Here is a 72,089-nt window from a genome sequence, read left to right on the forward strand (position 1 = left end):
CATCAGTGTTATCAGTGTTGTTCCCAGGCTGAAAGTCAAAACCACAGCACTGCACCGGCTACTAAGAAGGAGAAAAATGACTGCTACTGCTGAACCAAGGACATCCACCCATCCAACTATATTGATCTTTTTCTACTTTAGATAGACTAGCTCCTAGCCAGCCCATGGGGTTAGTCCTGAAATCTGTCCATTCAGCTCTTGCATCAAACAGCTGTCACCTGTAGTGCTAGAAACTCCTGGAGTCCTTGCACCTTATTATGTTGCTCTCCAAACAGATGTTGGGATGGTTGAGGTCCTCTATAAGAACCAGTGGGACTTCTGTGAAATTATTTAAATTAAGAAAAATAACAATAATAAACTCCAATAGGAATATGAGACCAAATGATCTATATATAACCATTCTGGCTATATCTACCGTGGCTCTTTTTCATTAACATTTCCCTAGTAAGGGTTACCAAATCATTCTCAGCACACCACCACCAGTTTAACAGGTACAGTAAAATAATTATAACATACCACACTAAGAGAACAAGATGAAGGAAAGCATCTTTGTATTCCCAGGTCTCTGCAGTAGCGGAAATACTGTTAGGTGTCTATAAGGATACTTTTGCCTTGGAAAGGGAAAATGACAGCCAAAATTCTTTTTTATTACAGTTTAAGTTGTAGAATTCCTGGTAAGAACTGTTTCAAACTGCATTTCACAACAGCATTTTTACCTGCTTGCTGAATATTTTGTTGTGGATTTCTTTTTATTTTTTTCTTATTAAGAAGCAAACAAAAAGGATCAAGAAAATTCTCACACAAATGTGCACACCTGTCAGAATCCTACAAACTGGTAGTCAATGAGGAGGAGAAACCTAGAAAGCTAAAATTCTTCTGTATGATACATTTACCCTGTTAATCAGGTCTAATCCATTATATCAACATTACTAGCAGTTTGCAAAGGTCTATTTCATCACCAGGGTATGAAGTGGGCCTCCAGAGAGGTCTGCTACATCATCTATTTGGTGCATTTTGGTTGGCTCCACAATGATGTGCATTATGAAGTTCTTTTGCTGGGTGGGGAGAAAAAAAAAAGCAAACAAGAAACATCAGCAAATCTCTATGTAATATTGTGAGAGACCTACATGACATACATTTGCTAAAGGCTTTATGTTTCTTTTAAGTCACAAGAGGGCAAAGGTAGATCTAAGGAAGTTATACGCCAAGGAGAGAACAAGATAAAGTGTTTCCTTGAGTCATACCTTCCACTTTCATTTCTTTTAAAGCCTCTCATGCACTCATGGGCTAGTTTATGTTGGGAAAAAAACATCATAAACAAGAAATGAGCAGTTACATTACTTTCACCTGGTTTGACAACAGTCTCATACAAAAAGTTGTTCAAAGAGACTTACAAAACCAGAACAGACCAACTCAGGTGAACATAGCATTTTTATTTTATTTTGTTATTCACCAAGAAAATATGAACAGAGCTGCAAAAAAATCACTGCAGTCCAGGGAGCTGGGCAGTGGACTGAATATTTCAGTTTCCAGTTCAAGAGCTGACCATTTACATGAATCAGTTGGCTTCCCTCGCTCTTCATTTCATGTCTCTTTCTCTGCATTTCCTGAAATCTATAATTGCAAAACAGCTGTATCCACAAAGAGCTAACTTAGAAGCCTTTAGCTGTTAGTAGAATATTATAAAGTAATAATAATCATTCAGGAACTATTGTCAAAGGAAAATATTTATTAGATTAAGAAAACAAAAGGAACAAAACACAAAGGTACATGAACATAAGAAGATAAAGCAGAATCCTTATACTCCTATCAGGCTAGGGAAAGCTTTGGGGGTGATTCATCAGTGGGTTAGAGTCCTCAGTTACATGAAGCAGACGTATTAGCAGGATTTCCTTGCTGTGTAAGGACTACCATGTCTAAATTGGTCCCATAAGGGAGATTGTTGCCTTTTGTAGTCCTGGAGAGTGAATGTCCAGCCTGCTCTGATCTTCTGGGTTGTCCAATGGAGTAGCAACACACGAAGAGAAGGAAGTTGAATAATTTACACCAATCTTTAGGTGGTTAAAGTTGAGTAAGATGAACTGCAAATGCTTTTAGAAGCTAACTATGATGTTTTCATAGTCAGTATTGGCAAAAGCAGGGTAAGATTTTTTTGAGAATAAGATGCTTTGACAGCAAGAACCTGGATACAGTATGACTAAAATCACTGCCATATTTAAGAATTGTCGTAAAATATTTGAAAAGTTATTGTAATGATATTATTGAATTTATAAGTGATATAATTAAATTGGCATTTAAAACAATGAAATGAGGTTCACTGAATATATAATAAGGTGTGTTCATATTGAATATAGACTGGTTAAGGATAACATCTTTTATCATTTTTTTTACATCTGTTGGACATCTTGTCTGGTCTTGCTAAAATGTTTGTATATATGGAATAAATAATAATTTAGTAACAAAATTTTGTCCTATGAAAATAATTTAATAATAATTAATATTGGAACTGCCTTTGGATTACTGTATGTTATTGGGTTAAAACTTAAACAGGAGAGGTTTAGATTGGATATAATGAAGTTCTTTACTGTAAGAGTGGTGAAGCGCTGGAATGGGTTGCCCAGGGAGGTTGTGAATGCTCCATCCTTGATGGTGTTCAAGGTCAGGTTGGACAAAGCCTTGGGTGTCATGGTTTAGTGTGGGGTATCCCTGCCCATGGCAAGGGGCTAGAACTAAATGATCTTAAGGTCTTTTCTAACCCTAACTATTCTATGATTTTATCCTTCCATGCACTATAGCTAAATTTTACTGTTCCTTGGACAGTATGAGACATAAGGCCAATATAGACCCATACATGCAGACTTTTTTCTGAATAAATATGACAGCATCCAAATTGCTATTATAAATTGAACCACCTTTTATATAAACATTAATCCATTCTATTTTTCTTTGTTTAAAACACAGGTTTAAAGATTTTCTGGTAGAGAAATCTTAAAAACTTTAGTAATAGTTACTGATTTTTTTCAGGTAACATTTATTCTATTTTTTTTCATATTCTGGATCAAGGGTAAAATGTATTCTTTGCCAAAATGTAAAATCACATAATCTCCTTCAACTCTGCTCCTCAGAGAGCATATACTAGATCTGACTTTGAAGCATAAAATGCACACTGTTTTTAAAAAATATTTTACTCTCATCTGACAGGGTTACCACATTCAGTTAAGAGTGAGTGTTAAAACAACCACATTTCCAATGCAAATTTTCAAATCAAAGCTAGGAGTGTAATGACAGTATCTTTGAGACAATGGGATAGAAATACTATGCGAATTAAAGACTATCCTTAGTGGCAAGCAGGATTGCTTTTCAGTGGTATAATAATAAAAAGTCTACACCGTGATGTATAAAATAGAAATTACATGAAAACATTTTACTTTGGGTGGACCGATAAACAAAATGCCCTTTTCCAGTCACAGTAATGAGTCAGACACTGCAATGCGCTATCAACTGATTTTGTTCCTTTGTTTTTTAACTTAAAATATCTTCATTTTAAGCATTTATTAATATATTCATAGTCTTTATTTCCATGACTTTTAAATACTAAAACCAGTAACACAATGATCCCTATGAGCAGGACTGAAAAAAGAAGCCAATCTTTTGTCAGGTTTTTAACCACTTCTAATCCTGTCTCATCACCATGTTACAGAAAATACATACAGGAACATCTCTTCAAAGCATTCTTATATAAAAGCAGCGTGTGTGATCACATTTCCTTTGACCAGTCAATAAGTATTCCTTATATTCCCTCAGTCAGGTCATGACCATCTGAATACATATTTACCATCTGGTACCATAGCTGCACTCTACACTTCAGCCAATAGCTTAGCTAATTCTAAGTACTAAGGAATTTTAAAAGATAAAGGTAGTGGAGGATTCTCTTGGGATAAGCATTCCACAGTTTAATAGATCTCATAATCAGGAACTCTGACTTATATCTTATCCTTTATAAATTTAATTGAATCATAGAATCATAGAATAGTTAGGGCTGGAAAGGAGCTTAAGGTCATCTAGCTCCAACCCCCCTGCCATGAGCAGGGGCACCTCACACTAAACCATGTCTACAAAAGCTTTGTCCAACCTGGCCTTGAACACCAGCAGGGGTTTTATACTCTGTTGTGATATCTTTTCTGTGTTTTATTTTGGCTCCTTCAGAATGTTTACTTTCTTCAAATAAGCAGACACTTCTACAAAACCTTTTTGCAGACATCATTCAGCTAAATGAAATACAGTAGATTAAAAGAAATGTGAAGTTACTAGGTCAGTTCAGTGATTCTTTTCTTACATGTGGAAATAAACTGACATATCTAATTTAGATTGAATATGAGGAACCTAATAAGATGTGTCCCAGTAGCAGCTAGGAATAGCTTTTTACTTCAAAGCAAAACACTCCCTTCCTCTGCTGTGCAAATATGGTTTTATGCTTTTTCAGCTAGAAAAATCATTTAAGACCCAATGTAGGCCATCATCCTTTTTTATATAAAAGTTACAGACAGTGGCATACAGAGTTTACAAAAACTACATGACAGTGGTATGCACTAATTACAAAATTTATTTATTGTTAAAGTTCCTTATAATAAAAAGATTAAATTATAATGTAAGTGCAAATATGGTTGAGTGTTCAAGGCTATTTTCCTGCATAAACGAATAAAACCTCTAGATTGAGAAAGGATCAGACTGTTATACTTTTTGTATTAAATACCACGTGAAAACACAAGGTATTCTATTAACGCTACTGAGACTACCTGTGGAATAAGGATTTATTCAGAGTATAACCCACATAAATCTATAGATCTAATTCTAAAACACATTTTTCACCATCTTCAACAGCATGCACAGCTGTTTTCTCTCTATTCCTGTCCATGGAATTAATTACTAATATGTACAATATTATGTCAAATGAAAGTTATTTTGTCACATCTGCTTGACAGCTGTTCAACACAAATGTTAAAGTCATACAGTGCATCTGTATTACCTGTGCATATTTTAAAGCTATTTTGTAGCTGCTCATTCATATTGCCATCCTAGCTTGAGACTAGCGAGAACCAGTATTCCTTATGACCAGATGCTGCTTCATCTGCATCTGCTCAGATCACACTTCCTCCCCACCCATGTATTTTTCCACCTATAAATGTCATGAGTAATGTTTCTGCCCTTAGCAGACCTCCTATTGGAAATAGTTCAAGATTTTAAAACTCTTAAAAGTTTTATTTTTAGCTGACAGCAATTTAAACTCTGCACTGACACATTTCCACTAAGCCCACATGCCCTGGTTTTCTCCAGTGACCAGCAGTTGTAACAAACATTAAGGGAAGGGGGAAGAGAAACATATCACATCATTTTCTTTAACTTGATGATGAGCAGCTTTTACCTGTGGAAAAGTATCAGTTGATTACATATTGAAATTTCTTTAAAATAAGTACCTGATGGAAGAGAGGTAAATAAAAACTAGGGAGGTTGCTTTTTCCAGGTGAACAATTTTGAACATATTTTATGACCTTGTATCTAAAATTGCTGCTGGGTTGTAATATAATTAAGGGTAAAGAAATATTCTGAGACAACTTTATATTCATTATGTAATGGTTGGAAAAATACAATGGGAAATTAATTTTAAAGTCAGATTTAAGTCCCGCAGAATGATCATTTTCAAAAGTGGATTAACATTAAGGCATTTTATTATCTTATTATCTAAAGTTATACATAAAGTTTTATAACTATCAGCTTAACATTTTAAAGATTCCTAATATTGTTATAATAAAACTGGCTACTGCAGATAATTTTATATTCCATAATAAAAAAATAAATCTGTGCTGGTAAATCTGACATCCTTTAAACTCTTAGTAAAAGGAAAAAAAGCCTGTATTCGGATAGCATTTTGTACTAAGTACAGTAATATATAATGTGCTGATTGTAGTATTTAGATTGAGTATTGATTCTAACTTGAACTGGTTTTGTTTTTTTCTATCTTATTTTCTAAATTAAGTATTGGTTTATGCATTTTGCAATAATTCAATTAAAAACTAAAATGGCAGCAAACACTTGCTGATGTTGCAAAAGGTCTTTATTTTTACACTTATAGGAAAACACATTTGTTTTAGTTTTATCATCTGAAGAACAATAAATAGACGATTTTGTGAGCAATTCTGATAATGGTGTTAAAATATCTAGGGTCTATTTTTTCACAGAGTTATATTTATATAATGAAGCATTATACAAATACACATGTTTAACTGTAGTTAATGAATATATTCAACTGCAACAGCGAAAATCTGCCTTAGCTTTGGAAACAGTTTAAAGCTTGTGCATGACAGAATATTTACAATATCTATATATGGCTTCTATTCCTCATTTTGTACTTCCAGGGCCCATTATTTTTCAGTATCCAGAATAGAGTATAAATATCCAAAGTAGCACAGTTTACATTCAGTCACCTAAATAGCCATGAGATTTTCTAATGTCGCTTTCCATACCTTCACCTAAAGAGATGTCTGGTGTGATTTCCAAAAAGATCTCTACATCTAAGACTTTCCAGGAAAAACACTTGGGCATTTATTTTTCATGCTTAAATGTGGGATGATCTCCTTTTAAAAAATCCACTATTTTTTTTGGTTGCTGAGATTTAGGGAAACAAAGCAACAAATGAAAGAGTAACTAATCTCCCACACTTCTATGGGAAGCATACATGCCTGCAAGATTTTTAAAGTGAGGTCCCCAGTCTCTAAGGTAGTCATAACTCTGATCAGCATCTGACATGTTTGAACCTAAAGAGCTGAGGGATCCTGCCAAAGAGCCAGTCCCCTCAAATGCATAGGTCTGAAGTGAGTCATATGGAGGAACAGTAAGATCTGTATTAGCTTCTTCAAGCTTCTCTGAAATGAATTGCCTGAAGATAGCACTGTCAGGGCCAACCTGCAAAGACTGTCTGTAGAGGCTGTGGACTTCTGTGGTAACCTTCTTCCGAGGTTTATGCGTTCTAATGACAGTGCGGGTCCTCAGTGCTGAAATATCAAAGGCTTCTGTGTCCTCCTCACCACCTCCTTCATCGTCATACCTGACAATGTTCTCTCTGAATTCTTCCATTTTCTCTGAAAAGGGAGACTTCTTCCTCTGCTGCCTTATGGCTAGAATGGCCAAAAAGAACACTGACAAAAAAAAAAAAAAGTAAAACCAAAAAGCACAAGGGAAAAAATAAGGAGAAAATAGGCCCAGAAATTTTGAATGTGCTTAGAAGAATTAAAAACTGTAATGTTTCTTAATATCAGTGCTATCCAATATGAAGCTACATATTAACCTATTATGCATATTATATATTATAAATATTAACAAATTTATAGAGCTGTAATTTTTATGAATTTTATGGTTTCAAGATGAGCATAATATGTGCTAGAAAAGTAGCTAAAAAGGGACTTATAAAATAAGTGAATGAAATTGAGCAGTTCTTTAGCTAGAGAGGAGTTTGAAACTGATGGAAATACAGGTCATATTTTTTGAAACTCTTTTGGTTTATCACAAAATATGTCAACTTAATATTCAAAATTTAAGTTTTTAATCTCTCACTCTGTCTCAGATCAAAGCCTAGGAAGATCAAATGAAAACTGAGGCAAACGAGCAAGTTGGTTGATTCATTTCATTCTGTAGACTATGCAGGATGTGGTTCAATCATTTTTTATATGCTGGTTAGGATATTTGAAGACTATATGTTACATAACATTGTAACAGTACTTTCTACCAAAGCCTATGAATCAGACCACCTTGTTTCTCTCTTATATGATTTCTTTTTTCAATCTCATCTTAATGCATTATTTTCTAATCTTATCTCATTCCATTTTTAGCTGAATGATCCTTGGAAATAGTCTGCAACTTCCATAGAGATTAATTATTTTAGTTCTTAACTAAATCTTAGTGCAGACCTATTTAATAAGTAGTTTATGGGCAATATTTTTTTACTCAGGACATAACATGATACAATTACCAGCAATGACAGGACTTTACCTTGCACAGGGCTATGTGGCACCTGAAGTAGGACTTTATTTCTGCATACTTTCTGTATACTATTTCATTTGATTGCGATATACTAACACAAAACTTGAAAGCATTTGAAGCAAAAAATTTGCAGTTTTATTTTATATTTACAAGACCCAGATAGTTTCAACTGTCCATCAGCTTTGCATGATGAACTCCTCTAATGGTGAGCATGATGATACAAGAAAACAGAAAAAAATGAAACCTTAGGTTCTAGATAAAAGCGGTAAATGTTATAAAACCACTATCTATAGAAACTCCTATTATCTAATTTTAAATAATTACAAAAATACAGTTGAAGATTTAATGCATTTAAAATATTTGTGCCTGTAAAGAGTATGGTAGGTTAGTTTTTTTTTCTTTCTGATTAATATGTTTATCTATATGCTTGCTTTGACTTTTGTGATATCCGTAGGACCAGTGGACACCAAGGGTTTATTCCAGCTGGAGAAAGGACCTCTCTGCAAGCAACCTAGAAGCCCTTGATGAATAATTCCTCTGATGGTCTAGATAATACAGTGATATAGTCTGCCTGATCTTCAGTCTCTTAAGTGCATAACACAAAGTGACTAGGTTCAGATATCCTGCAACAATCAAAGAAAACCTGAAATCCACACTGGCCTACCTGTAAGCTCACACTGACTACAAGGTTTAAGGCAGGATTTCAGTCAGGGGAACTGTTTTCCAGTGCCACTTCTGAAGATTGCCTGGGACCGAGAAAGCTCAAATTTAAATAAGGTAACTCTGTCAGTACAGGCAAGTCTAGAAGCTAGAAATTCGCTTGTATGTTCCTGTTTTCTCTGTTCAAAACCAGGAGATGGAAGTAGGAGAACAGAGTATTTCTGGACTTTGCTACGCAGTCAAAAAATGGCTAGGGTCTTGCCAAGGGTATTCCCATCTAGACAGAATAAATATGAGTTGCTCTTCCATTGTTTTCATCCTTGCAGTATCTATTCAATGTGCTCATAGGGATAAACAAAAACATATATATTTTTTTATGTAAGCCATGCTGTTTCTGCAGTTTCCTGCCTGTCACCTTGTCCTGAGAGTTCAAAGCTGTATGAAGATGCTGACTCATAATTAACAGGTAAACATGCTGCTTCTGGGTAACTTATTTAACTATGGGACTAAATTATGGACTTTCATTTTAGGAAAAAGTTCAGAGAGTTATCAACAAGAGATTCAGTAGAGAGGTCAAAGGTACAAACAGGAAATAATTAGAGCCAGTTTCTATCCTTATGCTAAGGAAAATAAGCTGTAACACTCTGGACAGAATGCAGAATATTGGTGATTTTAAAAACATTAATTTCTTTTTTCACTAGTGTAAGCTCAAAATAATTCCATTACCTTTATTGAAATCATCTTTCTTATCTTCTGTTGTTACTATGACAGATCAAAATACAGCATCAGAATAGAGCTGCAAGCCTCCAGTTTCAACCCTCATCTTTTTCTTGTAGTTAATTACGATATGCTTAGTGTTGTACACCGTTATTTATAGGCTAGTAGAGGTCATATTATATAATGTATAACTACATAATCTTGCAGTCGTTTTGAGGAATTTTTGGATATGGCATTTTATGAAGCATACACCTACATATATAGGTCTGTCATATTAAACAGACAACAGGGATTTCAAAGTCTTTTTCTGTATCTTTATTGGCATCAATTTGAATTTGGTCTTGAGGCCCATGATCACTATCAGTTACCAAGCTCTAAGGTCAGTCATTTTGCCTTGAAAAAAAACAACCTACCCATCTTTGTCCCTTCTCTTTCTTTCCTGGCTACCATACCTTAGCCTCCCTAACTCAGACACATACAGAGTTTCAGGATGGATATTTAACCTTTAGGGAATGACTTAGTGCAGTGTGTCCACTGTTATAATGTGCCAGTCACTGAATGCTGCAGGTATATCCTTTTGCTGAAGAAAAGGCACATGCATTTTACATTGTAACAATGATAGCAGAATCTTCTCCAGGTGAAGAAGCAGTTTCTGGAGTGCTGTCAGTTCAGTATGCCTTGCAACAGACATAGTCCCATGCAGTGCAGCAACAGCCAGCCTTAGGGGCCTGCTCTGGTTTTAAGCATCATTTGTCAGATATGCATAACCCTTTGCAAAGGCACAACTCCCGTGAATTTAAATTGCTCTCAAACCCACTTTACACATCCACAAGGTCCCATATGTAATGGAGGCTAATATGGTGTCTCCTAAGAAGAAAAAAATGTCCAACATTTGGAGAAAAGGTTATGTGGACATGCAACTGTATTAATTGACATAGAAACTCCCTGCTTGCTTATGGATTTGCTTTCTGAGAGTATCATATCCTATTTTTGCTTTATTACTTTTTATTGATCTTAGCTTTATATTCGGCATATCTAAGGCAGAATGAGTAGGGTGCTGCTTCTTTATAATATATTCTTATACTAGCGAATTTTCTTATTTAGTGCTGTCTTCAGCTTTACTTGGACACAGCATGGATTTTGGAGTCTCAAATCTTTATTATTATCAATGCTGGAGGAGTAGGTAGGACCATGACTCAATTAGAAGCAACTTGAAGGACATTGTGTTAGAATTCTAATGTAGGGGGGAGAGGGGAAGGGAGATGGAAGAGAGAGAATTGTAGTTAAGAAAACAGAAAACAAATTAAACATTTGCCTTACTGCATTTTTTTTCTAATTTTTTTTTCTAAGTAGCACAGTACTTCCTGCCTTCCAGTCAAAGGAAAGGGAACATCTTTGTCACTTGACCAAGCCCACTGTAGAAGGAAATAAATTAATTAGTCTTAATCATACATACCTAGGAGTATCAACATGCAAGCCAAAACAGCAACTAAAGCTTCAGTGCTGAGACCCACAGAGTACATGAAAGCTCCATATCGACAGTAGAAGGTATTAACTTTGGTGTCACAGTCACAGACAGTGACAGTGAGAGTATTTGTGCTCGTCAGTGGTGGAGTTCCATTATCCAGAATTAAGATGGGCAAGTAGAAAAAAAATTGTTCTTGCCTCCTGAAGCCACTTTTTGCTGTGAAAATTCCAGCTGTGTTATCTAGAAGATAAATGATTATGCATTATACGCATTTATCACTTTCTAACAACTGTAAAACTCCAGTGGAATCTGACTTATTTAAAAACAATGGTGCTGTTCAAAGCTACATACTCATAAAACTAAAAAAGTAAACCAGACACTGACCCGTAGTGGGTTTTCTGTGTGAATAAATTTCATTTACTTTTGACACATGTATTCCAGGGGCAATAAAAAAATAATCTAGGAGCTGCTTTTAATGTTCAGAGCTAAAAAACATCCTACTGTGTTCAGTACGTGACACCTGCTCAGACTAATTAATTGGTTCTTAAAATGGTTCCGTATAACCAGCTGCTACCAATCCAGCAGTTCACAGACGAAATATAGACGGTTTACCAATCAAAAGGCTTCAAAAATGTGTCTGGAAGCACACAGAGCAAGCAGGTGGAAAGGGAAAGAGGACAAAGCAAGAAAAAATTCCACTAAGAGAGTATTTTATTTCCTTCCCTGACTCAAGAACTGGAGCTAGCTGAGCTCCTACCATCTAATTTAGTGAAAAGTTAGCAGAGGCTCTTATCTTGCTTTATATCTATTAGTGTTTAGATATCAGTTCTACACAAGAAACGGTAAGTTCAGTTCCTCTTGCGTATCAACTAACTCAGATCTGAAACTTAGATACAGATGTGGCTAATTTGTTTTAAACAAGCTATGTGTAATAGAAAGAAGAAAAATCTGTAAATATTTACATGTCAGAATTGTTTTATCATAGAATGGTGAATTACTGCATATGTGCAGACACATACATAGGAAAATAAAAAAGTATTTCTACCATTATATACATAAAATACATTTATACAAAAAGTCTACTAAAGTTGACTCCCTCACATTTAAATTCTTCTAGGTTTCTGTCATAGCTCAGAAAGTAACTGTAAGATAAAATGCTCCAGATCTGTAGAGTCAGTTTTGCTTTTGCCTAAGACTATCCCAATTCATGCTGTCATTTGTAAGAAACGAAGTGGAATGAGGGAGATTGAAAGCTCTTGATACTATATTTTAAAAGATATTTTCCCCCCATCAATAGCCACCAAAAGGAATTGGGTATATGGCCTTATGTGCGGCTCTACTCAGGATTTGTGCAGAATGAGCAAAGATAGAAAAGGCTTGTGGCTTGTACACAATTTGACCTTAATATAATCTTTTCTTGGCACTAAGAGGTTAGTGAAGCTAGGAATTGAAATACATATTAATACATTTACTAACTTTGATCATATTGAGAGTGGTTTGCCATTTAATATAATTTGAATTTCCAAAACTTATTTCCATTGATTTATTCACCTAACTAGAACATTCAAATACTTAATGAAGTCAATAAGAACAATGTGTACTTTAGCTGAGCCTGAAAAATCTCTTCTTTCTTTCTAGTCTCAGTAGACTGACTTTAAGTGTTCATCTTCCCTGAAATTTCATCAGATATAACACTCATGTTTTCACTGCAGACTGGTTTTGCTTGATATGTCTCTATACCACTCTTTTAAGAACAGTCTCAATCACTATTGGTTCTGAATAATATTAAAATATATACAGAATATATTCATATGATGTCATCAGTAATCAGCATATAAAGTTTAAAATGTATGAGGAAATAATATTTGTGTTTAGAATTTTAGTCTTGATGAAGTGGTGAATTAACAGACATACTAACAGCAATCTTCTCTTTCTGTCAACACTGTTTCTTAGACAAATAGATAATTTATCTAGAAAGCTGGTATTTCCCACCATATCCAACATTAAGAAAATTAATTTTAAGGAATGTCAATGTATTTTTCATCTCGACATATTTTTCTTTCTTGAAATAAAACTGGCTTTTTCTCTTTGTGTTACTCATCTGAAAAAAAGGAAACTAAACTGTTTGGTATTATTGATTTATTGCTTTGTAATGTTTATCATTTATGATGACAATTTCTATTAAGTAGAGATTATAAAACTAGTGATGTGAGGACCACTAAAAGCGTGGTGTTCTTTAGGAAGGTCTTAAAGAGCTGCATGAATGACACTACCTTGATTATCTTTGACAGTAAAAAGTGAGTTGTTTTTGACCTCCTGAGCCAATGAGAAGTTAAAATGGTGACCTTCTGCTGAGTCATCTTGATCCACTGCGCTGATGCTTTGAATTAGCTGGAAACAGATAAACAGATTTGTTTAAGAATACAAGTATTTACTTGTGCTTCAAAACAATAAAACAACATGACAGGTATGTTAAACTGTTAATGCTAGAGATGTGATCTGTGCATATGCATTGAGTGCATGTATGCACTCACAAATATATGCCTTCTACATCCAAACATGCTATTGAGACTCGTATTCTGCAAATACCCTTCTTTGAGTTTTCATCTATTTGAGAGAGGCAAGCATTAAAATCTCGAGGAAATGTAAAAAGATTTTCTAGATAAAAAGACCAGGAGTAGAGGAAATTTCCGTTAATGAAAAAAATAATTGTATAGTCAGTGTTTTGTCCTTTATTTTCCAAGGTGAAAAGTATATCATTCTACATTTGAACAAATCCCTCTATACAAAATGTATTTCCTTCTAGCCCACAAATATATTGGCATCATTCAACTGATGCATTGTAGCTCCAGTAAGTGAAATAGGGTGATAAGTTCATCTGCTGAATTGTTGATTCTGAATATTATAACAGATTGATTATGGAACTTCTTGACTCTTTTTTTTTCAAGACAGCAAAATAACCTTCATTTACAAATATGTCAACTCATTTAGTCACTGCAAGATAAAAAACCCCAACAGTTATGATTCAAAATAATATCTTTCATGTCCATAAACAACCACACTACAGTTAACAAAAATATTTCTGCTTAAAAAGAGCTTATATTTGTTATTTTGATCAATAAATATTTAATGAACTAACCATCAACATAGATTAGTAAGTCAGTATCCTTGCTGATCAGAAAGAAAGCAAATGAGACAAGACCACTAACTTTCAAAAAAGCTAGTACTCAATTTGAACTTGACTCTATTTTACCAATTATCTGTCTTGTAGATATTTATAACCAAGAGACTTGAAGCCGAACTTTCCCCGAACCAGAAAGCATGTGAATGCTAGAAGCAGTGCTTTAAAAGCAAACCAGTAAGTCAATGGAAGTGGCTATAGTTTTCTATCTGTGTCTTTGAAAACTCTTTCCTGATTAAACCATTTTTCAGAGATCTAAGACTTCAGCACATATTCTTTTTCTTTTCAAGCAAGCTAAGTCTGATGAAATCATCACTGCAGAGTGTAAAATGTGTCTTGCATCTCAGAAGTTTTGTATTCTTAGTGCTGTTCCCTTTTTATATGAAATTTATTTCAAATCCCTGTTTTTACTCTGTGCAAAAGTGAGTACACTTGAGATTTTTTTTATTGCCACTAATCAGAGGAGAGATCAGGGGTGTACCTAGTGCCAATGTAAAAATGACGAAGCTTCTTGAGGAAGTTTTTTTCCCTTTCCTCAGAGCAAAAAAAAGAAATAAAATAGCTAAGGTAGTACAAATACAGGTATAGGCATGCAGATCAAGAAATCAGAGAAAAGCCATAACTGAACACTAAAATTACCTTGATAGTAAACTACGGGCTTCATTTTTTCTAAGGGGTTATAGCTCCCAGAATATGTTCAACATGATCAGCAGAAGAGAACTACATACCCAGTCTAAAACCTGAACAATGGCACATTTTCATTATAATATTCTGCCATATACCTCACAAATTAAAAAAAAAAAAACAAAAACAAAAACAAAAAAAAGCCCCAAAAAAACAAGCCAAACCTACAAAAAACCAAAACCCTAACTAAACTGCATTGACTTTTGTTAATAATTTCCTGGTAACATCTCCAAGGCTGTAGCTGAGAAAAGACTTTGTATGTCTGTCCATACAATTCAGTGTGTCAGGCTAGACTGAAGATGAAGAGTGTCATGGTTTGAGTATGTTTTGAGGGTGTTTTTGTTCAAGGTTTTTTTCCAGCCAGGTGGAGGAGGGGAGTCCGGGAGGAAGGAGAGACAGGGCACCTGACCCAGGCTAGTCAATGAGGTGTTCCATACCATAGCACGTGATGCCCAGGATGCATACTGGGAAAGAGAGAGCTGGAGGGATGGAGCTCTGGAGAAAAATGGAGGAGGGAACACATGGTGCTCGGCCAAGCAGGGTGGAGTGAGTTATGGGTCGGTGGCTGGTGGGGTGTTGTATTCTTTTCACTTGCTGTTTGCTGTATCATTATTATTTGTAGTAGTGAATGGCAGTAGGGGTTTTGTGTTATGCCTTAGCAATTAAACCGTTCTTATCTCAATCCGTGGGGGCTACATTCTTTGTATTCTCCTTCCGAACTCTCCAGGAGTTAGGGGACTTGGTTTAAACCACGACAAAGAGTAACACAGCAATCTACACAGACATCTTAGCCACATTTAATTTTATTTGTTTTGTTCTGTTTCTAGTTGAGTTACTTGGCAGAAAAGAATTACCTACTCACTCACCAATGGAACAAATCAAAACAAACCAAACCAGAAGCATTAATTATACTTCTAGTTTTCATTTACATTAACAGTTATTCAATCAGATAGTTGCAATGTCTTTGAAAAGTATATTTTTAGGAGCTTCTCATGTTTGAATATCATAAAATTATTGCAGTTGTGACTTAGTTACTGTTTTGCTATTTCATTAGTAACTTTCACTAAGTTACATACAGAAGGTATTTGCCTCCATGAATTCTATCTATATCTAATCCAATCCCTAAAATTCTGAGGAGTATCTGGCTAGCTGAAAAAATCAGCCACCTTCCTTTTTTTTGATCTGTACTATGTTGTTATTCAACACAAACCTAAAACTCTTGAGATTATTCTAGACATACTCACATGCCTTTAAGGATTCACCTTACAAGCAGGGGAACATCTGGAACATAAGAAGAGGGCAAACCCTTATTGTTTATTTTTTCACTATAACACTTCCACTAAGATGCAGCAAAACCCAGATGAGTCTATGAAATATTCAGAGAGCAATAGGCAGCTCTGATTTTGCTGAGTAAAGAAAAAGTCACCCAGAGAGAAGGGAAACTTTTTTTCTTTTTCTGCTTTCCTAGGCTTTTTTACATCTAAACTATGAGGCTTTGGCCTTTCACTAGGGAAGCAGGAATCACAGACTAAAGAACTGCATTTACTGTTTGTGAGTTAAGGTTTAAAAATACCTTACATTTAATGCGCAAAGTAAATAGAGTGAATGATGTGTTGTTTTTGCAAGGTTTTATCAGTGGTTGTATTGACTATACTGAAATATAATTACTGTATAATCTCTTATTTCAAATATCATTAACCTAGAAGCCTTAATAATCCAGCAGTCCATTTGAAAATATAAATCTTTTTTAAATTCAGATTCATTAACTTGATTTTTCTTGAAAAACTGATTTAAGTTCATAGGTGTGGGTCTCATTTACTATTTCTTTCTAAACACACTGAGATCACTTGTGGGAACATCAAGGGTTACTTTGATCAAAGATCACAAAGAGATGTGGCCTGTTATACTCAACTTCTTCATCCACCTGATTAGTAGTTGCTTTCAGATAATAAATATCATTAGTTAAGGAGCCTAAGATATCAGTTACAACTCTCATATCTCATGGATATTTTGTAAATACTTCTGGACTGAATGTATAGCTGCAGGTTGTCTTAGAAATAACAAGGTATGGAGTAGATGTCAGCTTGGTAGTCTTGATGAAAATATATTGAAAATTAATTTCCTCAGTTACAAGTGGTCTCGCTGACTTTCAATTATGGAGATGTTCATCTGCACAGCCATCAGTAGAGTTAATTTTAGTGGCAGAGTGTATAATTTGGAGTCTTTTGTGCATGCTTCCATATCCAAATATAGTCTTAGCATTCCCATTAAACAGATGAAGTAAGTAGGAAAAGATTTGATACCTCTCTACTTTAGTTTCTTTTGTTTTGTTTTCCCCTGTGTCCTTGAATAGCAGCTCTGTTGTATTTTATAGGATGTAAGAGATCTGATTATCCACCTGTTTGGGAACTGAAGAACTGGTTTTCTTCAAACTTAAAGATGCCTTTTAAGTAGTAGTTTTTTTTTTTTTTTTCTCATTGCTTAATAATGTTTAATGAACATCAGAGTTTAGTGTAGGTGAAAGACTACAGTCCACTATAGTCACCACCTGCATTTTCGAGGTAGACCTTCTACCTCAAGACCAAGGTTGTCTTTTTGATTGTTGCCTATTATTCTTTACTTAAAGCAAGTTGGCACAATATTGATCTGATTTCTCTGGGTCTACTATGAAGAGTTTCTTCTCAACTGCAAATAAAATTATGTGCATCTCAGCAAAGGAATAGTAATTACAAACCTTATGCCATGCATTCTGATTTAAACCACAGCATCATGACACTGAGGTGCCTTTTTATGTGTGGATATGCTGATAAACTCTTCCCACCTGTTCCATTCTACTATGAGATAATGTTGTTGAATCATGGTCCATATAAAACAGAAAATTGAATTTTCCATATTCCACTGTTCCCACTGTTCCAGAATGTCAGAGGTTACACTCACTGCATCTACAGGTGTAGTTTACAGTATGGGCTTGCTGGAATATATGGTATTTTCAGAGCTTGGCTAGGGTTTTATACTCTAAGGTGTGCCCTCATTGTTGGTTTTATTTTTTTTTTTTAACTTTGTATTTTCTTATCACTGCTACTAAGATCAGGTTTTTAAAGGATGAAAAAAAGGATAATAAACCTTGGTTTACTAACCTATCCCTTTCTCTTTTCTGCTACCAAAATTAATTTTACATCATGATTTCCTAGGAAGGACCTGTTTCAGCTAACTGCTCATTTTTAACATTAAATATAAACCCCTAGAATTTGCTTAAAGATTTCCTCTTGTGTCAACTTTTCATTATGTTAAAAAGTAATATCAAATGAGTACTCTTCTCCTGCAATGTAGCTGCTGATTATTTTGTTATATGCCAAGTACTGAATAAATAAATCTGTGTTTTTTCTTTTTTTTTAATTCAAAGTGGTCTGCATATACAGTCAGTGCTTTGGATCGAATAAAAATTACTAAGCAAGCTGCAACACCAAAGTCATTTTGTATGTGAACTCCAAATTACAGGAACTTAAAATTACCAGAACAAATATGCTTTAGAGAAGACAACAGTAATTCAGAATGTAGATTTGTTCAGTATAGCTTGTCTTCAGCTGAAATCTATTTACTGCATGACACAAAGAAAGACCAATATCTGAAATTACTGTGCATATAAATATGCACATTCTGGAGGGTCAGCCTCCTTACACATAAGATATTTGATGTATGACCCGGGGAATTACAGACCAGTCAGTCTCACCTCTGTGACTGGCAAAATCTGGGAGTAGATTCTCTTGGAAGGCATGCTAAGGCACACGAAAAACAACAAGGTGTTTGGTGACAGTCAACATGGCTTTACTAGGGGGAAATTCTGCCAGACCAATTTGGTGACCTTCTATGACGGGGTACAAATTGATGGACAGGAATGGAGCAGTTGATGTCATCTACCTGGACTTGTGCAAAGCGTTTGATACTGTTCCACATGACATCCTTGTCTCTAAATTGGAGTGTCATCAATTTGATAGGTGGACCACTCAGTGGATAAAGAACTGGCTGGATGGCCGCACTCAAAGAGTTGTGGTCAAAGGCTCAATGTTCAGCTGGAGACTGGTAATGAGTGGTGTCCCTCAGGGATTGGTGTTGGGACCAGTCTTGTTGAACATCTTTGTCAGTGACATGGACAGTGGGATTGAGTGCACCCTCAACAAGTTTGCCGATGACACCAAGCTGTGTGGTTCGGTTGATACACTGGAGGGAAGGAATGCCATCCAGAGGGACCTTGACACGCTTGTGAGGTAGGCTGATGCCAACTTTATGAAGTTCAACCATGCCAAGTGCAAGGTCCTATCCCTGGGTCAGAGCAATCAAAGGCACAGCTACAGGTTGGGCAAAAAGGAAATTCATGGTAGTCCTGTGGAGAAGGACTTGGGGGTGTTGGTCAATGAGAAAATGAACATGAGCCGGCTTCAGTGTGCGCTTACAGCCCAGAAAGCCAACCATATCCTGGGCTGCATCAAAAGGAGCGTGACCAGCAGGTCAAAGGAGGTGATCCTGCCCCTCTACTCTGCTCTCATGAGACCTCACTCGGAGTATTGTGTGCAGTTCTGGTGCCCTCAACATAAAAAGGACATAGAACTGTTGGAACAAGTCCAGAGGAGGGCCTCGAGGATGATCAGGGGACTAGAGCACCTCCCATATGAAGACAGGCTGAGAAAGTTGGGGCTGTTCAGCCTGGAGAAGAGAAGGCTGCTTAGAGACCTCATAGCAGCCTTCCAGTATCTGAAGGGGAGGCCCATAAGGATGCTGGGGAGGGACTATTCATTAGAGACTGTAGTGATAAGGGGTAACGGGTTGAAACTTAAACAGGGGAGGTTTAGACTGGATATAAGGAAGAAATTCTTTACTGTTAGGGTGGTGTAGTACTGGAATGAGTTGCCCAGGGAGGTAGTGAATGCTCCATCCTTGGCAGTGTTCAAGGCCAGGTTGGATGAAGTCTTGGGTGATATGGTTTAGTGTGAGGTGTCCCTGCCCATGTCAGGGGGGTTGGAACTAGATGATCTTAAGGTCCTTTCCAACCCTAACTATTCTATGATTCTATGTAGTTTATGTTGAACTTTCAAGCTGCACTTTTAGGCTTGGTTAATTTATTAATGCCTTGGTATTTAAGCTTTCTGGGTCAAACACGTTTTTGCTGAGATGTCTCTACTGTCACATTTGGGACAGATATGGCCCACTTTATGTTCTGGTAATTTTTATGGAGTATTTCCTCTAGAATTCAACAGTTTGTAGTTACTGTACACACACACACACACAAAGGGTAGCTATAAAGAATTAATAACTTGTTGTGGTGATCATTTACCATGTCTACATTTATAAAGTCAAAAGGTCTGAGGTTCAGATGTCTTTTAATATTGTTCTATTTGGTCTGTTACTAGCTATAGTTGTACTAGTATAGAAGTCTATTTTACATAGGAACTATGATGTTCAAGCAACTTTAAAAATAGTGTATTTAATACTGGTAGTGAAGTGAAAGTTGTTTTGAAATATTCAAAAGGAAATTTTAGTTGTGGTTAGTATACATATGACTTTTTGATTATAGGACAGTACAGAACTTTAACCTGAAATGGATGGTGAAAAATTCATTCAAAATTTCTAATAAACATGATTAATAGTTTTAAAATTATGCCAAACTCTATTTATCTATCTTCCTTACATCCATTTTTATTGTTAAATATCAGATTACAGTCCCACATACTGAAATGTAATCCTTTTGTTTTAATATATTTTGGATATAATAATAACCTTTTCTCTGTGAGTAAAAAGTAAAAAGAATAATAGCACTGAAGGAGATAAGCTATCATCAACTCTGTTTCAAATCATAAACATTGAATAAAATATCATAACTCTGACTGTGATTATTATGTATATCAGTTACAATTTCCTGTTGTTCTTCCTAAAATAATTTAATAAGATTATTTGCATTCCTGTTTTGCTCTCCAAAAGCTAAACTAAAGATGCCTATGACTCTCAAAAAGCTATAGCAACTAAAAAATAAATAAATAAAATAGATTAACATTTTACCTGTCTTTAAAAAGGGAAAAATTATCATGCTCATCACCCAGTAATATATTACAATGTTAAACAGGAATAATTCTGTACCCTATGCTCAAAGACATTATAATTATTAATTTTATTATTATTATTATTACTACTACTACTACTACTTTTCACAGTGCCATTTTTTCCAGTGATTCTCAAAATACACAAAACATAAATACTTGATTGTTATTGAAAAGTAGCCAATAATGGGTTAGCACACAGATCTTATTTGTGAGCAATGACAGAATAATAAAAACTTTGGGAAATAAATCTCGTGGGTTTTTATGTTATAGGCAAGTCCAAAACATGGAATACAAATATTCATTTTATAAGCTTCCATATTTAATTCATGGTGTCTTAAATACAAGGAACATGAAGCAGCATTTGCTTTAATGCCTGTGCTTGATTTGTCAACGAGATGCCTAAAGTCCAAAAGAAATGTCTTGTTGCAAGCACCTCTGAACACGAGGTCGCTTTTGCTGAGTGGAAATTACCAAATGCAGAATGAACAAATCAACTGCTCATACAGAAGCATGAACAGATGCAAAAATCTATAAGGAAATTACTTTAGCAAAAGGGAAAGCTTTATTCAACTGTAGACTAAAGTCAGCTAAGCTGCAGTAAAAAGAGAGGCTCTGTGATTCAGAAATCAAAACACAGTAAAACATTTGAAAATAGCCATAACAGATATCCCCAAAGGACTTTTTGATATGTCCAAGTAATGCTAAATCATGTAATGAAAAAAAAAAAAACAAGCATTTTTCTGTCTATAGCTTTTTTTGTTCATTTTGTAGCTTAAAAAAATACAAAATAAAGCAAACAAAACAAAAAAACCCTACCCCAAACAAAACCAAACAAACAAAAACCAAAAAACAAAATAAAACCATAAAAGAACAAATGACTGTTGGAGTCAACGGTGTAGCTGGGGGGATGGGTCACCTGACCGATGCTAAAACATTCCTAATGGTGATGAGTAGGAAATGGAAAAATCCTACAGGGAAGGATGCTTAATACAACAATCGCTTAAGCTGCCAGCTAGTGATGGTGCCGCATGGGCTATAAATGAAACATCAGTTCACCATAAATGAGTATCTGGTATGAACCTGGTCTTAGTTTGGTTCTTCCAGACTATGTTACGCTGTCTGAAAATACCAGGCCCAGGTTTTACACCTGTGACACTAACTGGAAGCAAATCTGTGTCTTATGTTTGAGTTTTTTTGCGGAAGTTTCTGTCTGTACTACCTTGTTACCTGTTTTTGCAGACAAACAAGATGTGTTGATTTTTTTTTTGAAGTGGGAAAAGTAAATGTCAGTCTTCTGAAATTTAAAGCTATACATGTATCAACAGAACTAATTTTGGAAATAGACAAAATACAGCCTGTATGCACAGTACTGAAATGATCAATACTGAATAGTAGCATCACAGAACAAATCTTCATTGCAATGAAGAAACTGATGGCTAACTCTTTCACACTTACCTGGCCAGAAACTGCATTTTCACAAACAAATGTTTCATAATATTGAGGGAATTCTGGTGCATGATCATTAATGTCAAGAACTTGTATATACACATTTGCTTCTGAAATTTTTTCAGGATTTCCTAAAGGATAAAAAAAGACAGAAATCAAGTCACAAATAATTTACTTCATATTTTAAAATAATGTGGACATTTTAAAATTTTATAATTCTTAAATATTTTCTGTCACTCTTACTTTTTAGTATTTTGTAATGTTGAATATTTGGGAGAAAATTTCACCAAAATTCACATACTTTAAAAATATTTCTGCCACTGCTAAACATGGAGAAATTGCAATACAGACTAACTTAATAAGCTGAGCTTATTTAGCTTTTATTTTTGCTCAAAGTATTATTTACATAGAGGGTTTACTTATTAGGTGTTTTGTATTATGAAGCTGTACTGCTTCTGTTATCCAAGTACACTTTATTAATGTGGCTTTAGATATAAAAGATATGTCAATATGGCTTATTCTTTTATGTAAACGAAAATAAACTGCTAATGTAAGTCCCTTTTTTCCTGCAAGTACTGCATTTACACATTTGTAGTGCTCTAATTACCTCAGACAAGGAAAAGCTTAACTTTATTAGTTTCATGGCGCAGGAGTTGAAGGCTGAAAAACTTATTTGTTTATGTAACAAAAATGTTTATAAATATGTCACCTAATACCAAGGGAAGGAAGATATGGAGGTTCAGCACTCTCCTGGACAAACCAGTTGCTCATGTTTTGGACAGACATATTCTTTGCTGGGTAAAATCTTGCTGGATGACCAAGACCAAAGAGTTGTGGTGAATGGGTTTAAGTCCAGTTGGTGGCTGGTTGCAACTGGTGCTCCCCAGGGCTCAGTACTGGGGCCTGTTCTGTTTAATATCTTTATCAATGGTCTAGACAAAAGGACCTAGTGCACCCTCAGTAAGTTTGAAGACAACACTAAGCTGGGAGGGAGTGTTGATCTGCTGGAGGCTCTGTAGAGGGATCTGGGTAGGCTGGATTGATGGGCTGTGGCCAATGGCGTGAGGGTCAACAGGGCAAAGTGCCGGATCCTGCACTTGGGTTACAACAACTCCATGCAAAGCTGCAGGCTTAGGGAAGAGTGGCTGAAAAGATGTTTGGCAGAAAAGAATCTGGAGGTGTTGATAGCCCGCTGAGCATGAGCTGTCAGTGTGTCTAGGTGGTCAAGAAGGTCAATATCGTCCCATCTTATATCAGAACTAGTGTGGCCAGCAGGACTGGGGAAGCAATCATCCCCTTGTACTGAGTAGTAAGGCTACACCTCCAATGATGTTCAGTTCTGGATACCTCCCTAAAAGAGAGATACTGAGCTACTGGAGTGGGTCCAGAGAAGGGCAACAATGGTTAATGGTTGAACTCTATGATCTCAAAGGTCTTAACCAACCTAAATTATTCCATGATTCTACACTGAGTACTTCTGAGAAATCCTTTTCCTGTCAGCACATCAAATCCTCATTCACATTGCATAGCACTGAGAAATGTCTGCCTTTCCAAGATGTAATGTATTACTCTAGTAGGCAAGAAGCTTCACTGCAACATTTATTCCTTTCTGTCTCACTTCAAACTCTATGGGTTTGGTTGGTTCCTACCTGGATTTTTTAATGTATAATTCACTAGTTGCTTGGAGCAAACATTTGTTTTCTTGGATCTTGTGGAATCTGTGCTGATAGCTTTGAATCTTTTGCCAAAGGAAATGGCAGCAAAAGCAACTACCACAGAGATAAAGGGCTAGCTACTCAGCAGTTTCACATTGTTATTCCTCATGCGTAATCATCAGAGCCTTGCTAATTTACCAAAGCTTATGATCTGTCAGAGTCATCTCAAAAATACTTTGTGGGATGACATTTCTCTTGTTGATTCTCAATATCCATAATAAGACAATAGGCAATGAAACAGTGCTTGGCTTATTCTTTTTTAATAAACATAAAAAGTAGAATACATCCCTTTTCAAAATAATACAGAGCGCAGGACTTAACCTTTTTTACTTAATTCAGAATCAGATATGTAGGGTGGATATTTGGCTGGATTGGGATTGAGAGGAAAATTTTGTAACACTTATTAGGAGGCAGGGAATACCTTTGGTGGTTTCAGTCATGTACAAAGTGATATGAGAAGGACCCAGCTACCTTGGTGTATTCCCACCTTTCTTGTTCATAAGATTAATGTATACTATATTGGCTTTAAAGCCTACCGTTTGCTTGCACAAACATTTATATATCATCTTTCAGCCTAGAGCTGCCGTTCACATCTGTTTTACCAAATAACCCTTCTTTTTTATTTATGCTTGGTTATAGCCTCATTTCTACTTCCTTACTATATATCAGTTGTTGTGTTCTTCTTTTGTCTTTGTTTGGTTTAGTTTGGCTTCATTTATTTGGGGCTTTTTTTTTTCCTCAGTATATGATTGAATTATGAGGAAGGGCATTTCTCACATTGCTGTTGGAAGATAAGAGTATGGAAGTTTTAGATTTTCCTGAAATCACAGGCATTTTTTTGAGAGGAAGCAACACATTACAAAAAAAAAAAAAAAAAAAGCCACTCTTGGAATCTGTCTGGTAAGTATTTAATGACAATTTTAAGTGAAACAGAGTGACTCCTTCAGTTGAAATTACAGAAGATTTGGTTTCTGTGGAACAAAGTCATCCACAAAATGTTGCATAAACACAGTATATGATTATAGGAATAAAAGGCTATTCACGATATAAATCATTTCAGTTATGCCTCGACCAAGGTGACCTAACTTCAATGCTTTTGAATATAGTGTTATAGACAGTGACCTTATCATCATTAAAGAAATAATGAATAAAAACATGAAGATAATGAGGGCTTGGTTTCTCTACAGTAACTTTCATTACTGTGAAAGACTCATTTTCTTTTGCTGCAGGAGACAGTTATTCATTTGTAACATTTGGGTCTTTCCCATTTTATTGTTTAACTAAACAGAAAAGTCCAGATCTAAGTCATCCTGCTGTGTTTCCATAGCGCTATTCAAGAAATGACAAAAATATGCCAGAGATCAATGTTGCAAACACCTGCTAGCTGCCCAACAATGTGAGAAGTAAAATACCTTTGTGCTTAAAAATTCACAGAGAAGCTGAAAAGGATGATAATGCTATTGATTCCCAAACACAATGATAGACTTCATTGAAAATGGCTATTGAGTTTCCTATATTAAACTTCTAGCTTTAATATTCTACATATAAACAGGGAATGCTCCTTTTTAGGAACAATGTAATTTATGAGTATGTGCTTAAAGTAGTCTTAGTAATAAAATTTAATTGAGATTTGGGATTAAAAACTATGCTAAAACTATTTGGCAGAACCTGTTCAATTTATTGATTGGACTCTAGTTTCATAAGTTTTCTCCCCTTCCTGAAGATGGATGTGATTAGTTTTTAAATAATATCCAAATAAACATGTTAAACAGCCTTACAAACCAGTAGCTGTTCATTTTCTAGATTGTTGTCTCAGAGTTAGTGCAACTAGATCACCAAAAGTACAAACAGCATCTCTTTGCATTTGACTTTAAGAAAAACCTGACAGGTGAAATCTATATAAAGGATGCTTCACAGTATTAATTGTCCTTGAATAGAAGTCTAGCTGGTTTGGGCCTTACATTCACAATTATTTTGACCCACAGGTTTCTGACTGATGTTAAATTAGACCCTGGCTAATTTCACACTAGTCAAAAATCTGGTGTGAAATTAACCAGGGTCTAATTTAACATAAGATCTTGCACTGCAGGAGCAATTCATATGCTTCAGCATAACTTGAAAGCATTACAGTCTCAATCCTATTACAATTTCCTTTTTTTCTTTTTTTTTTTATAAGGTCATCTTTTATGAAAGCACAGGACCTTGGAGCTCAAATGCACCTTATTTCCATTTAACAAATCATTTTAATAATGCTCCTTAATGTAGCAAGCAACAGTACTATAATAAGAAAGAAGCATGCATTCTCAATTTAAAAGAAGGCATATTCAGAGGATAATTACAGTTCAGAGTTTATAAACCACAGTGTTCCATAAATTTCTTACTCACTTGTTTCTGTGGCTGTAACAGTTATATTGTGCCAAGAAGCTACCTCTCGGTCCAGAGGTTTAGTTGTAAAGATTGTTCCATTGTGTTCATTGATGCTGAACAATCTTTTTAAATGCATGCCATGGACAATAGAGTACCTGCACCAAAAAAGGTAAAGAGACTCCTTAATACTGAAATGTTCCATCAGGAGCAAGGACATAGAAAGTTATTGTCATCTGAGAAAAGAGATCTGTGCATATATACATATAAATGTGTGCTGTAACAACTCAGATCATGAAAAAAGTATACTTATAAACATTTAAAATTCACTGCTGCCAAGATCAAAGCTCTTCTTTTTATATAACTAAATATGTCTCAGATCTATATTAATGTGAACTGAATCTGAAATGCATTATTCATCTTCTAAGTCAGGCTCACAGCAGGTGAATGACTTAGTTGAAAAGAAACAGCAAAATTGTCACTTGTGAAATGAATAACACTAACAGCTAAGTGGAGGTATAATAGCAAATCTATTTTATCATTGCTGACATGCTCTGATGCCAAGGGAATGAGAAAGACAGACAACTATCTGTAATGAGGTGACACCTAGACAGAGTACAAAATCGTAATACAAGAGATGGTTTCAAATGAGTCCAGTGTTCCTGAATCTTCACTGAAAAGGCACTGGATGCTATGTCCATATGTGGACATGCACATGCACGCATGCATACATACATACCATTCAAATTGTTAAAGTCTAACCACTGGTCACAGGCCAGAGATGGACTGAAAAAGACACCAAAGATATTGGTTCAAATGGAAAGGATATTTACTAGTATTTTTCATGCCATACAAAAAGAAGACCATATGTCACAGTTCTTAGTAGAGTCTATTTCATGGAAATAAAACCTGTTTGAAGAGTTGAAAAGATTTTACCACTCCAGTTTGGAATTTCCACATGCAACTACTCCCTCTCATATTGTACCTTTAGCTGTGCTTCACAAAGTCTTTCTTTTTCCTCTTGGCATTTAGGACTGCAGCTCAGATTATACGCCAGAGGTTGGATGACTCTCTAACTTATTATTTATAGTTACATTTTGTCTGTTTTGAAAATCGGTAGAAGGGTAAATCAGAGAACCAGCACAAAATAGACAGTGAAAGTTTTTATTTGACCCAAAGATTTGACGTTTATAAACTTCTATTTTAGGGATTTACAGTTATTTTTTTTAATGTAAGTATTCTTCATCATCCCTTCCCAAAGCTTGTTTATGGTTTTCTCACATTAGTGTTTTGTTTTATTTATTTGTTTGTTTGTGTTTTCTTTTTTCTTTTTATTGCAATCTGATTCTTCATAGATAAGTTTCAGTAAATAACTGTTGGATATTTTTAGTTATATTTTATTATTGATGCAGTGAGTTTTTGTTGCATGTCTTTTTTCACTCTGTTTGAAAACTGGGGTCCACAAGGCAACACAGCTGCTTTCTATATTATAAGCAGCTGCTGTAATTTGTGATAGCAATGATTTAAAAATTAGATTCAAATGCATGGCATTTCACACAATAAACATATCTTTATATTAGAAGTGACATACTCTATTTTAAAGAAACTCAATAATGCAACATATGCATTGCTGTTTTGAGACTATGCAGGCATATTCACTTTGTAGCAAATTCCATCAAAATATTTCAATCTAAGAAGTCATAGACTGGACTATGTGTAAATGTTTCACAGGAGCTGTTTCAGTCATCTAAAGAAACCACAGAAAAAGCTCTTTTTTATAAAAAAGGAAATATATGTATATTTTTATTTATTCTTACTTAATCTATTACCAATTTACTTTATAACAGTAAATGAATGTAAAATAACAAATGACCTTTCATTGACTAAACCTCTGAAACCATACTTATAGGTCTATATATATATACACACACACACATAAAATCATCATAGAATCGTAGAATGATTAGGGTTGTAAAGGTCTTTAACATCGCCTAGTTCCAACCCCCCTGCCATGGGTAGGTTGCCTTGCAGTAGACCATATCACCCAAGGCTCTGTCCAACATATATATATTTCTTCTATTAGGAGTCTACACACCATAAATTATTTTGTGGCTCATTCATTTTCCCCTATAACCTATGTTATCAAAATTACACAGTACATAGTGACATCAAGCAACTCAAGAAGCTGTTGCAATTATAAACCCCATATTAAAGATTAATTACCTGCTTTCTCCCACAAGAGACAGAAAAATTAGTTTGTAAAATTAAAAGCTTGGGGGGCTCTTTTTATATAATATCTTTATGGGGCAATTGTAGTAGATGTAGGGCGATAGCAAATTTTTAGTCATGCTGAGCTGAACAGATGCCAGAGGAGCTGTTCTGTGTCTCCCTTCCAGCAATGAATCCATCTCTCTGTATCTCCAGATTTGGAACAGACTTGAATACCTCCAAGCATTTATAAGGTTTGGCTGTGATATCATAGCTCTGCTGTTGTGCTCAGCCTCTTGCAGGCCACTGTCTAAAATATTGTTCTGTCTCAAAGTGATTGCAACAATGCACAAAGTTCATTTATATAGATTTCTGGTTAGGGGTCAGGATTTAACCTATTGTACTGGTTTTGGATGGGATAGAGATAATTTTCTTCATAGTAGCTTGGATAAGGCTGTGTTTTTCATTTGTGACAAAAAACAGTGTGGATAACACAAGGATGTTCTGATTATTGCTAAGCGTTTCTTACACAGTGACAGTGTATTTTCTGTTTCTCATGCCACCCCACTAGCAAGCAGGGTGGGTGTGCACAAGAATCTGGGAGGGGACACAACTGGGACAGCAGATCCCAACTGATCAAAAGGATATCCCTTACTAATGACATCGTGCTCAGCAAAAAAACTGGGAGGGGGTAGACACTTGCCACCAGATGGTAAGCAATTGTTTTGGGTTTTTTTTTGCATCACTTGTTTTCCTTGAGGCTTTGTTGTAGCTTTTCTTTTCCCTTTTGTTGTTATCTTTGTTTCTTTTTTATTATCATTATTAATAATTATTATTATTAAAATGTCTTTACCTCAACCTAGAAGTTTTCACACTCCTACCCTTATGATTCTCTCCTGCACCCCAGTGTGTGTGGGAGTGAGCATGCAGCTGTGTTGTCCTTAGAAGGCTACTGGAGTTAAACCATGACACTTAGAATAACCTGGACTATCACAATGAAAACTTGATTAAGTGTAATCATGAACCAAGGTCAGGAACAGAAATAGCCTTTGGAAATCACAACTGCATTTATGTTTAAGGCCTGTTTGTATTTAAGTTGGATACCTGACAGGGGAGTCATCATCATCTGGATCTCTAGCAGTTACAACTCCCACCAGTGAGCCACTCACAGCCCCTTCAGCAATCTCCATCACATAATTCTCCATGGTGAAAACTGGAGGTTCATCAGCATCTTCCACATTAATTTTGACAATAGTTTTGTCTTCAAATGGTCCTTCTTTCAGAAAACGATCATCGATGTACCTGTTTACAACTTTTGCTCCAATACTGTATCTCTTCTTACTTTCATAATCCACTCTCTATTAAGAAAGAAAGAGAAGTAGAACTGTTTTTTTTTTTTTGTTTCACATTTGAATTAAATACAGTTCGGGAAGTGGTGAGACATTAAAAACAAAAAAAAAACAATACCCTTCTTTTGGGAATTTTTCAAAAGGAGTTACTACTACGGTTTTTTTCTTCTGTTAAAAACACTTTAAAATTAAACTCTGTTATGCCATTTCTTTTTGCTATCACATGCAGGCTGGCTTTAATGCAACACTAAAAGAAGTCTTTCTGTAGAATGACACCCCTAAGAAAAACAACTTCTATTAATGCTTGGTTCACTAAGGTTAAAACTGATGTAGGTTTCTACTTTTTTTTTTCTACTTTTACTAAACTGTAAGTTTAGTGAACACTGTTGTTTATTTTCACATAAACAATGGGTCAGTTAATCTGTAGGGGTTAATACAATTATGTTAAAATTTAGCCTTAAAAAGAAATAAATCCCCAAAAGCAACAATGAGTGTTTGATAAGTGCATTATTATTAATAATAAGCACATTATTATTTTATATAGTCATTAATTTCTGTAATAAAAAAGCAAAAAAAACAACGAAATAAATACCTTCCTGTGTTGTAATAAATCCAAATAGAAAAAAAAACCCACAAAACTCCAAACTATCAAATTTATAGCACTCAGTTCTTCTTGATCCTGGATCTCGCTAGACTATCTATATCTATCATCATTTCAGATGGTGACCCAGAAATCTGATCATTTGATTCCAAAATAAGTCACACAGTATCAAAGCCTCTTAAATATCTCAATTAATTAACTGGTATCTTTTTTTGAGACAAGTGTTTTTTCAAAGCTATGTCATAACAAAACCACCATTGATTATAATACTGTAGCACATTCCAGCTTCAGTTAAGTTTAACAAAGGGTGCTCGAAGTGAGGAAATATTGTGCACAACTTATTGATAAAGATTTTACAGATCATGCACAGAAGAACGTTTTCTCACAATGAGAATATACTGTTGCACAGATAGGAATAACACTGAGGTACTTTGTCACTTTTGTATTCAGTAGTAATGAGTCAAGAAAAGTAAACAGAAAGAAAAACATTTTTCTTTTTATTCCCCCAATATCCTAATCATATCACAAATGCTGAAGAAACATATAGTAGAATGCAAAACAATAAGCCTGTTCTGAACATCCAGATTGCTTGAGAAGGGTCATTCCACTATTCAGAGATTGTTTAGAAGGTTTCTGAGATCTTACCTTTTTCAATAAGATGATTCCTTCTTGAGTCTCATTGTTAGTAATGATATCAAAAACATCTGAACTATCTCCTTCAATGGAATAGTTCATGGCTGCATTCTCCCCTATGTCACTGTCTTCTGCGAAGACTTTGCCTACAGTAGTGCCCACAGGAGCCTCTTCAGAGACACTCATATAATAGAGTCCTAAGGAAATAAATGCCACCACAGTTTAGTGAACAGTTTAGCTGTAGCTATGATGGCCTAAGGATCTCAGAAATTTGAGTAAAGCCAAGACATATTTTACAATGAGGATGGTGAAACATTGGAAGGGGTCACCCACAGAGGTGGTAGATGCCCCATCCTTCAAAACACAAAAAAGTCAGTCTGGACAAAGCTTTGAGCAACCTGGTATGGTTGAAGATGTCCCTGTTCACTGAAGCTGGGTTGGAATACATGACCTTTAAAGGTCATTTCCAGCCCAAGGGTTGGAAAGCTGTGATTCTATTCTATGATTCTATGAACCAACAGGGTGATAAAAGAGGGGACAGCAGCACTTCCCTACTGCATTTCACTAGTTCTTCTTGATAGCACAGCTAGAAGAGAAGGTCAACTTATCTGCCATGAATTTTACAGTATCTGTTGGAAAAAAAATTTAAAAAGGAGAAAAAGAAAGGAGGTGAGGTAAAATGGTACTAAATATCCTGTAGCCCAGATTTTAGACTTAGACAAATTAAACTGTATGGGAAGCAGTTTAGTAAGTCATTTATCTCAAAAGCCTACTGATAAAAACCGCAGACCTGAGATCTTTTGTAGTGATAGCTTTTCTTTTCATTTTTGAGCTTTGTATGGAATTCATTCTATTTTTATTTAAATCTATACACTGAAGTCAAAGCACAGACCTCCCAGTGAACTTAACAGAGTTATAGTACATCTAAATTTCCTCAAGGCTTCAACTATTTTAAGTAGCCTATACTCACGCTGTTGAAATTTAGGTGGATTGTCATTGATGTCAGAGAGGTTGATGGTAACAGTGGCTGTTGCTGAAAATGACCCTGCTTGTCCAACCATATCTTTGGCTTGAATGATGACCAAATACTGTTCTTTTGTTTCTCTATCCGTTTGGGAAGCCATTCTGATGACCCCTAAAATCAAAAAGTATAATAAAAAAACAAATAATAGTCCCATTTTTTCCCAATATCTGACCATATATTATCTGATAAATTGCATCCTTTGATGCAGTTATTAATTGACATGTACACTGTCCTAATATTGAGAATTAGTATTCATGGTAACATCTATGCTGTATGACAGAAGCATTCTGCATACTTTGAGATGTGGGGAGTAAAACATAAAATATATCTCCTCCATCATACATAACCATCTTTCTTCACCAGTGTCATGATTCAAGCCCGACCTGTAACTCAGAACCACGAAGCTGCTTGTTCATTCTCCCCCCCCACCTTTCTTCCCCCACTCCTGGAGGGATGGGGAGGAAAAGCAAGAGAATGTAACTTCCACGGGTTGAGATAAGAGCAGTCCAGTAACTAAGGTATAACACAAACCACTGCTGCTACCACCAATAATAATAACGATGAGGGAAATAACAAGAGAAGAGAATACAACCACTTACCACCTGCCAGCCAATACCCAGCCTATCCTGAGGAGTGATCTAGCTCTTCAGGATAACCGCCCCCAGTTTATATACTGGGCATGACACGCTGCGGTACAGAATACCTCTTTGGTCAGTTTGGGTCCTATCTCTGATTCCTCCTGACTTCCCCTCCTCCCTGGACTCACAAAGTCCTTGGTCAGAGTAAACATTACTTACCAACAACTGAAACCATCAGTGTTATCAGCGTTGTTCCCAGGCTGAAAGTCAAAATCACAGCACTGCACCAGTTACTAAGAAGGAGAAAAATGACTGCTACTGCTTAACGCAGGACAACCAGAAATCAGGATTTTTGGACAGACGTCACATACTTGTGTTTTTTTTTTTAGCACAAGAGATAGGAATTATCCTGCGTACATCAGGAAGGGGGAGAGTGAGAGAGGGGCTGAGTGGTTCTGAGCTGCTGGCTGGGCTTAAACCATAACAGAATGTCACATAATGAGTCATAGAGCTGTTAATCCAGAATTTTTCCTAGATCCATTTGCTGGATGAGGTACTCAGAATCCAACTCATTTCCTTAGCAAAATAGTTTTCTAAATAAATTGTTAGTTCTTCAAACAGAAAGTATTTCAGAGAAAGAATTGATTGGTTTTTAAATCTGCGACCTATGCAAAGATGTGCAAATGTAAGGTAGTATTAGTTGATGTTTGTGTCTGAATGAAGACATTTTTACATCCATTTCATGTTAGTTTATTAATGTTTTCAAGTTGCGAGATTATTTGTAGTACCTGTTTTTGGCTCCACAGAGAAATAAGGCTGTCCCTGAATGAGACTGTAAAGTAGACGGGCACTATTCCCATAAGAAGGATCATCACCATCTGTAGCTGTTACCTGTATAACTGAAGTACCTTAAGGAAAAATAAAATAGACTGTGCTTATTGCCTTCTTGTACAAATTACGAAATATAAAACCTTTTTTTTTAAAAAAAAAGCTTTTAACAAACCAGTTATTTTGCCAAAAAAGTCCTGAAAATTTACAGGAGCAAATGGCATGTTCTAAAATTTATCATTAAAAAGGGAAAATAATTCCTCAGCAACTATTCTTGTTGCATTCAAATTTTGAATGAAAATATAAATAAATAGCATATGACTTTTCAGCACTGTATGTTGCTTAAAAGACTATGTATCTTCTGATATGTGAATGGAGTACAAATAATTGTTTCTCTTCCCGTTGTATATTCTTCAAAGTATTCTATGGAAGTTTACCATGGGAATAAGAAAACACAGCTGCGTTATCACCAGTAGGCCTACTGATGACAAAGAAATTAATTGTTAGCAAAAAAAGCAGCCAAGAAGTATAACAAGGCTCTGACAATATTTTTTATGCTTGAGTCTTTAATGAGCCTGTCCCATTGCAAGAGGGACAGCAGAATCTGTAGTGCAAAACCGCAGCAGAATCAATCTGCAGAGCTTGATTCCACCTCTGGCTGGAAGCTGGTTATGTCCTAAATACAAGACTGACAGCAATCTCATGGCACCATCAATGCCACGAGATTGGTAATATTCACAGTAATATAATTTTGAAAGGTAATAATTATTTTTGTCTTTTTTCCTCACCTAGGTTCTGCAAAAGGATACAAATATCACTTCTTGTAAATAATGGCAGGTAGTCAAGCTACTTTCTAAAACTTTCTGGCATGGTTGGAATTGTTTACTAGTATAGCTGGAGGAGAAAAAAAAGGAGAAACTATGGCATGCAAAGAGTTAGATCAGAAACACAAACTCAAGGTTGATACTTATCTCTAGTAAAGCAAATATATTTATTTCTGAATTTTCCATCAGTTATATAGTTTTATTTTTAAATAGAAATTAAGAATGCTTTCTCATATAAGGTTATGTTGAATGAAATATTTTATTAAAAAAAAATAATCTTTTGCATTTTCTCTCAGTTTATTTGGCAGCACTTGAAGTGACTCCGTAATGCATGTTATATTCTCTCAGTATAGAGGTAGACGAAAACCTTATCAGTTGCCACTACCTTTTGGAGTTATATGTCCTTCAAAACGTACCTACAATACTGAACTTCCAACAAATAGGTATGCATCAAATATGTGTGTAGATGTATACATATATATACTACTTCTTATTCTTCTGGGGAAATGTTAAATTTAAAATGACAGATTAATATTTAATCAGGGCACATATATGATTCAGAAATAACAGTACTCTTTAATAAGATTGAATGGTAAAGGAAATCTTCAACTACAAAACTGTTAATTTTGAGTAAGCTATGGTCTACGGAAATTGTTCTAATACAGGAAATTCATCCTGTAAGACAATTTAATATTACTTGCATGCAGTCGCTTTGAAAGAAAAAAAATAAAAATGGAGTGCTAGTAAGGAAGAGAGTAATGAATAATACAAGAAGTACAGTCTGTTATAAATACCTTTTTTTACTAAATAAATCTAAGCGCCCACAACTATGTTTAGAAATTGACTTGTTTACAATGCCATATTTAATAAATCAGGAACAAAATCTAACATATGTAGGACTGCAATGTTATTATTACAGCTTTTGTGCATCTCACTCATTTAAAGGTAGATACATTTTCTGCATGATTTCTAATCTTTAGAAAGAAATGTTGAAATTAAACCAGCTTTTGCTCCTCCTCTTAAGCCTCAGCCTACATTTCTGCTTGCCTATTGACTCTTTCAGAATATAGTAGGAGGCAGAAACACAGAATTTGCCCAGTTGGGCTCAGTGAGGTGCAACTGTTGGATATAATGAAAAGGTGAGCAGGCAAGGGGCACCTCGGAAAGAGGGGGATGACCTGGAGGAAAAGCAAAAGCAGATGTCCTACACTCTCAGAAGAAAAACTATTTCTAAACTGAAGAGGCCATAGACCATGCAAAGAGAAGGCATAGTTTTCCCACGTTTTTTTATGACAGATTTCATGATCACTATATGAGACTCTACATTACATATAGACTATGTAGTAAGAAGAAGAAAAATGTTATCCTGGGTTTAGAATATGCTTTTATTTTTTAATTTTTCACTGCTATGAAGTCTGTTTTTCTTTATACAGTTAGCCTAAAAAAAAAAAAAAAAAAAAACCCAAACCATTTACTGAATGGAATCATATTTACCTATACATTTCTATTTTAGTGATAGAAATTACAATGTTGATGTTATGTGGTCAGAAAATCCAAAAAGCCATTTTTTTTTTTTTTGTAACTCTGTGATTGGAGAAGAATAATTGATCAGGTATAAACGATATCTTTAAAACAACCAATTAACACAGAATCGTCCCACAAATAAATAAACAAAAAACCCCAAATAACCCCCAAAATCCAACTCTTGTCATTGCAGGCATGACATGATATAATTGACAATTGAACTATGATACAGTTTCACAACATGTATGTGAAAATGGACATCATGGTAGGGGTAAATTAACTGTGTAGGCTTTCAAACGTGTTTTTGAATATGGGAGTCTGTGTGATGCTGAGGTAAAGTTTAGCCCCAAATATGTGGTTTTCTTTATAAGTAATGTCTTAAACTGGATAGTAAACATGCTTACACATTTATTGCTTTTTAGTATCTTGATTTACGGCAAACAACATTTTGCTGATTGCTGTATAAGTTTTTTCTTTGTATTTCTGAAGCCTTCGTTTTTCCCTTCTTGGCAAAACATATTAGTGCGACATATATTGCAACCCATTAGGTAGACTACAGGTCCCTCATATGACAAATTGTTATTAATTTTTCTAACTGGAAATTGAAATCTATGAAAACATTAAATACCAATGTATTATTGCGTGTGAGTCTTAACCATGTTGTCAGGCATACTACATTAATACAAGTTTAACAGGTATATCAAAGATACTTAATGTATGTATAATTGTACCAAATGGCTGAGGGAAAAACACAGCCCTGTGTTATACGAGTCCATTTGCTGACACACTTTTCATTTACTGTGCCACTTGCATATAAAATGTTAATAAAACTTAATACTGAACCTAAAAGAGAGACAAGAAGTAAAATATATTCTAATCTGTTGGCCTATTTGTGTATCTATGTTGATATTTCTTCTTAACTTTAGGCAAATTTTTTCTGCTTTGATTTTCTGGTTTTTTATGGTTCTCTGAGACAAGTGACCAGCTGCAAATAATTCTATCCTTGCTTTCTTAGCTTCAGACAAAATGTTCACTAACAGTGAAGTGCTTTCCCAAGTATTGATCACAGTTCCTGAGCACGTTTTCTGGGAAAAAATTGCTAGGAGATTCCAGTTCTAATAGCAGTGCGTTGAACTGCTAGAGAGCTCTGAAAAGGAGCAAAGTGCAAGTCTATTGCACTGTATAATTTAAACTAATTCTAGTCTACATCCTTCATTATGCAAGAGGATATTCTATTTTACTGTAAGAAAACCACTGATATTGATGCCATCATGGTACCAATACTGCAAATTTAAGTTGGTTACTGTTTCTATGTACTGTGAGCTTAAAACTTTCCATGTAGGATTAATGTTTTAGGATGCACACTGAAATAGGTTTCATCTCAGAAGTGCAGTCACTGTCCTCTGAAGCCAGAACAGGTGTGCACAACCTTCAGTTTAAACAAATGCCTTTAAAAATTTCCAAGCTTGTAAAAGACAGTCTATAAAATATGTTATTAAATTTTTATATCAATATAGCTATCAGGAAAAAAGTCAGGAAATAAGGAGTTTGGTTCACACCATGCAGTACCTTCAGGTGACATCTCTGGAACAGTGGCCATGTAAGGTCCATCCAAGAACTGTGGTTCATGATCATTGACATCTCGAACCTTGATAATAAATTCTGAATCAGGTTCAACAGGAAGCTGAGTCTTCCTGTTAATTGCTTGTGCTCTTAGAGTGTAGAAGGGTTTATTTTCTCGATCCAGCTTTTGTGTCACGTAAATTTTGCCATTATCTTCATCAATGATAAAAATGCTTCCAGCTCCCTCCCCAGTCAAAGTGTATTTTAGGTAGCCATCCTGCTTGTCTAAATTTGATTGCACCTGTAAGTACAAACCAGAAAAGATTAGCCGCATTTTGGGAGGTGCAAAGTTTTGGAATTTGCATTGTAGGGGGTTTTTTATTTTGTTCTACAATGGGTGCTGGCACTAGTGAGCCTATTTAAAAGAGGGTACTGTCACATTTTCATCCAGTCAGCACTCAGTTTTAAAGTTTTTATATAATAAACATATAAATTTGTGGTAAACCTGAATAAAAGTTGCTTCAGCCACTTTAAATTGAAGGGAATGAATGCAAGTACCTACTTTACTTTGTTTCTTCATCAGCTCTCATAAACTTCTGCTGAAAACGATGTGAAGGTCATTAAACATTATCTAAATTTTTTATTATTACAAATTACAAATGTACTTTGTGAGTTTTGTATATATTTTTTGCACTCAGCAATACTAAGTGTAAATATGAAAGACAGTTCTATTTCTGTTGAAATATTAAAGAGATGAAATGTTATTCTGTGGTATAAGCCTGTATTATTTATTTTTAAATAAATTGATAGACATTTTCCGTTTCCTTCCAGGAATATCTGCATCCTCTGTTGTCTTGCTAAGATGAACTTTATGATGATGATTCCTCTGATGAAGCTGAGCCCTGGAGATCACTGTGGTCCAGCTTCATTTGTTCATGACAACAAACCAGTTCTGTTCATATTAACAATGTGCAACTACTTTTTGAATAGCAATAACTTAATTATTTAACATTTAGAACATTTAAAATATGAACAACTTAAAGTCAAATGTTTTGAAATTAAGTAGTCTTGTGCAAAATATGGGGCAGATTCGGCCCTTTACGAGCGGTCTAGCCAAATTCATTTTAACACCATACAAAATGGATATCTGCCTAAGGGTTACCACAGGTTTTTTTTGATCCATAATCTTGGTTTACTTTTCATGAACCCCAAGGCATGGGAAAGGTGGTGTATATCTAGATCTTTAACCCAAGATGAGGTTCAGATCTGATCACAGAGTGCACCAGACCTTTAGAGAAGTGTGCCTCGTGCTGCCTTTTTATACATAACATGTGTTGAACCACTTCATGCAGCATCATTCACCCCAAAAATATTTTCATGCCCCTGACCATGTTAGATGAGAGATCTTTTACAAATTATATTTGCTGAAAAAGAATAGTTAAGATCCTCAGCTTACTTGTTTTATTAACCTGTACAGAAAAGAATTCATAGTCTTTTTGTTGTAGATAAGAAGTGGGAATAGCGACTTAAAAATAGACTATCTTTTTACTTTCTTTGACGCGGTCTCCTTCGGTGCCTTATTTATGAAAAATTTGTGTGTTGATTATAGGCTATAATTTCATTTACCAAAAGAAAAGCATAATCTCAATAAAAAGGCACAAATACATATGTCTGATTGGACAGTGTTTAGACTAAAATTAATTATACTCTTCAATAAAAAATCCCTATCATTTACCTGTGAGAAATATAGAGGAGAGATTATGAAATTTTTCTAACGCTGTGTGAAAATATATGACATTTACAAAACTTATTTGCAAGAAAATGTTTTCAAGCTATGGAAAAGTAATTATTAAAGAAATCAGTATGTCTACACTTTCTTTTAGAAGTGAGACATCACACTTCTATAGTAGTTATTTCGAAGGAGCTGTGAAAAAGTAATTAATGAATTTTGAACACTTCACCCTTTGGGCCCAATTAAATTTTAGTACTAGTTAATTAGCAGTTAAGCTTATTTGGGTTCATTCATCTAGAAATTGCCTTAAAGAAAAGGAAACTAGATCTCAAGATTACAATTACTTCTAGCATACAAAAAAAGTATTTAATAATAATAATAATAATTACCATCAGAAAGAGAAGAAAGTGGTAGATAAAGCCTACCTTAAGACAATTAAGGCAATTATCTTAAAGCACATTTTTAGAGGAGGGTGAAGAATAATTGCTCCTTGTGCTAAACCTACATTAATCTAATGAACCACGCCAATTCCTGTAGTTTCTCAGTGGTAAAAGGATTTAGTACTAATCTGCTTCATTAAAAATTAATGAGGGATAAATCAGCTGCTACTTAATGTAATATAAAATCATGCTAAATACTGTTTGTAAACTACACTGCACTCAGTATGGCTGCTTTGATGCCTTGCCAAAAATAGCACAAGGAAATTGCCCGATGTTGATAAATAAGTCCTTAACCTTCATTCAGAAAACAGAAAAGAACTTTTTGTCTTGATACCTTCATCTGCTGTATATGGAGACAGCTCTAGTAACAGAGTGAATGTGGAGTTTCCTTGACAGCAGACATAGGTAAAGGATGGTCCTTGGTACTGCCACAACCTCAAGCTCTTGGAGTTCTCTGAACCTAAGTCAGGTCACAGTAAAGGAGAGATGTTGTGCTGCCCAATTACAGCTCCCAAAGATTCAATTTTTGCTTTTTTTTTTTTTATATTGCCAGGTTGCTGGAGGTGCTTGGTCTTCCAAGTCAAGGTAGCAAACTGGTAATCATCACATCAAATCTAACCTTGCACCATTCTTGAATCATTACTTATCATACCTGTCCAACATACACGGGCACCACTGGAGTCTGTTCCTCAGTTACAAAAAGTGGCTCCCATACCCAGCCACGTCTCACTCTTCGAACTGCTGTGGAAGACTGATACGTGTTTTGAGCCAAGCAGTTCTGCGTGCTTGGAGAGCAGGGACGAAGTTGAACCAGCATCAGTGTGAGAGACAGCAATTCAGAGAAATTCATGCTGAACTCTTCTTTCAATCAATCTTCATCTGTGGAAGAGGGGGGAAAAAAGAAAAAAAATCTTGATAAAGCATCACTTCTCTCTTTCCACTTTTACATATTGATTCTGTTCAAATGTAAGAGATGACTTGCAGTGTGAAAAACCTCCTCCTCTCCCTAAAAGGAAAGAGCCAAAACAAAGTCTGCTTCTGATTAAAATAGAGATTCTCTTAGAGACTCTGGCATGAAAGTCGTGTTTCAACTGTCTGTTATGAATATCCCACACAGGGATATGCAAAAAAAAGGAAAATCATCCTTCAATTAATTCATCTTCCAAATTAAGCTGGGTAATTCTATTGTGTAGCCTAAGAATAATTTAATTGAAATAATTGCATGTTTCTGCTTAGGCAGGGCTCATTTTGGGCTCCAGTCACAGAACTACCTGAAGGGTGAAAATCTAGCCTTAGTGGCCCTGATGACTGACAGCTGAAACAGAGCAGTGCAGACAGTTTTTTAACCTCTTCTTTCCTTCTTTCCCAACTCAGAAAATGCCTTCAAAAATGCCAAAGGCTGTAGGGTACCACGAGAAGCAGCAAAAATTTGCAACTTTCTCCTCTGCATGAACAGAAATTTTCATAACTGATTTTACCACCTCTGACATGCTTGTTTTTAATTAAACAAAGGGCAAAAGCATCTTGAAAGCTGTAGGTTTCTGAAGCTAACTTCTTTCAGAAAATGAAGGCTTTGAGCAAACTGTATGTTACTATTGTCTTTTCAGAGATTTTTGGTATAATAAATGAAATTCTGAATTTTAAATCAAGTGCAGTTCTCAGGTAAGAACCTGAGGTAAAAAAGAAAAATATGAAAATCATTACCACACACAGCTCTTAAACCTTACTTGGCAATGATATTAGCCATTCTCTTCAAGGCTTTAGCCTTTTCCTATGCTAGAGCAGCCTGGTTTATGAAGTTATCACATGCCAGTCTGTCTGTGCAGCATATTGCAAAAATACTTGGCTGCATTTACTTTAGGCCTGAAAAATCCATAAACCTTTTGCCTGTACAGGATAAAGTAAAAACGTATGTATTTATAAGATCATTATTTAAATAATAGTGTTTGTTGTGGTTTGACTGCCATAGTTGAACCCAGGATAGTGCTATAAACACCAATCCTTATTCAAAGGGAAACTTCAAAATTGTTTAAAATGACAAACAGGCCATATAGACATTTTCTTTCCTTCATTTTTACATGACGTTGAACATTATTCTGTTAAAACATAATCTGCATATGTATATTTACTGAGAAAAAGAGAAAGGAGTTTTAATAGTGAGGCACATAGAATTGTAGATACCAAAGTGCATGTTCCAATTTCTTAACATTTTCTAGTTTTCAACTGTAAAGCTGTAACAGTGCAAGATGAGACTTGAATTAAGTGAATATGACTTGGGTACTCTCTTGTTTCATTTTTTCTGTGGAAAATTGATAATTTTCTTAAAGTTGCAAAACAAGGCCAGCAAAGCTCAACTTGGCTCTCAAATAAAGCTTGAGTGAGGTTTAAAAAGGCCTAAAGGCTTTGGAGAGTCTTCCTGTACAACAGGTGTATTTAACACTCAGCAGTAATTTGCATAGAAACTAATCTTGAAAATGAACATTCATTTTCTTCCAGTACATACCAAAGGACAGACAACCGAAACATCGAAAACCGTATAGTCAAAAACACCTTTCTGAGAAATTGTAAAGAAATTTGTTTCAGTCACTACTTAAATGAGAAGACAGATGTTCACTCTGGGTGATAGCAAATGCTTCTGGCTATCATTAGCTAGTGTTTTGTCCACTTGCTCTCACACTGCCCACTTTGATCAACAAACTGTTCCAGGCTTGCCGGTCAGTGTTTCATGCAGAGTGAATGCCAAACACACTCATTATCAAACTCATCTCGCAGACACTGTGTATAACTACCAACACAGTGAGCATACAAATACGGCTATGCTGGTCTACTGTTGGACACCTTTTAGCAATGCACTCAGCAAAGACTAGCTGAGTATAATTAATATTTTAGTCTGTTTCAGTGCTTTCTCTTTACTAATTTATGTTAATAGTCTATGTTGTATGGATTCAAGAGTTGCATCTCAGACAAATTGAGGGGAAGGGGGAATAAACATGCTTAGATTTTGACATGTTGCACACTGTTACATGCATAAAAAGACTGAAACTTGAAATACAGGTTATTGTAAAGAAACATAAAGCTATGCACTAGAATTGACAGTTATAAGTGTTTCTGGTTTTCTCTTCTCTGTTATACCAGACATATTCAACTTGCCTTTATTTTCAGGACTTTTTAAAGCATATTTGCTTCCAATGTCTTCCTACTCATTTGGTGTTAAGACACTACCTCCTGCCTCTAGCCAGCATGTTACCATTCTGTATGAAACCAATTGCTTTCTTGTGAAACAATCACCTTATTTCTGTTCCACAAACTGCAACTCATTATCAGAAGTAACTCTCATAAAACATACAGAAACTAATTTCTCATTCCCTCCTCTGTATTTAGTCTTGCCTTAGAAATATCTAATCTTTAGTGTTACCTAAAGGGAAACAAAGTGTTTACAGTGTTTAAAGTAATTCTGTGCTGAGACTGCTGCCTATCAGTGACTAGTATTATCTTCTTATTCTCTTGTACTCCTGTCTTTTCCTGTCCACCAGCTATTTCTTGTTTTAAACATTCATCAGTTGTCTGTTGTTTTACCTGTGATTTCTAAGATCTTTGTAAATGAAATGACCTTGTAGTTTGTGCTATAATACACAGCAGGAGGATTAATAAAAGCACAGAGCTTTTAGGTGCTATAGTAATATGCATGCACAAATAGATAAATTTTTCATAGAATAATCTCTTATTGAAAAAAAAGATAAATGCATTTTCAGAGATGAGCAAATAAACTATCGGTAATAATTTGCTAAGGGAGCAAGAGAAATGGAGACCATTGTTCTGCTCCCACCCTATTCTTCAGGAAGTACATCTCAGATCTCTCTCAATTGCGTTGGATTGCAATAAAGACTGATACTTAGAACAGAGTAATAAGAATATCAATTGTGCTTGTAATAAGCAGGCCACACCTTTTAAAACAGTATCTTCATTTTATACCCAATGAAAATCACAAGTTTCCTATAGACTAGGGACAGATTTACCTTCTGGTTTGTTCTAGAGCCATCATTAATTGGCAATCTGTCGCCATTTGAAACTGGATATTAGTTTTAGCCAGGCTGCTAATCTGACTTGGTTCTGAATTACCTCTGTTTTGATAATAATGATTTATTTAAATTATGACTGTGTCATTACATTACAAAATAATACCTGTTACTGCTTAACAGTGCAAAAAGAACAATAGAAAGAATAAGAGGGTTAAAAAAAGAATCTTTGGGATATAATGAAGTTACATATTTGCTGAAGGAGAGGGGAGGGAGAAGACTAAGGGCAGACAAAACAATCTTCTCATTAAAAATTATAAACAACTGATTACAGTGAAGGTGAACATAAATTCTATTCCAGTTCCGTTACCTGAAGAGTAAGGAAAAAACTGGCTTAATTTTGTAACAAAACACCCATTATATGATATAAGTAAAACATTTTAATTAGAAGATAACAAAATGCTGGAGCATGGTGACAAGGGATGTGGTAGATACCCCTTAACTAGACACCATTAAGACCTTCTAGCATATGTGTTTGAGCCTACTTTTCAGAAGGGATTTGAAACAGTTACTCTAGAGAAAAACAGATTTCTCTGTCCTTGAAAGTATTGATGAGAGTCAAAAATGCCAGACTGAAAGACATTCCTTTTGAGAAACTTGTCATTGTCTTTTCTTGTTTTAATAACATAAAGCAAGCAACAACAAAATGGGAAAATTCATGTAAGCCAATCTAATTAATATGTAGCTTCTGAAACATATTTCTTATCTCAAGAAGCCTAACTTGATGCTATTTCAGTTGCAATCTCTCTTTTGTGTATTGGTGTTATTAAGATTATAGTTAAATTTGTCTTCCTTGTATGCCACTATCTTTAATTTTCAATTAATACAATAAAGAAGAAAGGCTATTTTTAACTAATAACTACAAATTACTGCATTAGAAAAAGCTTGGATGGCCAAAAACCTTCACAATTTCAAATATATATTTGTTTGTTTGTACAATGTTTATTTTATATGTCTGATTACTAACAAACCTACTGTATTACACTGTTGTTGCTCTTTTTTCTTTTCAGAAAAGATTGCACTTGGACTGATTTTCATTGACTAATTTAGATTTCACACAATATGGTAGACACCTAGGCTTTAATGCTTCTAGAAGTGCCAAAGAATTATTCATGTACGTATCAACTAGTTTAATAAATGCATATAGGTTTTGACTTGTTTTTTTTCTTTTAATAATCTGTATAGAAGAATGATAAAATCTTCCAGAGTATGGGAAGTAGTGGGCACAATCCTGTTCTTGCTGCTTCTTGCCGCTTCTTGCCATTGCCGAATTTCATGTAGAGGAAGAGCATATTTTTTACAGATTTGGTGTGTTAGAAACCCTTCGTTACTCTTTTCAGTGATTTTTTTTGTTTAGATTTGATCTTTTGCAATCAATGTCAAGATATTTTTTTTGTGTAAGTTTTCCATTCTTAATGTTTTTTTGAGTATTTTATTTGGAGAAACCACAAAAAGGCATACCAAACCTCAAACGAATAAGTATGGCATATTTAGTTCCAAATCTTCTGGGTTTGAGCTCTAGTTCAATTGATAAGTGATATCACAGATTGGCACAGGAGAAGTCACTACTATGACAGCAATGTTTAACTGAGTTGATTAAAGGAAACAGCAGGAAGAAAGGACAAAGTTTCAAGAATTTATTTTGCCATTCAAACTTCATTTTTTACTGAATATCACAGTTGTCATACACCACACATACATATTGAGTGATTGGCTGATTGATTGATTGATTGCTTTCTGTGAATGGGTAAATTTGATACCAGTCTTGCTGTAGCTCAACTCACTTTTTATATGACTCTCAGTTTACAATTATCTGCCTGATTTATTTGGAATTAGTGTTTAATATATTTGCAATTAGTGTTTAATATCACTTTAGTTTTAGCTATTATTTGTATTGAAACTATTTTAATTTAGGGTTTTCTTTTTACTTTTTTGTCTTTCACACATTGTATTTTTAACAAATTTGGACTTCTACATCTAATAACTATGCTGAATTTAATTATATACTGTGGCTATCAGAATTAACATCTTCAGTGTAACAATAACTTCACTCAATTAATTAGAGCTATACCAACAACGGTTTTGCTAGTCTGTTGCATGAATAGCTGTTATAAAGGCTATTAGTTAACCTTGAGAATTGTCTTCTTAACACGTCTTGATGTAACATTTGATCAAATTATATTGACCAGTAGTGCATATTAGTACAGTACAGCTGCACATGCCTGTAATCATCACCCAGCACTTCACTTACATGAAGAGCAATTACTTGGATGTTATGTATGTGATACAAATTTCACTTCATTCTAATTGGCATATTATTTTCTTCATTTTGTAAATATACTATTGTGCCATTAGGGAAGGCTTCAAACTGTTACATGGAACTTTCAGAGTAATTATATGTCAGCTATACATGGACAAAAATAGCTTTAGAGAAATGAATTTGATAGTTGATCAGTGCTTTTAAGTCAGGGTTTTAGCCAATGTAGACCTGACTGACTAAAAATCCTGTCATTCCTATGGTTTTATAAGGGTATGATGATCATCTTTCCAGGTAATATATTAATACATATTATCTGACTCCAGTATTTTACTAGAATATCTGTGGCACTGTAGAAAAATCCCAGGTGTCATTTCAGATGGAAAAAAAAAGCCTAGTCTTCAAAGAATGAAAAGCAGTAACCAGAAGTTTGTCTATGCTAGGTACTAGAGGATCAAAGTGCAATATGTATTTCTTCAGATCCTATATATTCCATTAAAAACATATACAAACCGAAGAGAAAGGCAGGACATTTGTTTCAAATGAGGAGAAAAGGATCAAAGTAAGCAATGAGGTTTCTTGCCCACAAAACAAGGAGAAAATACAGGGGTTAGGTGACATATTCTGTTTTACAACCTCACACCACGGTATCTTTGGTGGTTCTTATTCTCTTAGTGGAGTTATATTAATAACAAGACATGAGTAAGCCAACATGGAAAATTGGCCTTTCTCTGAATTAAAGCCAGTGCCAATTGGTGCTACTCTATACTGTTTGAATTTTGACATATAAACCTGGCTGTGCAATACCTATTTCCTAATGGATGTGAGCATACATGATGTGATAGCCAATTTCTTGTTTTTTCAACTGTATTCCACCAGCATTTTCAGAACTGAGCAACTTGTTTTTTGATCTGTGTTTTGCTGCAGATATATGCAGCTGGGCCCAACTCAATATGTCTGGGTTTGGTTCAACTTTCCTGTGTTTAACTTCCCTTGGGTGAATGCTGCCACTGCTGTGGCTCTGTGGACAAAGATTCTTATGATTTTGGAAATCATTATTTCACTTTATGCTATAAAGAGCTGCAAGTGCAGCCACAAACACTTCAGTCGTGACTGCTGCAGAAGGAGACCCAAAACTTCTCATTGCAATTTCTTTCAGCTCTTTTAAAACAGTCTTGTAAGGATGACCTAACTCATCTATAAAGACTATCAGTACAAGGAAAGAGTCACAAACACCATTCCCTTTAGAATTGTGTGTGTGTCTAAGGATAAACTTCTGATAGGTGGGACTTCACCAGACTGTTTTCATTCTGCAGAGGTGACATTTTGGAATGCTGATTAAGGTAAACACTGTATATGGATGGAGCCAAAAACTATCTGATATTAGAATCATAGAATAGTTTGGATTGGAAAGGACCTTAAGAGCATCTAGTTCCAACCCCCTGCCACGGGCAGGGATACCTCATAACAGGTATCTTGCCCAAGGCTCTGTCTAACCTGACCTTGAACACTGCCAGGGATGGAGCATTCACAACTTCTTTGGCAGCCCATTCCACTTCCTCACCACCCTCACAGGAAAGAGTTTCTTCCTTATATCCAATCTAAACTTCCCCTGTTTAAGTTTAACCCATTACCTCTTGTCCTATCACTATAGTCCCTAATGAGGACTCTATAGTCCTTCCCCAGCATCCTTATGGGCCCCCTTCAGATATTGAAAGGCTGCTATGAGGTCTCCATGCAGCCTTCTCTTCTCCAGGTTGAGCAGCCCTAACTTTCTCAACCCATCTTCATATGGGAGGTGCTCCAGTCCCCTCATCATCCTCGTAGCCCTCCTCTGGACTTGTTCTAACAGTTCCATGTCCTTTTTCTGTTGAGGACACCAGAACTGTACACAATACTCCAAGTGAGGTCTCATGAGAGCAGAGTAGAGGGACAGGATCACCTCCTTCAACCTGCTGGTCATGCTCCTTTTGATGCAGCCCAGGATATGGTTGGCTTTCTGGGCTGTGAGTGCACACTGCTGGCTCTTGTTCATTTTCTCATCCACAAACATCCCCAAGTCCTTTTCTACAGTGCTGCTCTGAATCTACCCAACCTGTAGCTGTGCTTAGGATTGCTCTGACCCAGGTGTAGGACCTTGCACTTGGCATGGTTAAAATTCATAAGGTTGGCATCAGCCCACCTCACAAGCATGTCAAGTACCCAATCCCTGAGGGACACCACTCATTACTGGTCTCCAGCTGGACATTGAGCCGTTGACCACAACTCTTTGCGTGCGGCCATCCAGTCAGCTCTTTATCCACTGAGTGGTTCACTTATCAAATTGATGTCTCTCTAATTTAGAGACAGAGATGTCGTGTGGGACAGTGTCAGACACTGCACAAGTCCACGTAGATGACATCAACTGCTCTACCCCTGTCTATCAGTTCCATCACCCCATCATAGAAGACCACCAAATTGGTCATGCAGGATACCTCCTTAGTGAAGCCATGCTAGCTGTCACCAGCCACCTTCTTGTTTTCCATATTACTGTAAACTTTTCCTGTGAGTGCTTGTGTTAGCTTTTTTCAGTTGAAATCAAGATAATATTAAAATTAAATCTAGAACATCAGAAAGTAATAAACTAAAATTAAAGTTTTCTTTCTGAGTCTACTGAAATCCTCCAAGGGACCAGAAGGTATCACTAAGAATATCACACTGACACACACAAAGCTCCAGCAGACTCCCCAGAGGTAAGTAAACCTCCAGGATTTGTCCCTGGTTGGTGTGGCATCATCTCTTTTTTTTTGGAAGCATAGCTTTCGCACATGTTATTAACTGAAGAAGTTAATTGATGAAGTTTCATAGAAGAAAAAACAGGTGTATTAATACTTCACACTCTTGTAAGGAAGAAAAAGAAAGGAAAAAATAAATAGGAATATCTGTGTCTCTTGTCTAAGTGATGGTAAATTAACAATTACATTTACTCCCATTTCACATATTATTCTGCCATACAGCTACATCCTACTTCAGTCCAGATGCTTCCTAAATAAAGGAAAATTGAAATGCTTACCTTAGGATTTAACTTTATGAAAAATTATGTTCATTTTCTGCAGTCATTAAATAGATTAAGCAATTTTATTCTGCTGAAAAAATCAGTTCAGTAAACAGATGCTGAAATGATAAAAGATTCAGTTTTGCCCATTCTTGTGGTACATTGCACTCTCTACACTAAAAGTAAGTAAATGTTTAGTTTTAATTGCAGCTTTCCTTAACTATGACTATTATTTGTTTTAAGATAGTTTTCTCTATAGAAAATCATACCTAAACCCTTGTCTTTTAGCGTTAATATTTTGCTGATTAAAAAGTCTAACACATGAACACAGTAAAACCATAAATTCTTGCCTTTTGGTATTTGCTTTTTATTGTAAAGAAGTAACAAATCCAATTACAAGATATTTGATTCACTGGGCAAATCCTACTGGAACATTTTCTGCTCTATGGGATACCACTCAGTCCTGAAGAACCACTTGTCATCATAATAATATAAAGGACCACATTCTGTGATTCAAAGTTGAATTTGTTTGCCAAATGATTTTCAGGAAAGCACATCCTGAAATTCTCCAAAACTTTCCTTAGGCTTAAGATTTTTTTTTTTGTTTCCACTCATAATTTTTCTCTGCATACATTAAAACTAATGCAATTAAGTCAACATTCCCATATTTCTGAAGAGATTTAATACCTTCAAATATGAAACACCAAAGGATAATGAGAAGTTTTAACATTTTGGTTAAGCAGATGGTTTTCACTATAATTTGACTTATTGTTAGACTGGTGATTTTGGCTTTATAGTTAATTTTCCACATAAAATGAGATAAATCAGAAACACCCTTAAATGAAATCATCTAGTCTATGCCAGTGGGAAACTGGACTGAAATCAGATTCAAATGTTTATCAGTGCTCATTTGTAAAGGAAATAAATAACCATAAAAACAGTCCCTTACAAACAGTTAAACTATTCATTAAAAAAAAAGGAAAGAAAATATTTTTTTAATATTTTTATTAACTCACTTTGTGTTCTATTAATAAACACATTAAGGTAAACAAAGTAGGGAACATTTAATTGTATTAACAGTTTTCATTATAATCTAGAAAATTTTCCTCTCATACACACTACAGTTTAAAGACATTATTGAAATTTCTGAGCAGACAATGTGTTTTGCATACATATATGCATATACTCTGTGCACCACCATAGTGGATGTCAGCTAGAAACATGATGAAAGAATGCACCTTCCTCAGAAACACTGCAATAACATCAGACAAGAAAGGATAAAATTCACCTGCTTTTTGATAGAGACAACAAACTGAATAGTAATTGTAGTTTTCAGAACAGTGAGAACTAGGGATGCAAAAGACTTAGTTGGCAAGCTGGCTAAAAAGCTCACTTTTTTCTCTTTTTTAATATTTCACTTTTTGGCTGTACTACCAGGAACATATAATTTTTCTTCACTCCAGTATCTGAAGGGGGCCTACAGGGATGCTGGGGAGGGACTCTTCATTAGGGACTGTAGTGATAGGACAAGGGGTAATGGGTTGAAACTTAAACAGCGGAGGTTTAGACTGGATATAAGAAAGAAATTCTTTACTGTTAGGGTGGTGAGGTACTGGAATGGGTTGCCCAGGGAGGTTGTGACTTCTCCATCCCTGACAGTGTTCAAGGCCAGGTTGGATGAAGCCTTGGGTGATATGGTTTAGTGTGAGGTGTCCCTGCCCATGTCAGGGGGGTTGGAACTAGATGATCTTAAGGTCCTTTACAACCGTAACTATTCCATAATTCTATGATTATATCAATTACATGAAAGGTATTATCCTTTTTTATCTGTCTGATACACCAAAGATATATTAAAACAATACAGTTCTTATTTGATTCTGTCATGGTTTGAACACGTTTTGAGGGTGTTTTTTGTTCAAGGTTTTTTTTCAGCCAGGTGGAGGAGGGGAGGCCGGGAGGAAGGAGAGACAGGACACCTGACCCAGGCTAGCCAATGAGGTATTCCATACCATAGCACATGATGCCCAGGATGCATACTGGGAGAGAGAGAGCAGGAGGGGTAGAGCTCTAGAGGAAAATGGAGGAGGGAGCACGCGGTGCTCGGCCAGGCAGGGTGGAGTGAGTTATGGGTCGGTGGCTGGTGGGGTGTTGTATTCTTTTCGCTTTTTTGGCTGTATCATTATTATTGTGTTATGCCTTAGCTATTAAACCGTTCTTATCTCAATCCGTGGGGGCTACATTTCTTGGATTCTCCTTCCTAACTCTCCAGGAGTTGGGGGACTTGGTTTAAACCACAACAGATTCCATTATACTTTGTAAGCACTTTCCAAGCACTGAGGTATTCAGAACAGGATAGGAACAGAGCGTTAGGTCACCCAGGCCAAATAACGGGTGATGCATAATCAATTTCATGCCAAAGACTTTCAAAAAGATTTTTTTTTCTTTTCTGTCTTTTTTCAAGGTGTGGAATAAAATATTCCAGGTATAGTCCAATAAATTCCATCAGATTTGCAAATTGTGCATATATTTGTGTCTTTTTCTAAAGGAATCATATTTTATGTGTCATTAAAAAAAATCCTAAAAAAAGAATGCTTTTTCTAGCTATTCATGCTACAGTCTCCAAAAATTGTTAACTTTAACCATATTTTTAAGGATACAAGTTACTTTAGAACCCTCTGATATTCGTACATTAATACATTAGAGAATAGTTTCAGATAAAAAAGTATATTACAAAAAAAATATCTATTGCATCATATCTGCATAACCTAGGTCTTGACATGCTTCATAGTCAAATCACCTTTTCTTTTACAATATCTCAGAGCATAAATTTTATCCATCACTCTCACACTTGTCTATGAAATAAAATTCCATTTTCTCTTATAATCTTGCTACTTCGTACATGAAATATACCTCTTCCTGCAAAATGAGCAGCAGAAATGCTTCTTATACTTCCATGATCATTCAACATAGTTCTTACTTTGAATTAAGATAACTTGGGACATTCTTATTAATTATAAATTCCCTTTTGACTAAAGTCTATTAATCAGAAAATCAGGAACACTGTTTAGTAATGTTCCATGGGATATAGTCCTAGAGGGCAGGGGGGACCAAGTCTGTTGGTTGATATTCAAAGTCACCGACTCCAAGCTCAAGAGTGTTGCATCCCCACTAGAAGGAAGTGAGGAAGTGCAGCAGGAGGGCCAGGAGATCTCCTTTGACAGATAAGAAGCTGCTGAGGAAAATTTCAAGGAAAAAAGAGGCTTATAAATGGTGGAAACAAGGAGAGGACACCTGGGAAGAATACTTGGACCAGGTTAGGAATGCTAAGGCCCAGTTAGAATTAAGCTTGGCTAGGGATGTTAAGGATAACAGGAAGGGATTCTATAGGTACGTAGGAAATAAAAGACAGACTAAGGACAACATAGGCCCCCTCCAGAAGCCATAAGGAGAACTGGATACCCTGGATTTGGAGAAGGCTGAGATTTTTAATGACTTCTTTGCCTCAGTCTTCACTGGCAAAGGCTCTGACCACACCACCTAAGTCTTGGAAGGTGGACTGTGAGAATGAAGACCTTGGGCCCACTGTATGAGAGGATCTGGTTCGAGACCATCTTAAGAACATGAACGTACACAAGTCCACGGAACCTGATGAAATCCATTCGTGGGTCCTGAGGGAGCTGGCGAATGAAGTTGCTAAGCCAACATATTTGAAAAATCATGTCAGTCAGGTGAAGTTCCCGACAACTGGAAAAAAAGGAAATACAACCCCCATTTTCAAGAAGGGGAAAATGGATGACCCGGGGAATTACAGACCAGTCAGTCTCACCTCTGTGCCTGGCAAAATCTGGGAGCAGATTCTCTTGGAAGGCATGCTAGGGCACATGAAACACAACAAGGTGATTGTTGACAGTCAGCATGGTTTCACTATGGGGCAAATACTACCTGACCAATCCTGCCTGAGCAATCCCAGGCACAGCTACAGGTTGGGCAGAGAAGAGATTCAGAGCAGTGCTGTAGAGAAGGACTTGGGTATATTGATAGATAAGAAATTTAACATGAGCCAGCTTCAGTGTGTGCTCACAGCCCAGAAAGCCAACCATATCCTGGGCTGCATCAAAAGGAGCGTGACCAGCAAGTCGAAGGAGGTGATCCTGACCCTCTACTCTGCTCTCGTGAGACCTCACTTGGAGCATTGTGTACAGTTCTGGTGTCCTCAACAGAAAAAGGACATGGTACTGTTGGAACAAGTCCAGAGGAGGACCACGAGGATGATGAGGGGACTGGAGCACCTCTCATATGAAGACAGGCTGAGAAAGTTGGGGCTGTTGAGCCTGGAGAAGAGAAGGCTGCGTGGAGACCTCATAGCAGCCTTCCAGTATCTGAAGGGGCCTACAGGGATGCTGGGGAGGGACTATTCATTAGGCACTGCAGTGATAGGACAAGAGGTAACAGATTCAAACTTCAACAGGGGAAGTTTAGATTGCGTATAAGGAAGAAACTCTTTCCTGTGAGGGTGGTGAGGAAGTGGAATGGGCTGCCAAGGAAGCTGTGAATGCTCCATCCCTGGCAGTGTTCAAGGCCAGGTTGGATGAAGCCTTGCATGGCACGGTTTAGTGGGAGGCATCCCTGCCCGTGGCAGGGGGTTGAAACTAGATGATCTTAAGGTCCTTTCCAACCCTAACTATTCTATGATTCTAACACCACTAGAATTTGTGTTGACATGTGCCTTTGTAAAAGTCAGTATTCAGGTCATACTTTATTGTTGGGTGGTTATTTTAATATGTTATATAATTATGTAGGAAATAGCTCTTGAAAAGTTCCTAGCAATTATTTGATGCCTTGAACACCCACATACACTGCTGGCAAAATGCTGTATTTTTAACACACTGTTATCTCAGGTCCTTAAATTCTGGTCATTTTTTAAATGCATTACATTATTTTAGGGGAAAAAAGAAAATATAATAAGAAAAAAAGAAACCCCACACAAAGCAGTGAGATCAATGGAAAACAGAATTAAAATGGCTAAAGACTTCAAAGTAACAACCAAAATTCAGATTATATTAGTTCAGCTAATTGTTATTGTTAGTTGATAAGATTATTTATCTTCTGGACTAACACTCTTGATAGAACCAAGCCAGATACCCAGTTTTCTTTGAATCTGGCAAAATATTTTGTTATTTCTCCATATTTTCTGTTCAGTTTCCTTTTTAACTTGTTATTCATTTATTTCCTTTTACAGTCAGTTTTTACCTTACTGCAGCATGATTCTTCCCCTTCTTAGCCTACATTGAATTCTCCTTTCTCACCAAGAAACTGAAGCGCTGAGGTTCTCTCCTCATTTTTTTTCCATTTTTCATTTAAATACTGGTTTTGTGTTTGTACCTAAGATTGAAGAAGTACCCACTAATCTGTCCGCTCTAACTCCACCACTGTAACTCATCTGCAGTAACAGTTTATGGCATCTTTATTATGCTTTTTGCCTTTCTTTAATCTTTGTGTGTCCTCCTCCCCTCCTTACATGTGTGAGTTTCTGCTGATCTCTGTTCATTGCTATCTCTTAATAAGGCCTCTCTGTACAGATTTCTTTTGATATTTTACTTCATAGATACCTATTGTAGAAAGTAAATTGAGCTGAATTATATTGTTGAGCTAGAGTCATTCACAGGGTTATTTTGCCTGTTTCAAGGGCACTTATGTAGTTTGCAGCCTTAGCTTTTGTATCTCCAACTAAGCAGGTATTCTCAAGTACTTAATGTATTACTAAAATATTAAAATGCACAATCAAACTCAGCATTTTTGACCTGCATTGCCTACTTTTTCTTTCACTCAAATAAGCTTCTTAAGCCAAGAAGTAAGTGGAGGTCAGAAGCAGAAATAGGAATTCACTCTAAAAGTAAATCCTGGCTAGGACGGCTTTATAGGGTAGGAATCATGAGGCTGTTCAGGCTGGACAAGGGAAGGCTGCATGAAGACCTCATAACAGCATTCCAGGAACTGAAGATGGCATACAGGGATGACAGCGAAGGACTCTTCATCAGGGACTGTAGCAATAGGATAAGGGGTAATGGGTTTAAACTGAAACAGGGGAAGTTCAAGCTAGATATGAGGAAAAAGTTCTTTATGGGTGGCGAGGCACTGGAATGGGCTGCCCAAAGAAGTGGTAAGTACTCCACCCCTGGCAGTGTTCAAGGCTAGGCTGGATGTAGTCTTGGGTGATATGATTTATTGCAAGTGCGCCTGGCAGAGGGTTTGGAAACAGATGATCTTAAGGTGCTTTCCAAACCTAAGTATTCTATGATTCTACTGTGAGTGGAGAGAGCACAGAAGAGTTTGGTGTTTAAAATATAAGACTTGATTTTCCCTCAATGATTAAGAAAGAAGGAAGTAGACAGCAGTCTGACCTGCATTGGAAAGGAGCACCAACTGTGCTGGTCCAAGGGCCTTTCAGTCCACAGGAGAAATCCACAAGATGAATTGCCTCCTGGTCTCTATGCACACTTCTGTAGAGCAGGGCTGTTGAAACCTGCAGGCAGGTCCTTTGCATGTTTTGAGTTTCACCTCGACTTTAAAAGTCAGACTTAGCTAAAATCTGTAGATATATCCAGTTTAGTTCAATTAAAGTTATTCACAAATATTACTTCTTTGTGGATTTTTTTTTCTTTCAACTGAAATCTGTAGGAATTGCAGAAGTTCAATGCAAGAGCCCCATTTCTTGTAGAAAGCAGAGCACTCTGTTAAGTATTAAGTACCCTCCCAGTTGTTTTAAAAGAATATTAAAACCAACAAAGGCTGGTGTTGGTGCTTTGACATTAATGTGATTTGTAGCATGGTCAAAGCATTTTCTTCAGAACAAAGGAGGTAGAGAATGGATTAAGAAAATTATAGATCTGATTGTTATCAGACCTTGATGATGAAGTGACATAACAGTAGTTATCAAAAGAAATTTTGCAGTCATAAAGGGAGCTAAGTTTCAGGAAGGCAGAATTAGTCTGAGAAGATTTCAAATATCCATAAAGAACCGTATTGACAAGCAGGAGACAGAAACTTTGAGAGCTGAACTAAGGAAGAAACATGAGACCTGAGGTCTTTGCAAATACCAAACTTATCCACAGTTGATGTATGTTTGAAGGCCTAATAGCTTCAGGATTTCTTTTAAATGCTTCATCTAAATAAGAATTTGTAAAGGTAAAATGTTAATTTCATGAATAAATTTTCTGAATAAAGAAACAAAATAACAAGGTCATGCTTAAAAAAAACAAAACTGACCTGCAAAACAGCCAACACTAAACTAAATGAAACTTGAAAGTATATTATAGGTAAAATTTACCTTCTACAACTAATTTCCTACTATTATCAGTATTAATTTTCTTAAAAAGAAGTAACTATATAACAACCAATGTCTGACCTTGGAAACTTGCTATAAAAATTAGAGACTTATGGTGATTATTTGGCAAAATATGACCAAGACTACTTCTGTCATCACCATTTCAGTAAATTTTATTATCATTTATATTAATAACTTCCATATGTCTAATGTAAATTCAGCTAGCAACTCAGGGAGAAGAGCAAGAAAAACAAGCATGGACTTTATTTCCCATCCATGGGAAATAATATAACTGCAGGAACTAATGTATTTGTGAGAGGAGTGGAGGAGTTTCCTATAGGAAGTAATATTTTAAGAAAATCCTGGAACAGGAGATAGGAGACCTCTTCATCAATAAAGGTTTATTTTGTTGTGAAACTAATGTATAATACATTGCATACTTCTTTCAAATTTCATCCGTTCACTCTGGCCCATGGAAATTTGTAGTGAATAAATGGCATTTCAAAGTTCATTGAAATGAGTGGGTACTTTTCAAGCTACTTCTTGGCCTTGGACCTGCCTATCAGCATGCCTGCTTTGTAGACATTTCCTTTCCTTTCCTTAATCAGGCTTGAGAGCGTTCATTCTCTGGTTCCTACATGGCCAAGTGAATAATTTCAATGCATATAAGCATATGAATATGCATGAGTTCTCAAATATATCCTGATTTACGAAATCAGATTGTTTAAATTTGCCCCTAAAATAAGTTTTTACAAAAGAAATCACAGAAATAGGTTTCTATGCATATTTTACTGCTTTAAAACTAGTTTCTTTTACATAATTTCCCTTCTTTCAGGAGTCTGAGACTTTTGATTTTAATTCATTACAAGCCAGCTTAAGCTGGGAAATCCATAAAGTTTCCATAGAAACTGAATGGTCAAAGACTTAATTCAGGAGTCTGTATAGTCCAGAACTCATATCCTGCAGACAGTAATGGTCTTAATTTATTTAGATCTATGAAGTCCACGGATTTTACATATATATATATATATATATATATAATAAATGGGTATCATTTCCTTAATTGGTGAAAAATGGGCTTTGATTGCTTCATGGTGACTTAAAAGTAGTTGCACATTAGGTAGGATCCTAAACAAAAATGGAAAATGAAAATGAACAAGAAACCAAGATGTGATAACTAATGTTTTCCATGTTAAGGGAGGCTGTGAGATATGTTATTAGAGTTTATTTTTAAAAAGTTCTCCAAACTGAGATGTTAAACTCCATAAAAGCCACGTAGATTTAACAGTAACAGAAGACAGGACACTGAATTTTGCTATCTAGTGGAAACAATAAGACTGAAGTCAATTATTGCTTTTCCCAGTCCACAGATTTTGCAATGACACTGCCTAGGCAACAAAATATGTAAGAGCAAGACTGAAAGAGAAGTTGCTTGAAGAATCTGCAGGTTTGAATCACATAATTTTGTCATGGGTAGCATGATTTATTTAGGGGCACTGCACTCTTTTGGATTAAGTGTGGCATAGGCAACAGCTATGCTGTCTGGTGCAAAGATGGATGTGACAAAATGAATTAAAAAATAATAATATATTAGCTTTATTCAGACTATTCCCTGATTTTCAGCTTCTCAATCACAAAGTGAAAATCTTTTATGTTGAATTGAGATCACCCACTAATTCTGAGAGCAATGGTTTTCTTTATGTTTACTTAAAATTTCCCCTCCTTCTCCACACCTTGTACTTTATGTAACATTTAACAGTTGTGCATATTGAAATAATAAACCAGACCTGCTCCACTGCAACACTCCTAAATAACATTGGTAGATATTATAAATACCATAAACATTCTTTTGAAAATTTGCACTCGTAAAAGAATAGGGTCATTTTAATCATCAAATCTACCTATAAGTTCTATGTCTTAGAGAATAAATTTTATATAATTTCATTCCCTAGATTAATGAATTCTGTAGTTCTTTTTCATAAAATTCCTGAGGAGATCAGTTGTTTATTTTAATCCAGCAAGTGTGGAAAGAACAGTTCAGATGGGAATTGCTACTGCAGCTTTATTGTATTTTATGTTGCTTAATACTTTTTTTTGCATTTTAATTCTAGTGCCACCTTTCAACAAGATGTTGAACCTGAAAGTTTCCACTGCACATTCAATTTAAAGAGCACACTGACACCTATATTTCTCCCTGGGTAGAATTTCACGGCGCATCATGCTTTCAGATTTCAGTTTTGTGCCATGCTAGCTATCTCCTGGTTTTCCAGGTATTTTGAGTCCTTTTAGAGAATATTGCCCAGGACTTGCTAGTAGCGGATAAATGGCACAAGAGCAACAGGATGTGGAAAACTATTCAGAAAGATTAAAAGATTGTTAACAAAAGTGAAAGGAAACAGACAACTGCTAGATATGTCACTATCTATTTTACCTTGAGAAAATGGTTGAGGTCTAAGTGGTTTCAAAGTTCAAAAAATTCCAAGATGATCAAATTCTCTGAAATGCTTCAAAGGAATATCTATCTCTGTTAAAGAAAATCAAAAGGAAAAAAAAAAAAAGCCAACTCATAAAAATCCAGTTGGTTCATATAAGCAGGAAAAGATTACATTTTTAGCTGTAGAACACTCCACTTGGTTTCTTCTTCAAATATTGATATCAAATAGAGACCAAGCAGGATTTGTGAAAAGGCAATATTTATTATCAGGATTCTTGCAATTCAATCTGTTTGGATTTACAATGTCATCTTTGTGGAAACAACAACTTATTCAGTGTACAGGCCACATAATTCATGTGCAGTGAAAGCACCTCACCTTGAAGAGCATTTCCTCTACTCAGTGAAATATTTTTTGTGTTATAAATTCAGTTCTTTTTGTGCTAAATGTTAAATGAATTGTAAGAATTTCCCTTTTTACCTCCTCAGGTGTTTACCTTCTGTTGTGGTTTAAGTCCAGAACCACGCAGCCAGTCTCTCGCTTCCCCTCCTCCTCCCCCTTGCTCCTAGAGGGATGGGGAGGAGAATCGAAAGCATGTAATTCCCACGTGCTGAGATAAGAGCTGTCCAGTAACTAAGGTATAACACAAAACCACTACTGCTTCCACCAATAATAATAATGATAAGAGAAATAACGAGGGAAGAGAATACAACCGCTCAACACCAGTTGACCGATACCCAGCCCAATCGAGCAATGATCTCCCTTCCGGGTAGCTGCCTGCAGTTTATATAGTGGGCATGACATGCTGTGGTATGGAATACCTCTTTGGCTAGTTTGGATCAGGTGTCCTGCCTCTGATTCTTCCCAGCTTCCCCTCCTCCCTGGAAGAGCATGAGACTCAGAAAGTCCTTGGTCAGAGTAAACATTACTGAGCAGCAACTAAAAACATCGGTGTTATCAGCGCTGTTCCCAGGCTGAAAGTCAAAACCACATCACTGCACCAGCTACTAAGAAGGAGAAAAATAACTGCTACTGATGAAGCCAGGACACCTTATTCTTCTATAAACTTTGTGAAGGATAGTTTAAAGCTTAGTTTAACATAAGCTTTTTTTAGTATCACCACGACTTTAGGCTGGCTTTTTCCTTCTCTTCTGACATCAGCCACTTTTGTGGGCCCTGGTGAGTCCCTTTTTGTTTCTGTTGTTTGAAGAGAGAATTCATATGCTATAAATTGAACAAACTAAAAAAAAAAAAAAAAAACAAAAAATTTTGTCAGCTTATTTACTACCTGTACAACAGAGGTTTGAAGGAGAAAATGTGCTAAATTAGGAGAGTGACTGGGATGCTTATGCTTACATCAGGTTAATGACTTCAGCTTAGTAATGATGGTACTGTTTCTTTTCAAGGCTGAAGTTAACCTCTTCATGTCACAGGGCTTTTCTTGTATAGAGTTTACTTTATTGAGCATCTTGATACAATATCTAAGAACTACTTACAACTTGTTCCTCTTTGAAATGCTTAGACAACACCCCCAAAACAGTGGAGTCTTTTTTCTGTGTGGGATGTAGATGAATAAAAAGAAAATATTCCAAGATAATGCCTTTTGATGAGATTTTACCATAATTTCCTAACTGATCCATAAATATCACAAACATTGGTTCAATACAAGAACCAGTGCAAATAAGACTGTACTTCAATCTATCTTAATCATTTTACCCATCAGATAAACAACAATCCTCCTGCATTTCTCATTTTTTATAGAAAGAGGTCTTTGCCTGGGTTGAGTCTAATGGTGTAAATTGAACTTTATGGGTTTAAGATTATAATTATTAAGGTTACAAATGGCAAATTAATCTCAAAACATGTAAAAACTTCTCCAGTTATAATTGTAACCTAGAGGAGGAAGACATTATGATTATTTTTGTTTTCTTAATTATAGATATAGAAACAGGAGAGTTAAAGTGCATTACAAATATTGAAAAAAGATATATATATAGTTACTACATTTTAAGAAGTATTTCAGAAGTTCAAAGTGTAAAAAACTTTCTCAGATTAAAAAACAATGTGTTTTTTTTTAACACACTCTTAGCATCACTGCTGTGTTACTGTTGTACAGGCAGGTTGTGGCCTTGTAAATGATAAAAACCAACCTCAGATGAAGTTTGCATATTAAGAAGCTTATGAGTGATTTAATGAGCATGCTATTAAATAGTTTCTTTTTTTAATATATTTTTAAAAAAAATGGAAAATAGTGGTATAAGTACAGATCTTTTGCGCAAATATCTAATCTAGCTACCTAATGGAGATGTCATGAAGATCTGAAGCAATTATTCTTGAAGTATATCCTCTAAAAATCTTTAAGACATTGTGATTTCAGTGCAAGGTACTGAAATGAAAATTCTTTTCTTTTTTAAAAAAAAGGACAAAAAGTTTTCCATGGTATTTTGTGAACATTTTTTACAAATGTGTTTTTGTTTAAAGTAAAAGCAGAGATTTTTTTCATGTGAAAATCATGTGGTTGAGCAATTAAGTATTTCAGAACTTGAAAAAGATTGTGGGTTTTTTTTAATTAATTTCCTCTCTTGACAGAGCTATGTGAATATGAAACTTTTTTTCATTGATTTAAACTGATTTTGAGCCAGTTTTTCTCTGTTAACTTCATGAAGCAATATAGGGCAAGAATGAGCAGGCTGTGACTAATAAACCTGCCATGATTTGTCAGCAGTGCAGCTTCAGCCTACACTCCTGAGCTTCGTGGTGTGACTGACAGCAGGGCTGGGCTGGCTCAGCATCCTCCTGTTATCTCCTTCCCCCATATGCAGGAGACGGCAAGCCATCAGCAGTTGCTGAGGCTGTCACCTATGGTTCTCCCTTGCATGAAGCAATCAATGTGTCTGACAGGCAAATAACTTACATTGTCTTTTACACAGATGAACTTGCTGCCACTTGACAGAGTTCCAACCTTTTACACCTATTAAGGAAGGAAACAATAATGCTGTCTTCTTCTCCCCAGGGTTTTCTGTATGCTACCTCTGACTGTGTCCTAAATGAATCAAGAAATCAATTTGCAGCCTCTCTGCCTCAGTTAAATCAAACTTATTCACAGCTTCTGCTGAGTAAAAAACATTCAGTGCTTCTCCACAGTTACCCACTGACACTTTGACGAAGATATATCAGAGCCTTGGACAAAGTTGCATTGCCTGAAATGTTTGATTTTTCCAATTTTTTTTTAGCTTGTTTTTGCTACCTTTTCACTATTTTGCTACATTACCTTTATTAATACTGTTTGTATGAATTAATTTTACTCCTAGACTTATTGACTGTTAAACACAGTTGCTAAATCAAGTAAAAAATTTATTTTATTACCGAAGGACAGAATATAATATTGAATAAATTTGCTTTTTATTAAAAAATTGTGACTACAAGGTGAAATATTAGAATATTTATTGTGAACATATAGATATTATAGGCCTGCTAATAACCTAATAATAAAGTATGAGACTCCCATGTTTTCTTAAAACTGCATTTATTAATTTCAAGCACCTAAAAGTTTAAAACATACTATAATACGTCTATGCAAGCTGTTTCAACAGTCAATGGAAAAAGAGAGGCATCTGTGTTTTACTGTATTGCGAGAAAGATAACTAACCTATGAAGTCTAAATCACCCTCTTTCTGTCTAGAGGGTCTTGACAATTAACCTAAGCAAATAGAGTACCCAAGAGACAGCTACAGATGAACTGCATTCTTAATCTTATGGCCATCCCTACAGAAATACTTTATTTTTCATCAAACTGTTTCACTTCTGAGTTCATATTGCTATTACTGAAAATCAAGGTACATCTTCTTAAATATGTCAGTACAAGTTTACATTTAGAAGTATAACTCCCATTTGCTCTGTTAGATTTTTTTTTTTTTTTTGCATTTTAGGTAGAGGTAAATAATTACAGTGAAGGAAAATAGACCAAACCAAAAACAGATTCTTATATTAACTGGCTTTAAATAATGTTTGAAATTCTTCTAAAACACTCTATTCATCTTGTTGGTACAGGATACCTTGAATTATCATATAAGCACATTTTCAGAACCTATTTGTCTATGGATTGGACCAGGGGAATAATGTTATCCAAAAGAGCTGACATTTTTTCATGTTTTTCAGTATATTGAAAAACCTCCCAGTCTTCAGGAAACTTTTTCTCACACACTTTTTAATCACTGCTTAACACAACTGATTATCAAGATGCTATTACTCCATAAGATTACTGTGATTTATGATCAATATGATCATAATGTCATACTACAATGATATCACACTGTCGTATAGAAATCATAAACACTATGTTGTAGTGTGGAAGGAAAAGAAATGTGTTTCTTTTGGGTATTAAAAAAAATCAAACCAAACCTAAGTTTTCCTTATTTCCTCACTTTATAGTTTTCTGTGATTTTGACACATGTACATTAAAATGCTCACTTTTTTAATTCATTACAGGTGAATATGAATTCAAATTTTTACTGACGTTAATTGATTCTCCAAGAGGTTCATCCACATGAGCCTGTGGGTTCATTTTACTTTCCTGGTTTAGGTAGAGTGAGCATTGCTCCAACATACTACAACTTAAAAAAAGAAAACCTACACAAAACAGCTACAGATTCCTAGAAATCTGAAGTTGCTATCTGCAGAGGGCCACTGAAATTGTTCCAACAGAGTTTATCTTCAAAAGTCCTACTGAAATAGTATATTTTTTTACTCTCTGACATTTACGATTAGTAATACTTAGGAACACCGTCTATCATATTGACGATGTAACAATTTTTGCTATGCTGCCTTGTTTTCATTTCAAACAAAATGGACTGAATCAGTTTATAGTAGCTCAGGCGTACACACTATTTCTCCACTTGGAAATCAGCTATTATTTTGGAGAGGCTATCTATCAGAAGAAAGAAAGAAAAAGAAAGAAAAAAAAGGCAAACCACACAACAAAATCCCTAATGGACAGAAAGGTAGAAATCCATGATTTATGACAACTTACGAGTTATTCACATCTTTGACTTATTTACATTTCCAGTTTGCATAATATACCCTGAAAATGTGACTATAAATTTTACAAATTTATATTTCAGAGTTTCTTTGAATGCTTCATGCATGCAACAGACCCATGTTTGTAGACACTATATTTGGGGGTAATTTCTTGCTTTACATTTTCTTTTCTTCTGTGATAATAGTTCAATTTCAGAGAAATAAACAATTTTTAAAATGGTTTTAAAGACTGTAAGAGTAACTTTTTGGGTTTTTTTGTTAATGCAGGGTTGCTAAGAGCAAGTTGTTTGGATGTTGGCAGTGAAACTATCTAGCTCTGTCTATCAAGAGAGAATGTTTCAGGATCTGGCCTTGCATTAGCATCTGAGAGGGATTCAGGCTCCTATTGCATGTGGTTTGCAGGGCTGCTCTGTTAGTTTCTCCTACTGATGTATATTAAGATATCCACTGCCTGTCCATATGTGCACGGCTGGTCCTAGCAGGTCTAGGATGTGAACCCCTTTGCACAGAGCAGGAGCCCTGACACCAGAACAGCAAAATACCTTGGCTGCAGTCAGCATCACCCCATGGCTGTGGGAGCTACCAGCAAAGGAGAAAAGCCAAAAGGGTCCAGTCACAGCCACAGCTATATCCATGGACTCATACGGGATGCTGAGGGGATTCAAATGGGGGATCCCAGTCAGATATTGCTTGTGGAACCAGTAATTGATGGGACTGGGGATGCTCAGGGAAAGACCCCACAGGTACATGGGGGATGAAACAAGGGAAGGATCAAAGAGGTATGTGAGGGGAGAATCCATTGTGTGCATGTGGGAAGACTGAGAGGACATCAGAGAGACCCCAGGGACTGTACCTGGGTGGACTGCTATGTTGACCTGTAGGATCTTCCTCCTGGAGGACACATTCATGTCCCTCCCTCTCTCCCTCCAATCCCCACACCCAATCCCTCCACAAGTCAGGGGAGTAATGTCACTTGTAAAAATTTCATATAACTGTTATTAAAATGTTCAGGTAACTAAGACCATTTGGTCTCCACACTGACAAAGTGGTCTTAAACTGTGACAGTCTTTGAGTTTAGGCCCTGTTTTCCCATAATCTTTAGGTGGGAAAAAAATCATTTCATTAGATGATCACTTGAAAAAATATTTGAGATAAAGAATTTAGTAGAACAATATTACATGTAAGGCACCAGAAAATGGGTCTAATTTTATAAGATTTGCACACTCCTGAAAGCAGATATATGAAAAGCTGAGCAATCAGCACAGTTTATCTCTATGTGACATTTCCAAATGCTATTTATACAGTTCCTGGGTCAGTCTTTTATGAAAATAGCTGTGTACACCAGCTATCTAATGATCTGGCATTTCAAACCAATTCAATTTATATGTTAAATTCGATGTTAGGAAAAAACCAATACACTTACTACATTTTCTTTCTGTAAGTTTGGTTGTCATCTTAATTTGCCTGGAAACATATTTTTATTTTCTAGGGTCACCTCATGGGATATAAAGTAGTATAAATCATTCTAGCTCATCTACCACTGGGAATTACTGTTAAGGGTAAATTTTGGTGTAGCCAATATACATCACAGTAATACATAAATAGAGCACCAGAAATTACCTTAATCTTCTCTGACAGCTATTTGCATCTCACAGAAAAAGACAGAGTGAAAGATCAGCTATTTGTAGATGACCAGGGCAGTAATTGAAACTACCACTATTTTCCAATTTGTTAGGAAATATGGGTGTTTTATAGTTTGCAGCGTACTGGTATACTTCCTTCTCTCCTTTATTCTTTCACTCCAGTTTTCTGCAGGCTCCATGACAAGATGAGATCCCTGGAAAGGGCATTATCAGCATGACCCATTGTTTCAGTTCATAGGCCCTAGTACAAAGGTCTCTTTTTGTGTTCTTTATCTGAAGGATGTAAGAGAGAAGGAATTTGCACCATTTAGAGGAAAGAATATCCTATTTCATAACACCCTAAATATCAAAGATAAGTTAAAACATAAACAAAATTAGAACTACCCGTGGTCTGTGTCCATCTCCACAAAAATACATGTAAATGCATGAGGTCCCTAGGGAGCTTCTGTAGCAGTTTGTACATTCATACTCTTCATGCCAACATGTAGCATAGAGGATGGTTTTGCATATGGGCATGTGTGCTTTTATGACTGTTTTCAGTAAATTTCAAAAAATATGCGTAGAATATTTACAATATTTTGGATTATATAAATTCTTACATGCTGCTGTGTTAAGATTCTCTAATCTTTATTTGTGAAGTCTGTTGATAGACTTCTTGAAATTTTCAAAGGGTTTCCAGACATCCAGAAATCACAGATTAATTAACATAGAATCATTGAATGGTCTGGTTGGAAGGGACCTTAAGGCTCATCCAGTTCCTACACCCTGCCACAGACAGGGATACCTTCCACTAGACCAGGTTCCTCCAAGCTCCATGCAACCTGGCCTTGAACACTTCCAGGAATGGGGCAGCCACAGCTTCTCTGGGCAACCTGTTTCTGTATCTCATCACCCTCAAAGTGATTTAATAAAAAATCACATCTACTCAGGGTTTGGTTCCTGTGCTTAGTTACCACAGGTAAAACTCCTAGAAAGTGAGCTCTGCTCACTTGTGATGACACCCAGGAATCCACAATCTGCTTAGAAAGCAATAAAATACATAAAATCTGTTTGGGATATCTAGATCTCATTTAACAACTTCAAATTACTAAAGAATCACTAAATACAGTTTTCTTTGCAGGTTTTTTTCTGACCACTTTTTTGACAGATGACAATATCCTACTTCAATTTATCAACTTCAGCAGGGAAAAAATTACAATGTTGCTATGTAAATTGTTCCACACATATTCTACATGTTCTATTCACCCTTCTAAAAAGGTTCTCTACAGGTAAAGAAGAGTGCAACCCATAGTGTCTTTACCATTTGCCAAGCACTGTCTCTTTAAATCTGTTTTAATTTTTGCACTCGGTATATTTGAAGAGTTTTATTTTGTAAAATTGTAGTTTAACTACACCATCAAAATGCTAACAATGAAATGCCACAAATCTTCTTCTAGCTGCATGAGAATAAAGGGTGACCATTTAAAATATTTGTTACTATAATAACAATATTAAATGTTGCTTAATCTAGTTGCAAAAAATGGTCTTAAACAGAAAATTGTCAAGAAAATAAAACTTCAAGAACTTCAAACAGCTATTTACCCATGTTATTTACCACTGGCTGTCTTAAAGATCTGTATAATACTGAGAAAGAGTTATTTTGCAGAGAGATATTTATCCTGGTTAGATCTGAGAATAAATTTGTAAAGGCAATGCTCAGTCACACTGAATTCAGGTATTATTTTTTTTATTGATATTTAATAATTTACTGTATGAGGTTGTGTTTCGCTTCCAATGTGTTATAAATCTATGTAAAAAGTAAACCAGGAAAATGCTAAGTCAGAGCTTATACGTCCCCTAACATTTAGTCAGCAGTTTTAAGGTTGCCACAACTGTCATTCATAGTTGAACAAAAATAAATAAAATAGTGCCAATGCAAAAAAGAGTTAGCGCTCCACAAATTTAACACTGCATCTGAATGGATAAACTTTTCAGTTCCCCTTGAAGATAGTCTTAGTAATCTCATTTCAGGTATTGTATTTTTAATTCCAGTGTTATATTTGCAGACACATTGTCTTTTACTGGGGTTTTATTTCTTTTTTTTTTCTTTTTGTCCAACTGAATATACTTAACGTTTCTAATGAATGTTTCTAATTTTGTTGTCTCAAAAGGAGTTAGACTTAACAATTAGGTCAGGGACCTGAGAATGAGGGATCTTAATTTAATATCACCTTCCATATACAACATCTTAACTGTGTCTGAGTCCCTGATAGAAAGCCTGGAAGTAATATCCATTTACAAACACTGTTAACAGTTTCAGCTTGTTAGCAACAGCAATTGCAATTCCTTTTATGCTACAGGTAGTGAAGATGCAAAGAGAAGACCTGGATCTGTGAATCCCAATCACAGTTATTTTCCCAGGTCTGTCCCACCTTCATCAGCTTCCTCTGTAATGGATATGTTCCTTGTCTATTTAGCAGGGTCTGGAATGAAACCTCTAGCAATTCTCAGGTTAGCCAAGATAGCTGAGGCTGCCATACATGCTCTCTGGCCTCTGGCCTCTCAATTCATTCATCTTCAGAAAGAAGTATTTTGCTAGGTTAATAATATTGAGAGGATGGAGAAGACAGATATTCTTTCTTCTAATACCATCATGTAGACTCAAAAAGGCTTGCAAACATAGTTGAAATAGAAAAAAAAAAAAAACTAAGAAAAACAGGGGACTGTGGTGTAATCCCTTTCTTATGTCTGTGGTAAAAATCGAGAGTTTCTTTGACTTACAAAGTAAAATGAAAAGAATAGTTTTTACATATTAGAAGACAATACTTTAGTTCAATATTATCTATTGTATGGTTAGATCTATCAGCAAAATTACTTGTTTTAAATAAAACTAATTGAAGAAATAGCCAAATCTTTCTGATTAAGCTAAACTAGAAGTTTCCAAATATATTTGTAAGGAGTATGATGCAAAGACTGCACAATGGAAATTTCACCCTTCACAGTTATAAAGTATCAAAGGAAATAAAACTAACAGAAATAATGAAAAGCAACAGGTATCTTAAACCAAGAGCACCATTAAAATCTATCTTGTATATATTGCTTTCTTATTTCAATGTAACAATGTGATGATATTGTCTGATGTTTGCTTCAGGTTAGTAATTGTAAAGCATTCTGAAACAGGCAGCATATAAATTTTAAAATATTCTGCATTTTATCATATAAAATGTACATTACAGTTTCATACATTTTAACAGTGGGTTAAAATAGTTACATTTTGCTTCTAAAAATGCATGGCTTTGCATAGCAGATTTGTAATTTTGTTCTTCAATTTTAAGCTACTTTTCTTAGAATATTTCATGGGAAAGCCCTTCTTTCTTCCTTCCTCCTTTACATAAAATAATTCCAAAATGGATTTTCATTAGCTGCTAGTTCCTACACCAATGCATTTTTTGCTCTGTTAAAATGTAGAAAGTCTGAAGTCCAGCCACAGCCTTTTATACATTTTCTGCAAGTGCTTGGTTCAACACTTCTAACAGTAAAATGCTGAACTTTGAAATGTATCACTCAAGTCCTAAAAAAATTACAACTTTTGCACCTAGTATGAATATTCCTGTTATAAATTAAAAGTAGTTTATTTGGCATGCTTTTGTAAACACAACTGATCCTATACTGCAATCTATTAAAATAATATATAATCCAGAAGTTAAGTAATTCCTACCAGTTTCATACCAAAAGTATTTGTCAAACTGAACAATCTGACAGACATTCAGCGTCTTAATAACCAATTAACAGCTATTATACAACTGTAGGCTATATTCTACTGGTTGTTTCTGACTACAGTCTAATTGGAGAGTTTGAACATGAAAAACAAATTGTAGGTATACCTTTGAATAGAAGGCTTACGAAAGAAACATGAAAATATTTTGATAGCATATGTGCTGCACTGCACTTTGAACATCTTATTTACTAACAAATTGCAATTTTACACTTGAGATCCAACAAAAGTAAAAGCATCCCTTTTTGTGATCTGAAAGACATTGCAGTTGCTAGATGTGGAATTATAAAGAGAAATAGGAACAGAAAAATTAATTTAAGCTTAAGACTAGATTTAATAATAATAAAAATACTGTAGAATGGAGAGTAGCAAGGCAGAGATTATTTCTGCCTCCCTGTAAAAAAAAACTTTTCACTCTTCTTATCATCACCCTCAGAAATTGTAAGCACATTGTAATGACAATCACTTTCATGTGTGTAGATGAAGCAGTCATGAGCAGTCTGTCAGAGATGGGAGTCTTGCAAAAACAGGTTGATAATCAGCATGAACATCTTAATGTGCAAGCTGAGCACAAAACAGGCATAGTAAGCAGTTTATCTGGGAAATCCAAAATAAAAACTTGTATTTCCACAGCTATAGAAGTTAGTCAGCGGACTCTGAGGAAATAACAAAGGCAGATTTCTTATCCTAGAGGTTTTGAGTGGCTTCTTACTTTGTTGTGTTTTTTGCACTGGAGGCACTCAGCTAAATGTTCTAAATTTTACTTTTGAAGATAATAAAGAAAAAAAAAATCTTACCTGTGTAATCCCAGGGCCTTCTAGGTTTAAAGATATAGGTATTGTAAAAGTTGAATTAAACATCTGGTGCAGAGAAGTAAGCAGTTCTCTTCACAGATCCTCGAAAAGCTTTAGGAGTTACAGTTTCCTGCCAGTATAAGTCACTTCTGCTTTAGTTTTGCAAACTCTCAGTGTGGCACTGCTTACTGCATGCTATTTTGGGTACCCTGAGTAAAACTATGAACACAGGCACTTTTGTGCGAAACATCATAAGGCCTCTCTGATGTTCATTCAGAGTTCAGAATTAAAATGCAGAAGGCTCTAGCAAGCAAAATACGAACTGATTTTTTTTTCGTAGTGGAAAAATTAAGTACCCCCTGGCAAGTAACCAAATTGGTGGGAAGGTAATTCATTTTGTGTGAAACTATTTTGCAATTGAAAGGGATATGACCTCTGTTTAGAGATTAGTCAGGGAAACAAGTGATCAGTAAAGAGTAGTCACAAAAGTTAGTCAAAGAAGAGAGTTTCGACAGTCTGGTTCTTACCCTCCAGCCTTTTTATCCCCAAAATAAGTTAGGTTCAAGAATCATAAAATCTTTGCATTGAGAATAAATACATGCCCAATGTATTGTTTTATGTCCTTACATGTTTTGAGAGACAACAAATAAATCCTTTTCTTTTTCTTACAGCTGGCTACAAAAGCTAATTTTTGCCTACAAGCTGGTACTGGATATTTATAGTCAGCTGAAAAGTATGATAAAAATGATCTTCATTTAAAAAAAATGAGAGAAAAAGACACTTAAAATCTTGTGGAATGATTTTTCATAGAAACTAATTTTTAATTTAAAATACTTTAGTAAATGTTGAACAATAATTCAAGTATTCATTGTGGATTCTTTGTGCTTTCAAAAAGAAATATGGATCCTTTGAGAATAAAGAACTGTGAATTACAGTAACACTTCTGTAATTGTTATGGAAAACATACCTATAATGAGACAATTTAGACCTTAGTGCTACATCAGTATTAGCTCCAGGCCAAGATGATTTATGAGAAGTTGTGAATGATAAAAAAAAAGAACAAAACACATGAAATTTTGTATCCTTAATGTATCCTGTTAACGATAAAAATAAATCAATAAAACAAACAAACAAACAAAACCCACAAAAATAAAGGCTAGAACAATTTTAGATTTTTCATTATGAAATTAATAGTTTAAGATTTCCTTAACAATGCCTTCAGTTGACAGATTCTTTTTTAATCCCCAAATTGCCTTCTTTTAAAAAGAAAATGTTGACATCTCAAAAAAAGTTATCTCTATTTTTTTTCCCTCATACAATCTAAGAAAATTTAGCAACTGTTCCTATCTGGGAATTGAAAACTCTTGTCTGTACACCATGTGTTTTTAATATGTTTTTTTCCTGGAAAATAAAAAAGTAAATTCTGACCAGCCCTGCAGATCTTTCTTAAACATTCAGTAATCTCATGTCCAGAACACACTAGATTGTGAGTGAGGAAATGGGATTCTTCAGCATATGTACTATTATAAGAAAACATGACTAGACAGTGTTGCTGTGTCAGAGAACAACAGCACAGTCTGTAAAAGGAACAGTTTTGATTGATACATATGTGAACTGTGGTACCTTGGTTAACAATGAACTACTATTTACTGTCTTTATGTCTAGCTGTCGGGCACATAAACTGGCTCCAACTGAACACAAACCACCTTAATATCGCAGACGTTAAAACATGAAATGAATGGGTTTGAAATAACACAGGAGAACTGTGAATCCATTATGTCCACCTGACACAGTCAGAAGGCCTTGTACTCTATGGGAAAGTATTTTGTACACTATCTGAGCAGCTCACTGTGAGATTATTCAGAATTACTTATCAGTCTTTTGAGGATGATGTCTTGACAACTTCTTGAGAATTATCTCCTCCTAACCACTTCAGTATAAGTAATATAGTTTCTATTTCAGACTGGAAATATAGAAACCACAAAATTTATCATGTTCTATACAGCTTCTGACTTAAGAAGTAGCTAGATTAGATAACATTTTTTTTCTCAAATCATGCCTACACAATAATAT

General features: G+C 35.5%; 1 protein-coding gene across 1 annotated transcript; it reads right to left on the minus strand.

The window, feature by feature from the left end:
* Positions 1–6,702: 6,702 nt before the first annotated feature.
* LOC101868001 (cadherin-19) lies at positions 6,703–40,515 on the minus strand. The gene is made up of 11 exons (XM_005153452.3): positions 40,318–40,515; positions 37,500–37,794; positions 33,543–33,662; positions 32,123–32,287; positions 31,165–31,349; positions 29,674–29,927; positions 26,383–26,519; positions 22,292–22,413; positions 13,153–13,270; positions 10,868–11,119; positions 6,703–7,193 (listed from the first exon to the last, which is right to left on the minus strand). The coding sequence occupies exons 1-11, from the start codon at positions 40,513–40,515 to the stop codon at positions 6,703–6,705; spliced, it is 2,337 nt and encodes a 778-aa protein (XP_005153509.1).
* Positions 40,516–72,089: the final 31,574 nt, after the last annotated feature.

The sequence above is a fragment of the Melopsittacus undulatus genome, chromosome 1, assembly GCF_012275295.1.
Source record: "Melopsittacus undulatus isolate bMelUnd1 chromosome 1, bMelUnd1.mat.Z, whole genome shotgun sequence".
NCBI lineage: Eukaryota > Metazoa > Chordata > Aves > Psittaciformes > Psittaculidae > Melopsittacus > Melopsittacus undulatus.

What these genes read in the sequence shown, in the direction of transcription:
- LOC101868001 (XM_005153452.3), bottom strand. Translation starts at nt 40,515, where the DNA reads ATGAATTTCTCTGAATTGCTGTCTCTCACACTGATGCTGGTTCAACTT. An exon ending in TCCACCTAAATTTCAACAGC is followed by an intron (nt 31,350 to 32,122) that starts GTGAGTATAGGC and finishes TTATTTCCTTAG; the next exon opens with GACTCTATTATATGAGTGTC. An exon ending in TGTTACAGCCACAGAAACAA is followed by an intron (nt 22,414 to 26,382) that starts GTGAGTAAGAAA and finishes TTTATCCTTTAG; the next exon opens with GAAATCCTGAAAAAATTTCA.